Below are 71100 nucleotides of genomic sequence, written 5' to 3'. Positions count from 1 at the left end.
TTTTGAGAGGTTTTGCAATGAAAAAGGTCTTGAACATCAATTTTCGTCTCCCCGGGTTCCTCAACAAAATGGTGTGGTTAAAAGAAAAAATCGTTCTTTGGTTGAGATGGCTAGGACTATGCTTGATGAGTACAGTACACCTAGGAAATTTTGGGCTGAAGCTGTTAATATTGCATGCTATATTTCCAATCGTGTTTTCTTGAGATCAAAACTTAGAAAGACTTCTTATGAACTTCGTTTTGGACATACACCTAAGATTTCTCATTTACGTGTTTTTAGGTGTAAGTGCTTTGTGTTAAAATCAGGGAATTTAGATAAATTTGAATCACGCTCTCGTGATGGACTTACGTTAGGATATGCTGCCCATTCTCGAGGTTACCATGTACTTGTTTTAGAAACTAACAAAATTGTTGAGACTTGTGAAGTCTCTTTTGATGAGGCTAGTCCAGGTACTAGACCTGAAATTTTAGGTACAATATCACAGATTCAGGGGGAGGATATATTTGTGGAGGAAAGTGATGACGAGGACGACGACGAAGTGTTGGCTGGTCAGACCGGTGGCACAATGTCAGTCAGACCGCAGGCAGAAGAGCGGTCAAACAGGCCTAGAGGATCTTCTTCATGTGCTTCAGGTGCGGATGGTGGTGGACCTCCAGAAACCTCTAGTTCGTCAGAACAGGGTACAGAACATGAAAATTCATCTGAAGCCACTGCTCCACTTCATATTCAACGACGACATCCTCCGGAACAAATAATAGGTAACTTGGATGAACGTACTACAAGGTCGAAGGTAATAACTCGTGATTTTCATGTGAATTCTGCTTTTGTTGCTAATTTTGAGCCCAAAGATGTTACTCATGCCTTAACTGATGAATCGTGGATTAATGCCATGCATGAAGAACTTGAGAATTTTGAAAGAAATAAAGTTTGGTACTTAGTTGAACCTCCTGTTGGTCATAATTATTGGAACTAAATGAGTTTTCAAAAATAAACAAAATCAGGATGGTTTAATTGTTAGAAACAAGGCTAGACTTGTGGCTCAGGGTTTTACTCAAATGGAAGGATTGGATTATGATGAAACTTTTGCTCCTGTTGCTAGAATTGAAGCAATTAGACTTTTGTTGGCTTTTGCTGCTTCAAAAGGTTTTAAATTATTTCAAATGGATGTTAAAAGTGCTTTTCTAAATGGCTATATACAGGAGAAAGTTTATGTGAAACAACCACCTGGTTTTGAAAATCCTGATTTTCCCAACCATGTTTTTCGTTTGTCTAAAGCCTTGTATGGCTTGAAACAAGCACCTAGAGCATGGTATGATAGGCTTAAAAATTTTTTACTTGCTAAAGGTTTTAAAATGGGAAAAATTAATAAAACTCTCTTTGTTCTTAAGCATGGTGATGATCAACTGTTCGTTCAGATTTATGTGGATGATATCATCTTTGGTTGTTCATCTCACCCTTTGGTTGTGGAGTTTGCTGAAACGATGCACAGGGAATTTGAAATGAGTATGATGGGCGAGTTGACTTATTTTTTGGGATTGCAAGTTAAACAAACACCTCAAGGTACGTTTGTGCATCAAACAAAATACACCAAGGATCTTTTACGACGTTTTAAGATGAACAATTGCAAGCCGATGACTACACCTATAGGATCTGCTACTGTGTTGGATCCTGATGAAGATGGTGAAGCGGTTGATCAAAAGGAATACAGAAGTATGATAGGATCATTGCTTTATCTCACTGCTTCAAGACCGGATATACAATTTGTTGTGTGTTTGTGCGCTCGATTTCAAGCTTCTCCGAGAGCTTCACATCACCAAGCGGTTAAATGCATCATGAGGTACTTACAACACACTCTTGAATTTGGAATTTGGTATTCTACTTCATCTTCTATATGCTTGAGTGGTTATTCGGATGCGGATTTTGGAGGCTGTAGAATTGATAGGAAGAGTACCAGTGGTACATGCCATTTTCTTGGTACTTCATTGATTGCATGGTCTTCTCGAAAACAATCTAATGTTGCTCAATCAACTGCTGAATCTGAATATGTTGCTGCTGCTAGTTGCTGCTCCCAAATTTTGTGGCTTATCTCAACCTTGAGAGATTATGGTCTTACTTTTGAGAAAGTTCCTCTCTTTTGTGATAATACAAGTGCTATTAATATTGCTAAGAATCCTGTTCAACACTCACGCACTAAGCACATTGATATTCGTTTTCACTTTTTGAGGGATCATGTTGAAAAGGGAGATGTGGAATTAAAATTTGTTGATACTACATTGCAATTGGCTGATATTTTCACGAAACCTTTGGACTCTTCTCGATTTGCTTTTCTTCGGGGAGAATTGGGAGTTATTCATCCTTTTGGCATCAATTAAGGGGGAGTTTTTGGCTCCATGTTGCATTTTCCTCTTTTGATTTTGTTTTTGCATACATGTTTTAATTAATGCATGGTGTGTTTTAAAACCAAAAAAAAAATCAAAAAAAGGAAGAGCTTTGTTTCGTGCCTTTAGTATATTGTAGTACTTGCTTGCAATACTTGTTAGAGAATATGATTAGTAATCTAGCTTGCCTGCATTTTTGGTTTATACATGAGCTTTTGATATTGCTTTTAAGGGAGATGATGCATGACACTTAAATTCTATACTTGAATTAAGTAAATATGCAATATTGATGCTAGCATATGGGTTGTTTTTAAATGCTTACATATATGCTTTATTGATTTGTTATTCCTCAATAGCTTTTTAAATTGCTCAAGAGAATAAAAAATATCTATGAGAGAAAAAAAATGAATACCGAATCCTTGGACAGTCTTGACGACAAGGACGTATTCGATGTGAGCAAAAATAATGGGTGCCGAATCCTTGGAAACAGTCTTGACGACAAGGACGTACCCGGAATAATTGAGAAAAAAAATTGAGCAAAAAGGCTCAAGTAAAAAGGTTAAAAATTCTCTTAGTAATTTTGTGCTAGAGCTAATTTGAGAAAGAGTGATAAATACAATGGGTATATATGTACAGTATTTATTTTTCAATCTATGTGCTTGTACCGATGTTGCATTATAACTCTTTGAAATCATGAATTCTTAATGTTGACTTGATCTTAATTGTCATATCTCAAGTTCATGGTTTTACTTTAGTGCATGCTTGTTAGTTAGCTAGTCACTTTTTCTACCTTGTTATTGCAATACAAGTTCTTGAGTTACTATTGGTACATTGCAAAGCTCTCCGAGAAAAAATGAAAATAAAAAACCTTCATTGATGAATTCATTGTCAAAAGGGGGAGAACAAGGTAACAAAAAAAATTTTGTGCATAATTGTCATACTCAAAGGATTTTCTTTCTTTTCAAAAGTGAGAGATTTTTGCATTGCATGCTTTTTGGGGTTACTTCACAAAAACAACAAAACAAATTTTGAAGTGTTTGCCAATGTGTTCATCAAGGGGGAGATTGTAAGATCATAAGCATGATTAATATTTTCTGATGAACAATTGGCTTGTGATTTGGTTTATAAATTAAATTTGGTTTGGAAACAATTAAGGTGTTGTTGCGAGTGTGTGTAACTAATGTGAGTCAGGTTGCGATATCTGTGCTCGGAAACGGTTGGTTTGTCTCTAGTTGTGCAGGTGACTTAAGGTCAATATCGGTCAATGGCGGTGGGATCGTGACTAGGCTCAGGGAGGAGCTGAGGTCCGGACGATCGAGGATGCCAGGTGACGATATTGAATACGAGTTGGCACATGGTGGAGCAATACCGTGTGGGATGGAATCGTAACGGGCTTCACATGTTGTGTGTGTAAGCGCTGGAAAAATCGGGAAGTAAATCGGATCAAAACTGGATGAGAAAAGGAAAGGAATTTGCTACAGGTTCGGACACTGTAGCAGCGTCGGTACTGTAGCGCACGATACTGTAGCACCCGGATTACTGTAGCGCGTGGCACTGTAGCAACCGGACTACCGTAGCACGCCTGATTTTGGCATGTTGGATTTAATTAGGAAAACTAAGAGATGAGTCATATTAGTATAAGGAGTCCTACTCCTATTTGGTGATAGACTTTTCGATATAAATAGAGACCGAGGGGTATGCCCCCGGTGTGCTTTTTGTGAGATTTAGTTGTTGATTCTAGATCGACGATTTTGATAGGAGTGCTGTTGGTGCACTTTGTAAATACCAGTTAATGCAATAAAGTCAAGATCATTCAATCTACATTTTCGGTTTTCATCTACTGGTGATTTTATTTTGGATTCCGACGATCCGATCGACGTCATAGGAGTGGCGCAATTCGATGATCTGTTTGGCAGCACATGAGCGGCGCGATCAAGATAGCGGCGACACAGGAGCGACGCGATCAAGGTAGCAAGGCTGCGTCAATTTCTTCGACAGAGGTAATCCTTTATTCCGCAAAAGATTTTTGGGTTTTGTTTTTCCCTGCCATTCACCCCCCTCTGGTAGGTTTGTTTGATCTTGTTCGATCCTACATAAAAGACTTGTCAAAGGTACATACTTCTCCATGTGCACCGTTTCTCCATCAATCTTAGCAGCCTTTCTCTTTACAGAGGCATCAAGGGGAGGAAGTACACCATCGTAACATCTAATTGTACTTCCTATGGGATTTTCAAGTACAGCTGCATAAAGAATAGAAATTCCAGCTGATAGGCATTTATATGGGTATTGTTCATTGACATCACCAATTAATTCATGAGAGATGGAAACATGGAAGAATAGAAAATGAAAATGGTATCAACAATCAGTAATACTTGCTGGCACATCTTTTTTTTTAAGACAATGCATTGAGCATAAGTCAGGATTTATCTAGTAAAGTAAAGCCAAAAGTTTGTATCCCCCCACTCAACCAATATAACCATTGATTCCTCTCATAATCAATTAGATCTTCAATTTAATTCCAGTTTAGGCAAACTCTTTCTCGAAGTGAACCTGACATTCTTAAATGGTAAGGTTTCATTAAACTTTTTCTAGCAGTGGACCTGATATTCTTAAATGGTAACCCTCCAAACAAAAATCACTCATCCATATTATATTTGGTATGCGGTTTATCCATAGGTTTAATTCCATGTCCTAGAAGTTCCATGAATGGAGAATAAATCAAACGATTGAGAAAACTAGCCATATATTCCATGTCCTTATAACAAGCACAAGATTCATCATGTATGTAAAACAATACTAATGTTATGGTAGCTGCAGTACCATCGAGAACATTTTCTTCCATGGAATTTTGGGGACCTTGAGTTGGCTTTGCATCATCAATTGTAATAGATTCCCTGTTCAACAAGAAAAATATGCATCGCATTATACATACAAAATACTACTGTATTTGGGAAATAAGCAAGCAGTACACTAGAGAGGATTAGCAAAAATGCATATACAAGTCCTTCGAATATTCCAGATTTTTATAATATACTCTTACACGAATTTAGAGCATTTTTGTTCATTCACTTGATCCATATCATTACTTTGACCGCTTAGTACATCCTCTATTTTTGGTGTCTTCAACTTTCCCCTGTTACACAATAATAATGCCTCAATACATTACAGAGTAGATGACCTAAATTTCTAGGAAGCAAATGTTGCTCCATATTGTATGAAACAACAAAAGTTAGGCAAAGTATATAATGTTTACAAAGCAACGGAGCTACTCAATTTCAAGAAAGAAGCAAATGCTAATTTGAATGAAACAGGATAATGGCAAATTAACAAAACTGAAAGATAGAATTAAAAAGATATACTTACTTCTCAGAAATATCTTGATGCATTTTATTGTAGTAGTATCCGGATAGGTGTATTGAGCTCTGCCCAACAACTGATAAGTGAACATTCTCATCCTCCTTTAATTCTAGCTCTAAGCTACATGTCGGGGCAAGCGTAGGATTTAAAGCACAGAGCCATACAAGCTCATTGTCACTGTTATCAAATTGTAGCATACTCCAACCAAAATGATCACAACTACCCAGCACAGCCTACAAAATATGGATAATCAAAATTAAACATAAAGTAAATTTCACAAAACAACATATAGTATGGACCATGTTTTTGGTATGTGGTAAATAACCACAGGTATCATGGTTATATAGTTTCATAGGATCACACTTTTTGCCAAATATGAATTATAAAAGTACATGTAATATATAAGTTGCAGTTAGCTAACATTAACCATTTTATTTTGCTGTAGTACCAAATTAAATTGGCAAATAGGGTGGTCTTGTGAAATTTACTCTTAAAGACATAAGATAATTGTAAATACTTGTTTTAATGGGTTTTAAGTACTCAAAACTCAAATAGGAACAGAATAATACCACTACGTCTCCATAAAAACAAAATGGGAGGAACCTCTACCATGCAATGCATGATAAGGTTTGTGTCAATCAATAGGTAAACATAATTACAAGTAGTTTCTGTAATTTTTTAAAGGAACACAAGTAGTCTTAGAGTTTGTTCTAAGAAATAAAACATAGAGTTTATGGGTACAATTTGAGAGTCATGTTACTCCATATGTACCTTTAGAGGTAACGCAAAGAAAGATTCCAAATTTACAGTTCATTCTAAGGAATAAAGCATAGAGTTTATGGGTCCAATTTGAGGGTGAAGATATACCCCTTAAGTATCTTTAGACTTTAGAGGTAATGCATCAAAAGAAGCACTTTTAGAGGATTCTACAGATTTGAGGTGGCCTTAAAATTCCTTGTAATATTCACACAATATATGTGCTGTTGTCTCAAAATACTAACATTTTGGACAAAGATATAGTGTTTTTAACCTGTAGACTCTGTTTACATCTTAGGTATGATAACATAGACAACAGTGCAGATGATAAAATATATATATAATTCAACAGATACATGAGAATTTGTCTCCAAAAAAGCAATAAGAAAGCATCCTGGTTTTTTTTTGGATGCGAGCACAAAGCCACAGACAGGGGGTGATAAATAGGCTTTTTCGTGGAAAAACGGAGCAGCAGATTAATGGGTGAAGAAATATTGCGGTGAGAACGTGCTTTATGTTCATCCCCGATGAAGCATGACTGCGTAAACATTTACTGTATGCACCCACACTAGACACACAAGGAGGTTGATTCAATTCATGCTGATCCAATTTCAGAAAAAGCAAAGCAGTTGATATATGTAGCAAACATGTGAAGAAGCGACCTGGGTAATCCGGAGGCGGGAGCGCGCGGGGCCGGGGCCGTGGACGAACGCCGCGCCTGGCTTCAGCTCCAACCCTCCATCGCATCAGAAAGAATCAACAGCAAATCAGCAAAGCAAGAAAAAGAAAAGAAAAGGGATTTTGGTGTAAGTAGAATGCCTCCATCGCCATGAATCCGCCAGGGGGGAGGGAAGGCCAGGGAAACTCCGCTGCTACTGCTACTTTACTACTACTCTAGTACCAGGGCCAGTGGGAGGCAGGCAGGGCAGGCAGCTGCTTGCTCCTGTAGCTAGGAGCCACTGTTACTCTTTCGTCTTGGGAGATGGACTGGAAGTGCAAGCGAGGTTACAGTACCACGGTCAGATAAACGATGAACACAGTAGATCAATCATAGAACACACGAGATTTAACGTGAAAAACCCTCTCAAGGTAGGAGAGAAAAAACCACGGACGCCAGCCAGATATCTTCACTGTTTCGAGATAAGATAAGATTATAACGCCGCATGGCGGCTTACAAGAGGTATATATAAGACAAAACCCTAAAATCTATCTAGCCCAAGCCTCCCGGCGACAGGCCTCCGCTCTGCTCTGTCGAAGTCGGCCTCTCATATGGAATTTGGATCATAACTCATCAAGCGACACAGACGCTACTACTACTAGACTAAAATAAAATGGGCGGTTTATTTTTTGCGAAACATCCCATCAAATATTTGGACACATATTTAAAGTATTAAATGTGGTTTAATTATAAAATAAATTTTAGATTTCGCATTGAAACAGCGAGACGAATCTTTTGAGTCTAATTAATCCATCATTAGCACATATTGGTTACTGTAGAACTTATGGCTAATCACCTCCTAATTAGGCTCAAAAGATTCGTCTCACGATTTTCTCCATAATTATGTAATTAGTTTTAATATTCATGCATATTTAATGCTTCATTTAGCTGTCCAAAAATTTAATGTGATGTTTTTGGGAAAAAGTTTTTTAACTAAACAGGGCTTTAGCCGGGTTCTTTTGATTGGCGGTCAGTTAACTTACCCCGTAGATTAGTGCATGATTAATTAATTATTAATTATTAAAAAATATAAAATAGATTGATATGATTTTTTAAAATAATTTTCCTATATAAAATTTTATTAAAAAATACACCGTTTAGCAGTTTGGGAAATATGCACGTGATAAGTTAACTTAACGAGGCGGATACGGCCTTATCATTTTAGTAGATTTTAGAAAACATATCGTTAAAATATTTCCGATACAGCACACAACGGGCATTGTGTCGCAAGCTTAGGGCCGACTCTACCAATACGAGGGCCCTAGGTGAACTGGGTGGTATAAACCTTTCAGGCTAAATATTTTTACTTATAATATATTATATATTATTTATCCTCTAAAGCGATAAAAATAAACCAAGTACTAATAACTCTTAAGAGTTAACTTGAAATTTAGTCCTTGTTCTAAATTTTTAATAAATAATGCTAACACTAAATTTAAAATTAAAATAAAGAAATTGAATGAAAAAATAAAGTGAATAAACAAAAAATAATTTACAATTAAAATCTTCTTATTTGTGTTCTTAGAAATTTAGAAGACATGTTGGAAAAAATAAACACAATAAGAACACCTTAAAATCAACTTTAATATTAAGTTTTAAAATTTAAATTTTTCTATGACAAAACAGGCAACAAGTAAATGATAGACCTAATAATCTTAACTAATAGGTAAGTATCATATAAAGATTAATAATCTACTTTAGAAAAAATAAATACAAAAATAAAAACACAAGAATATACAAATATAATTCTTTTGAGCCCGCCTCCAGCTAAGGCCCAACTCGGTCGCTCCTCCCGCCTGAGGGTGTAAGTGGGCCGGCCCGCCAACCCGCTTATATGTCAATTAAGCAGGTAGCCCACTTAATTGGCCTATAAGCGGGTTGACGGGCTTGCCCACTTACTGTCACGCCCTGAGTTTTACCCTAGCCAAGAAATAATTAAATAATGCATTAAAAATAATTTGTTAATTAAAGTTCAGGAGAAACTCAGTGTAATAAATTAATTTAATTAATTGGAAGCTTTTCGGATATTCTAAAATGTCCCGGAAGCATTTTAAATTATTAACAGGATTTATATTTGAATTGTAGTCAATAAAATTTGGTCTAATAAACTTAATAAAAATCGGCAAAATTGGAGGCAATTTCTTTTTTTCCCTCCTTCCTTTTTTCTTCTTTTTCCTTTCCCTCTTTTTCCTTTTTTCTCCCCTCCCCTTTGCCCCTGGTCGCACCTCCTCTTCCTCTCTCTGTTGTACGATCCTCTCCCCGTCCTCTCCAAGCCATGCAGCCCTATCTCTATCTCCACCCAAAAATATCAATTCCAATTAATTAGGACTCTAGTTTTATCTCTTTGAAACCTTATCTATTCCTTGTTAATAGGAGATGGATAACTAGATCTATCTCTAGCTTCCCCCTATAAATACCCCCTACACCCTTGCCTCTTTTCCCCGTCTCCCTCTCCCGTGCATCTCCAGTCACCCCTTCCGCCTCCGCTACAGCTGTGCCGCCCCTATCCCAGCAGCTGCGCAGCAAGCCGCTAGCAGCCCTGCTGCATCCTTGTTCGCAGCACGTTGTCGGCTGGTCTCTCTCCACCAAATTTCAGGTTCGCATACATTTTATTCTTGCGAGTCAATCTAAATTAATCTACCGTTTAATTGTTCAGGTTTTCTAGCCTTACAGCGAGGAACAACCGCAATCCGTCGCTGATCTCTCCACCAAACCTCAGGTTTGCATACGTTTTATTCATGCAAATCAATCTATCGTTAATCTACTGTGTAATTGCTTAGGTTTTCTAATCTATTAGCTAGCGTGAGATTGATCTACAGTATGAAATTCTATTTCGTACACGTAGATGGGTTTAACGTTTTGTCTAATTCTAGTTTAGCGAGTCGTTAAATCTCAATTTAACGGGTCGTTAACTCCTGCCGTTGTGCCGCTAACAGTTCACGGTTTCACGTATCGGATCTAATTTGTCGTACGGATCTCTAATTCGTGCATGATTTGGTTCTGTCGTGTGAATATGTGTACTGTCTGCAATTTCCCGTCGTGTCCCAACCGGCGCTCAAAGTCTGCATCACCTCCCTCGGCCCACTCCTCATTTTTCCCTCTTCTCTCGGCCCAACAACGCCGGCCCACTTCTCCCTTCCGGCCTGCTCTCCCTCCTCTCCTCCCTTCCCTCCCGCTGGGCCGGCCCATAGACCATAGCCCACTAGCGCCCCGAAGTCCTGGCCACCTCCCTTCTCATCGGGACACCGACAGGTGAGCCCCACCTGTCGGGGTCGTCCCCGTCCTCCGTCTCGCCAGCATGCCGCTGCGCTGCATCGCGCCGCGTCGCCCGCTGCGCCCGCGCGCTGTCGCCACGCGTGCCAGCGTCCTTGCCTCTGCATTCGCCTGTCGCTTGGCCTTGCCGCTGGACGCCGATCGCACGCCCGCGCCGTCGCGCCACCGGTTCGCCCCGTGCCAGCCACCCGCCCCCCCCGCCTGTGGACGCTGAGCCGCTGTCGCCGCTGTCGCCGCCGTGCTCTCGCGCTCTTCGGCCGTGGTCGTCACCCCGCCGTCTTTGGAGGCGTTTTCATCCTCCGGTGCCCACCTCTCCCTCGCGTCGAGATGCCGCGCCGAGCCACCAGCCGCCGCCTCGCCGTGGCTGCCATCGGCCGCTGCCTCGCCCTTGCCGTGTCGCCATCGCGTTGCGCCGCTGCCGAGCCGCATGCCGCATGGCCACTCCAGTGGAAATCGCGTCGCCGCTTCCCCTCCTTCCTCAACCCGGTGAGCCCATTCTCTCCTTCCTCCTCCCTCAACTCTCCCCGCCCATCGCCGGCCGTTGCTCGCGCAGCCGGCCTAGCGACGCCTCCCTCGCGTCGTTGCGCCGCCGTCGTGCGCGCGCACGCCATCGGTTCTCGCCTCCGCGTCGATCGTCGTTCGCCACCCTCTGCCGGATGTCGCCGCCGTCGGTCGGCATCACCACCTCCCTGCGCCGAGCTTGTCTTGGCTGCTGCCTCGCCCGCGCTGGCTACGCTCGCGCCCGAGCTATGCAGCCGCGCCGCCGCAATCCGCGCACCTCGCCGTCGCGCTGAGCTGCATTGCCCCTCGCCTCGCCAGTTGTGCCTCGCCCGTGCCGCCGCGTCATCGGTCGAGCCACCGCTCCACCCGCGCCGGCCCAACGGCTGCGCCGCAACTGCCGGGCGCCACCACCAGCCGCAATCTGCGCCGCCGCTAACCACCTCCCGCTTTCGCCGCGTCGCTCCACCCTGGCCGCGCCAACGACCTCCCCGCCCTACGCGCGGTAGCCGCCACCTATAAATCCCCCTCTCCTCGAGCCGCCGCCGCCTTTATTCGCACGTCCCCGAGCCATCGCTGCGCCCATTGCCTCGCCGCCGCCAGTCGAGCTCGCGCCTCACCTCCGGTCGCCGTCGCGGAGCTGCATCATCACCCATTCCCGCTCGACGCCGACTCGCTGCCGCCCTTCGCGCCGCCGGTGAGCATCCTCTTCCCCTCTCCCTCCTTTTTCTTCCCCTTCGGTAGCCGCCGCCGGCCCATGTGCCACCGCCATGCGCGTGCGCCACTGTTCGCCATCGACGTGCCACCCTGGCGTCGTCTCCCTTGCCGTCACCACAGCGGGCCCCCTCGGTCGTTGCCACCGCGTCACGCGACGCCAAGCCGTCGTCGCGCCGACACCGCCGCCAGTCCCCGGCCGCCGTCGCCACGGTTTCCCCTCCCTCCATCCTCCTCTGCCTCCCCGTGCACGCGCCACAACGCCAAGCCGTCGTCGCGCACCGCTCCTCCCTCCTCTCCCCGTCGGATTCCTTTCCTCTTCTCGGCCGTTGCCGTCGCTGGCCGTTGTCCGTCGTGCCACCGCGCTAGCGCCGCCGAGCGATCTCCATCGCCGCCGCTGATCTACCTCGTGCCGGCCGTCACCACCTGTCCTCGGCCCTCGCCGACTTGCCGCCGCCGTCCTCGTCGCCGGTAAGCCGTTGCTGTCCTCTCTATCCCTCTCTTTTCCTCCCCGCCCGTGGCCGCCGGAGCCGACGCCGCCGCCGCATTCTTGCAAGCTTCGGCCGTCTCCGTCGCCCCTCCGCCAGCCGCCACCCTCGCCTTGCTGTCGCCAACGCGACCCCGCCACCGTCGGAGCGCCGCCGCGCTCGTCGCGTCACTGCTGTCACTCTCCTCGAGCTGCCACCGTCCTCCTTTGGCGCCGCCGCTCTCCGCGCCGCCGCCGGTTCTCACATCGCCGTCCGCCGGATCACCGCCGCCCTCCGCCGCCTGCTCGGCCGGCACCGCCTCTCCCCTCTGTTCGGCCGAGGCGGCCCCGTCCTCCTCTGTTCTGGGCCACTGATGAGCGGGCCCCACTTGTCAGCCGGTCAGCCTCCCCTCTCCCTCTCTCTCTCACCGCCATGTGGGTCCCGGATGTCAGCACTCCCTCTCTCTCTCCCTGCTGACGTCATGCCTCCAATTAATTGCGCAATAAATCAATAAGGTTTTCTGTTTAGTTTAAAAACACAGATAATCTTCTAAAATTCATAAGTAATTCATCTAGTCTCCGTTTAGGTCCATTCAAGTTTCATTAAATCCAGAAAAATGCCAAGAATCCATTAAAAATAGTTTCTTTCCCTGTTTCAATAGTTTTATAGCCTGTTTTGTTTGTTTTGCCTTGTTTGTCGTAGGTTTTGACCCCGTCGCAGCGCCGTTCGTTCTCGAAGTCGTCGCCGAAGTTCCTCGTGGGTCTAAGCAAGGCAAGTGGCACCCTTCTTTGATCATATTGAACCTATAATTATAAAATCCCCCGCTTTTACATTCAAACATGCATTGTATTCAAATGTATTTACTTTATTTATCTATTGGGCATTTACCTTTATACCCGTTGATCCCATTTATTATTATTGTCATCCCAGGGTTAATTTGACTAGACTTAGGGTTAGGCAATGCTTAGCCATGCTTAGTTCAACTAGCTCACCAATTATCGTTTAATTACTATTACAGTTTGATTAGACTTTGATAGACCTTTAATGGTTGTGATCATTACCCATTTTCCCCGATGTGGATTAATGACAACTAAAATATTGCTTATGGTGGGCTGTGGGTGCATGGTTTTGAGAGTCGTGCCCATGGCAGTTAAGGACCGGTTCTCAGGAAACCCTGAAGGTCTTACACGTACTAACCACAAGCCAGAATGGGCAACGGTGAGACTCGTAATCTAGCTTGTCCCTATTCGACGTACCCAGGCAAGGGTAGGCATGATGGAGTATGGACGGGCAATCGTGGTGTAACGAAAGCCTCTGCTGCTTCCGGATCTACCAAGGCACAAGAGGGGACTGCCCGACTTAGTGTAAAGGAGGGGGTGAAACCTGAAGTGTGGTGCGATTGTCTAGGGAGGGTTAGGTGAAAGGTCTTATCATGGTTTCCGTACTGAGGTATCGTGGTGATACGTTGGGGCATGGTAACATGCTTGGGAGCCATGTCTTGTGGGTAAAGTTGTACACCTCTGCAGAGTAAAACTATTCGAATAGCCGTGCCCGCGGTTATTGGGCGAACTGACAGATTCACTGGGATTAGTTGAACCTCTTTAATAATTTTATTAATCTTGGAACTGGTTTGACCCTGCGCAATGTGGTGTAACGTTGGCAGTGGTTTGGGTCTGTCGCAACGTGGTTTAACGTTGAACAGAGGGTTGACCCTGTCGCTACGTGGTGTAACGTTCGACAGCGGTCTGGGCCTGTTGCAACGTGGTGTAACGTTGGACAGTGGATGATTATTTTAAATGTTACTTTACTTTTATTTCGGTCTATTTTATCTACTGTTTTGCTAAATTACTGCAGCTTTGTGCAATTTAACCTTAGCCTATCCTTGATACCCTATTGCATTCATTATTCTCCCTCTCTTGGGTGTTACTTGTTGAGTACGGTGGTTTGTACTTAGCCTTGCTTAATTTTCCCTCACCAGAGCAAGTGCCAGAGCCTGTGTCGGAAGAAGGTTGTTCCGAAGGTTGAAGTGAGGTTCAGTCCGCCGTCGAGAATGCCTGTGGTGTGGAGCCGTCATCGCCAGCTGAAGCTGAAGATTAGATGGTCTAGTCTTGTTTTCCTCTTTCCGCTGCATTTCGATAGATAATTGTTTTTATTTGTTTTTAAGTCGTGGAACTGTGTATTGATTTGTCATAGTGTGTACTCGGGCTGATTACTGGACCGAGATTTAATACATGCTATTGTTCAGAAATTTGGTGTAAATTTCTGGGCGTGACACTTACACCCTTACTCCTGCCTAGGCCCTCCACCGGCCCTGCGCAAGCTTCTAGCATCTGTAGAAGACTATATATTTAACTTATCATACCAAAAATTAATAATTATGTTAAAAAATTATCCTCTAAGAGACAACATATTTGACTTGTCTTGTCATTTAAATGGCTAAACATGTCTCCCTATTGGCCTAATCATACCCAGCAGGATTGCTATTTGTGTGTCATATTTTTAGGCCCACAAGTTATCTTCCTGGCCATTAAGATTTGGAGAATTTATTTTAGAAAAATTTGTTGCATTTGATAGACAAAAAAACAATAAAAATATAGTTTGTTGCATTAATGAAGAGACCATACATAACTCTATCTTTATATATATGTTTATAAAATAAAATAGTGTTGCCAATGTGTATAAGAGAAGAGTTAATCCTAGACTCTACCTTTAAACATGTTTTTATTCATGTGTTTGCTATCATGTCTAAGAAAACAAGGCATGCAATCTTTTAGCTTTTACTTATGCTTATAAGCTAAAATTAATTTTTTCTACCTTAAATTTGGAGTTGATTTGGATTTTTTGTCATAATTTATTTTTCAACCTTGGTGTTTGTATCTCTATGTACGTATGTAAAAGTTATATTCACAAATTATTTTTGGTTTAAAAATATATCATTTGCCTTTTTTTCTTTAAAAAGCAAAAAGATGATCCCTGGGTTGCTACAAATGCATACAACCAAAATCATTATTGTGGAAAACGGGATGCGGGTGTCAACGGAGAGGGTGCTGTCAAATAATTAATCGGAATATGGATGATGATCCGAACTATACAGAAATTTGACGTTTCTATCAATATATTTATGCATTAACATTAATATTTATTTTAGAGATATTTAAATGTCAAGATTATATAAAATAGGTGTATTTATACTGTTATTAGTTTGAGCAACCATGAAAATAATCATGACTTCTGAAGGCTACAATTTTATGTCAAGTAGTAATATGTCAAGTTTATTTTTTATAATAAATCATAAAAACTGTAAATAAAATATAAAATGGTAGCAAACATAGGCACATATATAAGTATAATTAGTTATTGAGTCTAGATAGATTAGCTATTGTGGGGTGGATTTCCTATTTATATGGATTATTGTAACATCCTGATTTTCGCAAGTCCAAAAATTCCGTTAATCAAAAATCCAAATCTCAAAAATCCTGATTATCGTACAAAACCCCCGAGCTCAATTGTTCCAGAGGAATAATAAATCATCTATTCTTTTTCTCGGTGTCCCTGACTCTCCAAAAATCCGTGCAACTAAAATTCTTTTCAGAGAATTTAGCCACACAAATAAAATTTCCGGTCATCGGAAATCTATTTATTTGGGTCCTTGATCGCCCGACGAATTTTATTCATCTTATCTAGTATCCGTTCAGAATATGTTATTATGAACTTCTACCGTCAAATTAAATATCTTTTCCAATCTTCTACTGTCACAATATTCCTTTTTATTCTGGACTCGATCGTCCAAGTAAATATTAATCGGCTCATCTTTTATCTATTTCTTTTATTTCAATTCTGGTTGTCCGATTAAATATTAATCGCCATGACTATTATTCGTTACATTTATCTCAGACTCCGTTTATTCCATAGAAATCAATCGGTCGTCGTATCTAAAAATTTCCTGACCGGCAATATATTCCATCTATTCTTTCCGTTCGCCTCTATTTATCTGAATATTTCATTTTCTTTGTGTACACAGAAGAGTGTACGCATGCACCCACCCTTCACCAGCAAGCAAGCAGCATGCATTGTCCTTTCCTCTCCTCCATGCACCATGCAAGCAAACAAGCAAAGCAATGCATGCAAGTCACCATGCAAGCAAAGCAACGCATGTAAGTCACCGTGCAAGAACAAGTCACCGTGCAGCTGCATGCACGCTGCCACGCATGTTGTCGCATACCGTTCTGCCATTTTATCCGTTCCATTTATCACAGACCGTTATTCCGGTGAAAAATCAATTATTCATCCTATCTAAATTTTTTCCGGAAGACAAATAAATTTCTTTCATTTCTATGCCATCAATCCAATACACCACTTATATTTTCCGTGTGCATCTTATACATTACTTGCACCTTGACAAGGGAGCATGCATGCACTGCCCCATTGCCACCTTGCCACCACGCCCCGCCACATGCCGCCACCACACCATGACGCCGCCACGCGCCCCGCCACATGCCACCACCACACCATGTAAGCCGCCACACACCCCGCTACATGCCGCCACCACACCATGCCGCCGCCACCCCGGCTCGTCTATAAAAGGGCGGGCAGAGCCACGGCGCCGTCCTTCACCTCCTCCCATGACGGGCCCAACCATGCCCGCCGACCGGCCTTGCTGCCCTCCCCGGCCTCCACGGCTCCGGCCGTCTCCTCCTCCCCTGGCCGCTCCTGCTCCCTCCTGTCGGCGCACCCTCCTAGGCCGCCACGCTTCCACCGGCGCTGCCCCGAGCTGCCCAGCCCTCTTTACCGTGCCGCCTCCTCTCTAGCCAACCGCTCCTCCTCACCGCTTCCCTCCTGCAGCGCCCAGCCCTGGTGACCTCCTTCCTCCTGCCGGTCCCACCTCCCCAGCCCGACGCACTCCCCTGCCAGCCCCTCCCTAGCGCCGCCTCCTCTCGCTGTCGGCGCCCCCATCCTCCCCGTTGCCTCCCTACCTGAGAGAGAAAGAAGAAGCAGAGAGGAAGAAAAGAGAAAGGAAGAGAGAAACAGAAAAGAGATGGGACAGAGAGAACAACGGAAGAGAAGAAAGAAAGAGAGAGAGGACAAAAGAAAGAGAGAAAATATAGTGGACCCCACTAGTGGACCCATGCATGTGTCCCTATCTCTTTTTGCAACCTTCATCCAAGGCCAAAGCCCATCCGTTCATCTCCTGCATCTTTCCAAGTCTATTTCGCATCTTATATTTAATCCACTCAGGTATAATACACCCCTCTGATTCAATATTAATTCCGTCCTAATCCATCGAGCGATCAGGAGTAAATATCGGGTTATTTTGTTCTATTTATTTCTAGAAATATTTATCTACCTTTATTATTTATTTAATCCTAAAATATTTATTTCAAACTAACTATTCAAAACTATTTAAATATAATTTAGTACCTTGTTTATTTTGAAAACCTTTTAGCTATTAAAAATATATATCTATTTTCTGAATAAAATAAATGTATTTATTTATTCAAAACCCATATTTTGTCTATAAATATTTTATTTGCAAAGACCTCTGTTTTATTACAAACTCTTTCTAGCCACCGTACTCTATTTTGATTAGTTTATTTGTTTTCTTTTTAAAAGAGATTTAGTTTATTCCAAAAAACTTTAGTTGCTTCCAAAACCTTTATTTGATTTCAACCCTTTTTAATTGTTTTGTTTCTAAAATAAAAGGGTGTTTCCAAAATATTTATAAAAAGTCTTTGTCTTTTTCCCGATCGTTTGTAGAAGTCACAATGAGTCCTTTTTATTGTCAGCAATCTCACGTTGCGCCAACTGCTCGCTTTATTAGTTTGGGAGTAGCAGCGAGATGTGCGAGGACCTTGGTATAGCAAGCGAGTCATGCGAGGAACCAACTTCACGAGACTACGAACCAGGCAAGTAACCATACCTTTTGACCATGCTGAACCTATGTTTCGAAAATGTATTCTTTTATTTTCAATTGAATGCAGAACAATTAGAGACCCACTATAATTAGTTATACCCGTCATATGCTTGATTACCCTGAAACCTTTGTAGCCTCATTACTCAACTAGAATCTAGTCAACTTATGACATTGCTTAGCCCTGCTATTAGCTGTATTTTATTCGATATTATACTTTGAAATGATTATGATGATGTTGAGGCATTACTCAGTGGGAGTAAATGCATGACGATAGGTGGAGGCATGAGCGCCACCCGGCTATGTTAAGAATGAGTTGTTAAGATAAAAATTGTTTTCGATCGGGGCGGAATGGTGAGAATATGGGTGGTTCTAGGGAAAGGTTAGCCCGCCCTGATCAGTTAAGGACCGAGCCATGCAGCTATACATGAAACGACCACCGTGCAACCGTGTTTCTCTAATAGGTATAGATCGAGCTTAGTAAATAGCCGAGCGGAGGCGGTGCCCAAGCCGTGGTGGTTCTTATTGTGTGCAAGTAGGCAGGAAGCCTATTGCACAGGGGATGGCCAGAAAAGGTCAGTCCCAGCGAGTTGTAGTATGTTGTGTTTATGTTGTTGGTTTACTCCTTCCTCGGGAACGCTAGAACTCCCCTCACTGCTATTAACTATACGTCTAGAGTGCAATGGGGACTAAAGTTCATGGAGCGGGCATGTCACACCCGGAGTTTAATCCTAAGCCAAATTCGTAAAAGAAATTCGTAAATAATAATTGGCATAATTAACTCAGGAAAAATTCCTCTAAGGAAACTAATTTAATTAAATCAAGGTTCGCAAATTATTAACAGGATTCAAACTCAAATTGCATACTATAAAATCTTGCCCAAAAATTTAATTTAAAATTCGGCAAAAGTGGGGCTTTCCTTTTTCCCTCCTTTTTCCCCTCCTTCCCAAATTGGGCCGAAATCCAATTTTCCTCCCTCTTTTCTTTTTCCTTTTCCTTCTCCCTTTTCTTTTTTCCTCCATGTCCCTCCCAGGCCGGCCCAGCCGAGTCGGCCCAGCTCCCCTGCTGCCTCCTCCTTCCCACGCGTCACACGCCTCCCCTTCCTCCTCCCGAGCCACCGTTCGGCCCAACGCCCGCCTCCGCTTCGGCCCAGCTTCACCCGCGCCGCGCCCACGAAGTCCGGCCTGCCTCCCCCTCCCCCGCGCCAGCCGAGGCTGAGTCCGAGCCGAACGCCGCCCGCCGCCGGATCCACCGCCGGGGCCGACTCGGTCCCCAACTACCTCCCCGCCCTAACCGCGCCACCCCCGCACTATAAAGCCACCACCTCCGCACGTCGTTGCGCCCGTTTTCCCACCGCCGCCGCACCCGAGCTCGCCGCCACCGACTCGATCTCGCCGTCCGTGCCTCGTCGTCCTCGCCATTGGCCACCACCACCCGTTCTGCCACCTCCGACGCAACCCCGCCTACGCCACCGCCGGTGAGCACCTCCATCTCTCCCTCTCCCTCCCTTTTCCTCTGTGCCAGTGATCACCCGAGCCGCCGCTTGCCACCGCATCCTTGCACGTTCCGGTCGTCGCCGTCGTCCGTCCGCCGGCCGTCCTCATCGCCTTGCCGTCACTGATGTGACCCCGCTGCCGTCGGAGCGTCGCCGTGCCCGTAGCGCGCCATCGCCGTCGCCCTCCCTGAGCCGACACCGCCCTCCTCTCGGCACGGCTGCCGTCTCCATCGCCGCTGTCGCCGTCAACCGTCGGGTCACACCGTCGAGCCGCCGCCCTGTTGCTGCCCCGCCCCTCGCCGCCACCGCCGGTCCGCCAACACCACCACCCTCTCCTGCTTGGCCGACGCCGTCCCCCTCCCCTCTCTGCCCCGGGTCACCGACCGATGGACCCCACCTGTCGGCTCCCTCCCTCTATCTCTCCCCCATCACTGCCAGGTGGGCCTGGGCTGTTAGCCAGCCGGCCACCTCCCCCTTCCTCTCTCGTTTCCCCCGGGCCCGTGTGTCACCCTCTCTCCTTCCTCCCTCTCCCGCCGACAGGTGGCCCCACCTGTCAGGCGCCACCTCACCCCTCCGTTAACGTCAGCAACCCTGTTAATTGTGCAATAAATGATTTAGGACTTTTCTGTTTAGTTAAAAACCCAGAAAACTTCTAAAATTCATAACTAATTCATCCGGTCTCCGTTTAAGTCCACTCAAATTTCATTAAATTGATAAAATTTTCAAGAATCCATTAAAATACTTTCTTTTACTGTTTCATAACTAATTCATCTGGTCTCCGTTTAAGTGCGATGCGATTAAATAGGGAGGGTTATGTGACGGGTCCTATCACGGTCTCCTTTCCGGTATACCATGGTGGTATGTCGGCGTACGTTCAAGTGCAGTGGAGTCGTGTCTTGTGGGTATAGTAGTACACCTCTGATCAGAGTACAATCTATTCGAATAGCCGTGCCCACGGTTACGGGTGGACTCCCAGCTTCACTGTGATTAGTTGAACCTTTAATCACCTGGGTAAACTAGCTTTTACTTGGGACTACTGCAAGGTGGAGTAACATTGAGTAGTGGTTGGGTCTGTCGCAATGTGGTGTAACGTTGGACAGTGTTGTGGTATTTTTGCAACAATTATTTATCTATTCTTTTATTTATTTAATTACTTTTATTCAATTTAATTTCTGTTATTTATTTAAATGCTGCTTTATTACAACTAACCCTAGCCTGTCCTTGATGATCCTTATGCATCATTTATTTCTCTCTTTTCCGTGCTGCTTGTTGAGTACGGTGGTTTGTACTCAGCCTTGCTCAATTTCTCCCTCCAGAGTTATAAGTCGAGTCCAATGGAGGTCACTCTCAGGAGTGAGCTGTTTCGTCGTCGAAGCGTTGCCTGTGGACTGGAGCCGTACCCACTGGAGCTAGTCTACCCTATCTTTCCGCTGCATTTTCGTTAGAATAAGGGTTATTTTTAGTTGTTTCTAAGAACGATGGTTATGTAATCAACATTGTCTTTTTGTGTACCCTGGCTGGTCCTGGACAGGAATTTTAATGCACAATTAAGTTCAAAAATTCGTGTGAGGAATTTCTGGACATGACAGGGCACTGCCAAAGTAAGGTTATCGAAAGGCTTTGCCACGACCGTCTCATGTGTTGGGACGAAGCTCATGCATTGGGTGTGGAGCACGGGGAAAGTGTACAACCACTGCAGTGTGTTAAAATCTATTCGAATAGCCGCGCTCTCGGATATGAGCACCGGGACATGGCATGCACTTGGCTAGACTCATAAAACCCATAAATGAGTATGGGATGAGAATAAAAGATGTCGTATGTGTGCCTAGGTGATTCACTCCTTGAGATGCAAGGGGTGAAATTATCTAGAAGATGGCATAGATGTCATGAAGGGAAACCATCAGTGGATGGCTGATAAAACCTTCATGGCTATTTCAATTACACTCATGGTATAGAATTTGCTGCTAGAAAATAGGTCTTTGAAAAACTATTTGAGAAGCCGCTTTTATGCAAAAGAACCCTATAGCCTTCCTTGTTACAACCTTGCATGTGCATATTTCCGTGGTGATTTGCTGAGTACCACGTACTCACCCTTGCTAAATACAAACCTCCAGTGCTCAAGAGGATCTGGCTCCAGATCCGTTGTAGAGCTACGGAGTGATCCTAGTTCAAGCGGTCGTCTAGCGGTCTTTGTCTCCCAGTCGTCGCCTGTGTCGTGTGAGATGTGCCCTCCTGTTCCCTTCACTTCCGCTGTTCCTGTTATAAGGCATTTGATTTAACCAAAGGTTCATAATTAAACCCTCTTACCCTTATCTTTTGTCGTGATATGTGATGATCCAACTAGTTGTATGTGTGTACCAACTACTGATCTAGGGATTGGTACTGATAAACACAGAAGGTTACCGATTAGAGAAATCGGGGGCCGACAATTATGTGCACGATTAAATGAAAAATCGGATGGTTAATCGCAAAATATAGAAATTTAACATTTATAAACATAAAATTATGACTGGATCATTGATATTTGACCATTTTACTACCGTCACCGATTAAATGGCGGGCTTAACGGCCGTGACCGTCGTTTTCCACAACACTAACCAAAACTAACTTGACAACGTCAGGCATATGCACCTAATATGTCACACCCTGAGTTTTACCCTAGTCGAAATTAATTAAAAAATCACAGAAAATCAATTTATTAATTCAGGAGAAAAACCTAGTGCAAATTAACTCAATTAATTGGAAGCTTCGGAATATTTTAAAATATCCCACAAGCAATCTAAAATAATTAACATGATTTAGATTTGAATTTTAGAGTATAAAATTTTGGTTAAAAAATAAATAAAAATCGGCAAAATTGGAGGCAAATCTTTTCTCTTTTTCCTTCATTCCTTTTCTTTCCCTTTCTTTTTCCTTTTTTTCTTTTTTTTCTTTTTCCTTCCTCTTTCTCTCTTTTTCCCTCCTCCTTTCTCTGTTCTTCTTTTCCAGCCAGTGGGTCGGCGGGCCACTTCCTCCTCTCCTCTCCCCGCTGGCCCAACTCCCCTCCACTCCTTCCTCCCCTTCTCCCCTAGCCCACTCAGCCTCCTTCCTCCCTCCTCTCTCCTTCCCTCCTCGCACTGGGCCAGGCCGCGGCCCAGCCGGCCCTGAGGCCTAGCTCTCCCCCTTCCCTCTCCCGGGATACCGACAGGTGGGGTCCACCTGTCGGGCCAATCTTCAACCTCCGGCATCTGTCTTCCTCCTCTGCTCGCACCGCGGTGCTGCGTCGCATCGCCACGCACACACGCACTGCCATCGCCTTCCTCGGCGCCAAGCCACATCGTCGCCTCATTCGCCTGCATCACCACCTCCCTAGCGCACCGCAGCATTCGCCGCCTCCTCCACAACTGCCACTCGCCGCCAGCAACCACTATGCTCGCTTCCTCCACGTAGCACCGCAACCGTCAGCCGAATCCTCCGCCGCCGGCAACCACCACACCCGCTTCCTCACCGCTGCACTACAACTGTCAGTCGAATCCTCCGCCGCCCGCAATGGCCGCGTCGGTCGCCACCTCCCCACCTACTATAAAATCCCCCCAAGTCGTCGTCGTCCTCCCCTTCCTCCTCAGCCTCTCGCGCCGCTCCTCTCCCGCCGTCGAGTGTCACTACCGCCGCCAAGCACCATCCACGCCACCGCCTTAATCTCACGGAACCGCACTGTCGTTGCCGCCACCGGTGAGCACCTCCCCTCCCCTCTCTTCCTTTGTTTATTCTTCCATCGCCACCGCCGCCAGCGGTGTCTATCACCGACGTCGCAACGCCATCGGCTCCGGGTCATCGTAGCCATCGCCGTCCGCTGGTCATTGTCCGCACCGCAGCCCAAGCCCGCTCTGCCGGCACCATCCTCTCCCTCGCCCTCTCTGTTTCCTCTCTCTGACTGACGGACCCCGCCCGTTAGCTCTCTCCCTTCCCCTGATAGGTGGGCCCCACCTGTCAGGCGCTGCCCTCGCTCCCCTTTGGCCTGGGCCACTGACCAATGGGCTCCCACTATCAGGCCTTCTCTCCTCGGCTGGTGCACACTGACCCATGGACCCCACGTGTCAGGCACCTCTCCTCCCACCGATGACGTCAGCTTTCCAATTAATGTGCAATAAACGTATTTAAGGCTTTTCTGTTTAGTTAAAAAAACACAGATAACTTAAATATTCATAGAAAAATCATAGTCTTCATTTTAGTCCATTCAAATTTCATTAAATCCAGAAAAATACCAAGAATCCATTAAAAATAGTTTCTTTCACTATTTCAGTAGTTTTATACAGTATTTTCGCTTGTTTGCTATGTTTATCATAGGTTTTGACCCCTGTGGAAACGCCGATCGTTCTCGAAGTCATCACTAAAGTTCCTCGTGGTTCAGAGCAAGGCAAGTGGCACCCCATCCTTGAACATATTGATCCAATATTCATAAAATTCCTTGTTTAATATTCAAACATATTACTATATTTATTTATTTATCAGGAATTTACCTAGTGTTATCTGTTGATTACCATACATTATTCTTGTGATACCAATGATAATTTGACTAGATTTAGGGTTAGGCAATGCTTAGCCTTGTTTAGTTCAACTAGCTCATGTTTTATTATTTCATTAATGCTAGACTTTAATAGTTCTTGATCATGATTAATTACCCCACGAGTGTTAATGATAATTAAAATATTGCTTATGGTGGGGTTGTGGATGCATGGTTTTGAGAGTCGCGCCCATGACAATTAAGGACCAGTTCTCAGGAAATTCTGGAAGTCTTACACGTACTAACCATAAGCCAGAGTGAGCGATGGTGGGACCCTGTTGACATCAAAATGTGAAAGTTGACGTGTCACACATGAAGGCCTAGGAGTCAATCTTAGACAGCTCCAGTGCAGGACCTAAATCTTAGAAGGTGAGCGGGCGTGCCAGTCAGTTTGATCCTATAACTGACAAGATGAACAGTAAAACAAGCCGATAGGTAACTAATAATCCAGCCGATCAGATGTTGATGCTGCAACGGTTAGCCGATAGGACAAACGATCGGCTGTTAAAAGCTTGGATCGGCTAGAGACTTGATATAAATAAACTCAAATTAAATATTAAACCAATGTAATCCACCAAGTTACTTATTAATCTTAGTCGATCGGACGTGCCCCTATAACCAGATCGAACCAAACATATGTAGATCGAACTTAACGGAGACAGTATGCAGTCGAGCATGATATAATTATAGGAAACATGAAGATCGATAAGGCTAATAAATAAATTGATGGATTACTTGGAATAAACAATGAATCATGTGTTATGATCGGCCAAACCCAATTTGCATGTAATTCTCATAAGTCGATGCAACATAAAACAATTACCGATCTAAATGATTCAAGCCGATTGGTATAAAAATAACACAGTAAGGCGATCAGCTACTCAATTGATGTAAATATAATGAACATGTAGATTGGCAAAGATCATCGGCTATAGACGACTGACAAACAACAAGATCTATAAAATATCTAGCCCAAATCGCTAAGAATAATTATAGAAGATCGGATCCAACCGAGACAGTTCAAGATTACGCCTAACAATGTTGCGATAGATACTAAACAGATCTAGATTGCTATCAAGCCAATGAGCCGATGACCGTTAACTAATCGGCTGGTACTCCGATAAAACAATGAGCAAAATACATCGATCTAATATAAACCATCTAATAAACGCAATCTACTAGATCGGACCGAACTGGGACAGTACTAGATTGAATATGTCAAACAGCCAATATCAAACCAATGTAGATCACCCAAAGTGGCCGACCAAATCAACTCAAGATATCGAAGTAACTCGAGTTAAAACTGATACGATAACTGGCAATCACACAACCAGATTATAAGATCAGACTAAACCGAGATAGTCCTAATCTCGGCGGAACGTAGGACTTACCCCTCCACCGGAGAACGAAGCAATGTAGCCCCGCGTCAGGTGCAAAGTTCCACCGGAGTTGAAACCTCAGAAGAGGGTAGCAATGCGCCGAAAGTAGTTGATCTGTTTGATGTAGATAGCTCACAATGACCCCGGGCATACATAATTATACCCTCGGGTGGAGGCTAGGCCGTGTTGGACACGACATACAACTCCTAATAGATAAAAAGAAATAACAAACTCGTCCTATATGGACTCTATCTTTAACTCCTACTAGATAAAACGCACACAAGTCCTGATCGGACTCTAATCTCTTAGAGATAAATAAAAATCTAACTAACTCTAATTAATAGATAAATTTACGCCGCCTAGCCTTGGTCTTCATGATTCCCTATTGAATTCGAACTCTTCCGGATAAAATATCTATAGCGATTGCACCTTTCCTTATCCGAATCCAATACGAAAATTTACGAAATTTTGGTGTGTACAGACCCGTAGCTTATCTTGTCGCTATTTGACGTAGCGAGGCAAGGGCAAGTGTGATAGAGTATGGATAGACCCCGCAATGGTCTATGTTGCTTCCGGATTCACCTAGGCACAAGAGGGGTTGCCCGACTTGGTGTAAAGAAGGGGACGAAACCTGAAGTGTGGTGCGATTAATTAGGGAGGGTTAGGTGAAAGGTCTTATCATGGTTTCCGCTCTGCGGTATCATCGTGATACGTCGGTCCACGGCAGCGTGTGTGAGACCATGTCTTGTGGGTAAAGTTGTGAAAGAGTATATCAAGGACTAGAGGGGGATGAATAGGCGATTTAAAAATTAAACCTAAAAAACGGAAGCTGAAACTTTCGGAAGTTCCGGTCAGGGATTCGGAACTTGGCCTTCGAAAGTTCCGTTGATCTTCAGAACTTCCGACAGCACCAAATCTAGAACTAGAAACGAATAGATCTAGCCAACCAAAACACAAATAAGCAAACTACCTCCAAGCTTTGCACAATCAGCAACTAGTGTACGCGCAGTAACCAAAAGCAAACCTCAAATCACAAGTTAGAGAGATTTCACCACAAGTAGGCACGTAGATTTTTACCGAAGTTTCAATCTTTAATTGAGGGGATTGTACTCTCCGTTGAGGATATCAAACTTGAGCCGGGTTTTCACAACCCTTTCCTCGGGGTTGCACTCGTGCACTCCCCCTCACTCGAGGTGTCTCTTCCCTTTCGGAGGCAAGACCCAACCTTCACAAACTTTTCCCGACACACCACAATACTTTGGCGGCTCAAGGAACGACGTCTAGCCGTCTAGGTGTCCTCAACCACCAAAAGTAACAAGTTTGCAACGAGTTCTTGGGAATGAATCTAGTACTCAAAAAATTTCTCACGAAGTCCATACCATGCACTCAAACAACTCAAATCAACCAACTCTCACACACACAAAATCCAAATCACTTAGATCTGTGAAGAGAAGGAAGTGAGAAAGCAAGGCTCAAAGTGAACCTCAAGAAATCAAGTCAAGGGCGAAATGAGTAAGCAATGTGAGCAGCAACCCTAGCTTGGTGGTGGGAGGGGGTATTTATACCCCCCACTCAATTTCTGCCGTTGGAGGTAAAGATGCTCTCTTCGGAACTTCCGGTCAGTTCAAAAATAACAACCCCCAACACTTAGAAACTTCAAAGTCAACTGCGAAAAAACAAGTCTTCAGAAGTTCCGATCACATCCTTCGAAACTTCCGTGAGTCTTACAGAACTGAATCTGACATCTTCGGAAGTTCCGTAGACACCTTCGAAACTTTCGTAAATTTCAGCACAAGTTCAAAAAAATAGCAAAAGATGCACTTCAAATAAATTTCTAAGCACCGGATTCATTCCTAGAATTTATTGGTGCACCACTCTTTATAGTGCGACATTCCTAGTTAACTCAAATTCAAAATAAATACACACGCCAACACGAATATACCGATTTTCTTCTCTTTTCACATGGGCGGCGCAACAAGAAGTTTTCTCATGAGGACTAGATATACCTTCACATGCTCACACCAATTATTAGTCCTCATCATTTGATTGTCATTAATCACCAAAAAAATTAGGGGCCTAGATGCACTTTCAAGTTGTACACCTCTGATCAGAGTAAAATTATTCGAATAGTTATGCCCGCGGTTATGGGGCGAACTGTCAAACTCGTTGGGATTAGTTAAACCTTTAATAACCTAATGAACTTGGAATTGGTTTGACCCTACCGTAATGTGGTGTGACGTTGTGCAGTGGTTGGGCCCTATCGCAACGTGGTTTAGGGTTGGACAGATGCTTGGCCCTGTCGTAATGCAGTGTAACATTAGACAGTGTGGTTTGGGCCTATTACATCATGGTGTAACGTTGGACAGTAGATGATTATTTTAAATATTTACTTTACCTTTTATTCAGTCTATTGCTAAATATTGTTGCTTTATGCAAATTAACCCTAGTATCTCCTTGTTACCAATTGATAAGTACCGTGGTTTGTACTCAGCTCTGCTTAATTTTTCTTCACCAAAGAGTTAGAGCTTGAGTATCGTGGTTTGTATTCAGTTTTGCTTAACTTTTCCCCACCAAAGCTAGAGCCTGAGTCTAGGAGGTGATAGTTCGCAAGAGTGAAGATTCGTCCTATCGTCAAGAATGTCTGTTGTGTAGAGTCTTCTTCGCCAGCTGAAAATTAGATGGTGTTAGTTTTGTTTCTTTTTTCATTGCATTTCGATAGACAATTATCATTATATTTAAGTCGTGAAACTATGTGTACTCAGACTTATTACTGGAAAAAAATTAATACATGCTATATTTGAAAATTAGCGTAAATTTCTCGACGTGACATAATATGACACATTTCAAATCACACCAAGAAGCTAATCCAATGTGAGTTTATGGATGGATCTGGATACTGAAGCAAAGATCCTCAAATTTTTAGAACTTGAAGCAGGGTCACACATCAAACTCAAAAAAAAGCTACCACCTATTGGCTTTTCCTTATGCTTATAAACCAAAATTTAAATTTTTCAACCCTAAAAGTTAATTTTGAGGATTTTTCGCTGCAGTTTACTTTTACAGTTTTGACTTTAGATCGCTATAAGCACGTCCATAAAAGTTTTATTCATAAATTATTTTTTATTTGCAAATATGCCATTTGGTATTTTCTTTTAAAAAGTCAAAAGATGGCCCCCTGCCCCTACCCTCTCAAACAACAATAATTTGCAAACTTAACAACCCAGCTCACCGATCCAGTGTGTACCAAGCTTGGGCAAGCCAATGAGCCAGCTAACTTACAGAATCAAGGCTTAATGTTTGAGTTGGTCAGGTGAAACACTGAACAAAGATATTTGCTTAGATGAAATAAAACATGTATAAGAAAAGGACAGTATTCTTGTGGAAAAACTTTCATTTTTTGTACTGCAAACTCAACATCATTGTTCCCAGTGCTCAATAAGCACATGACATGGCCACAAACATATCAAGTTTTTTTTTTCTCGTTTGGTTCAGAAAAATTTAGCTTCCTTCGCTAGATGAACAAAAGAATTGTCAACAAATCAACATCCAAAGTGACAAGTTCAAATGATATGCACCATGAGCTAGTTACATCCATTGGCAAACCACAGTGTGCAAGAGACAATAAATGAATGGATCAAACAACAAATAGAAATCCAAAACATCAAAGAAGATCAGTTACTACTTATACAGTTGTACTGCAGCTCATTGTAGTGAAGAGGTTCAGTCTATGAGGTAATTTAGATCCAAAGAAAAAAAAATCAAAGCATCTTTGTGATGACAAAACACAAATCACCCTGCCATGCTAAACTGTTAGCAGAAACCGAATGGTGATGTGGACATTTACTGAGATCCTGGTGCTAGTGATGTAATGATGGGAATTGGCACTCTTATATCTCATATCCCAAGTAATCAAAACAATTTGCCTCCAAGTGAATATTACAATTTAATAATCTTGATACATCAGTGCAGTTAAAAACAAAAGTCTACACATGCAAACAACGACCTTCCACACTAAATCCATTATTACTTCCTTAAGCCAGAAAGGCAACCGAGACCACAGAAGATGAGAACTTCATACCACCCATAACCATAGTTTGAACCCATTCCAACCGAAATTTATTGAAACCGCACCAAACCAAATTAGTCCATTTTCAAAACCAAACCAGCCCATTAGCTTGCTTGGCTGCTTCACCCCATTTCACAACACCCAAAATCAACCCATTACCTGTTAACTCCCAGGTGCTGATTATGTGTATCTTTAAAAATGCTTATAATTGGCAATCATATGGTATCATCTATTCTCATAGAAATATTTCTTCACGTAGATTGCACAGACAAGCATAGCAAAAGCGCAAATGCCCCATCAAAAAGATTCATTTGTATTATTCAAAAAATAAATATCTCAAAAGAAAGAAAAGTAGAACATGGTAAAAAAAGAGATCAATGTGGTTTGTCAATAGAACCTACAGTATGTCCAAATATGATGCAATCATGCAGTTGAAGTTCTGGTCAACAAGGAACACAAATTCAGTACGCAATTCAACAGGATAACCATCCTCCTGTGAAAGAACTTACAGGAACATTCATCATTCCATTTTGGACAACTCAAATCAGTTCCTAACTCCAACTAGTATCTACCAGAGGTCCTCAACTAAAATCTAGTGTATATACAAGGCTAAACAAGACATAAATATAGGGTTTCATGCCCATGATAGATTACATCAATAATTCAGCCTGAACACTGGCATCCAGATTTATCAATGACATTAGCAGAAAAGGAAAAAAAAAGAATCTTAATAACACATATATAATGACAGCCCAAGGTAAAAATAGTGTGCTCATCTTAAAATCAATTCCCAACAACTGCCAAATCCGGGACGAATGAACCGATCCAGATACTGACAAGTAAATAGCTTAGAAATATTGCAAAAGCATGTTAGAGTAGCTTGTCAATTTTTCTCCAATACATCAGTTTACGAAAATAAATCTACAGCAAAGGCAACATCACTATTTTAGATTATCTTACATAATTTTTACTGAACACATTGATTTGCATAAAAAAGCAAGCAACATCCAACATGTCAACAGCACAAAAAACAAGTGAGATGACCTTATCTGTTTATGCTAAAATATAAATAAGATGGCACAGAAAAAAGCTATTATTCGCACTATCAGTAATTACGGAAGATGTTCTAACAAGTTTCATTTGGTATCACAGCTGCTTTCTGGGGTCCATTACTGTTACAGTTGGTGCCATGCAAATCCACTCATCGAGAAACAAAGCCAACTTATTACATACACACAAATTATCAACTTCGAGGTAAAATGTTCTATGCATATGACGTTTAAAGTTCACTTACTGGCACAAAGCCACAAAGTACTACACTTATGCATATCGATCGTCATGCTTGAAATAGCAACATACACCAGGACAAAGAACAACGATAAGCATAATCGGTAAAATAGAGGGTATAAATAATATCACTGAGCAAATTACCACTTCAGCACTCTTCTTTGTCCCTCTTCTTCTTGCACTGGTTTGCCCCCTGACCATGTTCATCACCATCTGATTCACTGCTTTCTGACTTGTGGTGTCTCCTCCGCCTTCTGGATCGCTTCCTGGCCTCCGCAGAGTCACTACCACCACTTCCAGAATCACTGTCAGATGCACCTTTTCTGTTGTGGTGCCGCCGCTTGCGATGGCGACGACACCTCCTGTCTTCCCCTCCAGACTCACCCTCATCCGATGAGTCATCAGTCCTGCGATGGCTCCTACGCCTCTTCCTGTCCTTCCTGCTCTTCCTATGCCTCTTCTTGTCAGAATCACTCCCACTATCCTCATCCAATCTTTCACGCCTCTTGTGCCCACTCTTCTTCTTCTTGTCTTTGCTCTTCTCTTCCTGTAAGTCATCTTCAGTATCACTCCTCTTGCTGCTCCTCCTGTGCTTTGACCTTCCCCTGCTGCTGCTCCTATGGCGGTTTGACTTCTTGTCTTCATCCCTGGACTGCTTCTTGCCACTCTTGGCACGCTCCCGCTGAGCAATTATTCTCTCTAGCTCAGGATCGACATCCGAATCAGAGGAATCATCACTGTCTTCCTCATCCTCCTCACCAGAGGCCTCGTCAGCATCCCTGCCTCCAGAGGCTTTCTTCCTGAATTCGTTCAGCTTGGCCTGCGCGTTGGCCTCCCGAATGCCTGCTTCAACGTCGTCATCCATGTCGAGGTCCTTGACGGAGAGGAAGTTGCGGCACTGGAAGGTGAGGTGGCCGACACGGCCGCACTTCCTGCAGGCACCGCGGGTCTCATCGGAGTTGGAGCCGGTGATACGGGCGAGAGCGAGCAGGCCCTGGAAGCTGGTGTAGGCGTTGTCGGAGGAGGAGGCAGCAGCGGCGGAGGGCGCGGAGGCGGAGGAGGCCGATGCGGCGGCGGAGGCAGCGGCGGCGTTGGCGGAGACAGAGGAGGAGGGAGGCTGGTGCTTGTTGTTCTCCGGGGCGTAGGGGTCGTAGCCGATGGCGCTCTGCCAGATGCCGTGCGTCTGCAGCGCCGCGCTGCTGTGGACGCGGTTGTTGGCGGGCATGCGCACGCGGCCCGCCGTCGCCGGCATCTTCGCTCGCCGCCGGTAGCGTCCGCCGGGGAAGGGGTGGTCGGGCTAGGGCTAGGGTTTCGTCCGAGGGGGGAATTGGGGATTATTTTCCAAAGAAGCCTCTCGTCGATCGGTACCTCGCTTATTAACGCCTTCCCTTTTTTAAGCTCGGTTTGGGTGCCCTCATGCGGCTTCTTTTCTTTTTTCTTGCTCTTTTCAAAAACTTATTATTTCGAGTTATTTACTCTCATGTATAATGTTTTAGTTTCATGTAGTCCATGCTGACTTGCTGAGATATATGCTAAGTTGACATGTTAGAGCATATTATTATATGGTCAGCACAATATTAAATAATAAATAGATCATTTTCTAACAAAAGATTGAGATGTGTGTATAATAGCAGGTATAATAGCACAATATTAATACAATGGTTAATACTCTCCCTATCTAACAGTGCTAAGAGCAAGTATAATAGCAGGTTATAGGCTAGCCGGCTAAATGCTGATGTGGGGGAGAGAAGTGAGGATAGAGTAGAAGCGAACTGTAAGCTTATAGCCAGCTCGAACACAAGAACCAAAAAACTATGTGACAGAAACATATAGGTCATGTATTAATAATAAGAAGCTAACTACTATATGGATGGACTGAGAGAAGACTAAAAAAGACTCGTAGCTAGCTTGTTGGCTATATTATTAGCCTTGCTTTAAGTGTACTATCAAAATCCGAAAACCCATTATTTATCCGTGCCTGAGGGGTGAAAGCCATATGACTCACTTTGCATGCATGCATAGATGTGTTGTTGGTTTCTTTAACTTCTTATATGCATGGATGAATGTCTTGCCAATCAACTTAGGTTTGCATGCATGCATTAAAGTTGTTTTCTTTTGATCTGTATGTAGAGTTAAATGGATAGTAGGGGTTCTCGGAGCGTGAGCTCCTCAAGTGGGGATCAACTGGACCCATTTTGAGAGTTCGGCCCAGAGATGCAGGGTTGGGGCCCAAATGCCTCAACGTGAGCGTGGGAGTGAATGCAAGAGTCGGTTTTCAGGTCAAGGGATCTGGGAAGACAAGAAGAATTATACAGGTTCAGTCCACCGAGAGGCGTAATACCCTACTCCTGTTGTTTCTAAGGTAGTCGGGCTCTCCTTTTATATGGTCAAGGGGACACCACAACGGCTATGACTATTCACACAAAACAATGTAGGCAATCACTCGCCCTATAAGAGGCAAATCTTCCCTTCCCCAAGACGTGTGGCAGCGCTTCTGCTAACGTCGTCCGACCTTTCGTTCGGTTCCTATCGGTCAAGGAGCATGCGAGGCATGGCCGCCATGTTCCATCCCTTTGGTCCTGTTTGTCAAGGGGTAGGTGAGGCGTGGTCGCCACGTCCCATTCCTCCGGTCATATCTGTCAGTGAGAAGAGAGAAGGGGGAAGAGTGCTTCCTTGGAACTCCCCAACCTGGCTGAGTAGCCGCCCCTCTCTTCTTGCAGCCATTCGTCTAGAGATGTCAATGGGTCCCCGTTACCCGTTTCCTAGCAGGGAATTCTCCTATTAGGGGATGGTTCTTATTGGTTCCCCGCGGGGAACTAAATGGATGAAAATATGTCCCCATCGGGTCTCGCGCGGGCGGGTATGGTATTTAGTCCCCCGTCCCCGTTTCCCGTGGAGACCCGATTAATAGAAATATATGAGTTTTAAGTTTATTTTTTCATGTCATGGGATTATATTCATTGTTATATTTAATAAATAATAATTTTATATTTTTATAATATGGATTAATGAATATATATTCATTTATATTAATATAAAATATGGATTATATATATGATTTGAGATGTATACTATATTGTTTAAGCGGGGACGGGGAACCCACATGGATTAATTCCCCGTGTGGGGATGGGTATGGGGGGAATTCATTACCCGTTGCAATTCGCGGGAATGGTGATGGAGAAAATTTTAACTCGCGGGGACGGGTATGGGGACGTAAAACCCGACGGGAAATTCCCCGTTGCCATCCCTACATTCGTCGCATTTAATGCAATGGTGGGAGTACAGGCCATCCCTAAAGTGACAGGGGTGCCACCGTGCTGTCGGGACGACACACCCTAGACTACCTTTTACCCAGGGGAAGATAGGGGTGAGCCGCATGCTTGCTCTGCATTTAATGCAGGGTAGGCATGCCTCTGCATCCATCATGATGACGGCGCACAGTGTCATGCGCCCTTCTCCTGCCACAATAAATGTAGCCATGGGGTGTCCCGCGGCTGCGCCCAGCACGTGGCGGGCCCGAAGGCTGCTTTCCATGCGCTTGAGGGGGTTGGGGCGTCCCGACCTCCCCTTGGATCCCTGTCTGTGTCCCTCCTTTCGGGCCCGACCCCTTTCTCCCTCTTTTAGGGGACTCGGGTGTCGGGCCATAACCGTCGAGTGCCGACTGCGCACAGGGGATACCCCGTGCCCACATCTCCGACAAGGGTAGTTTGTTTTTCGCTGCTCTATGCACTCATTGAGCAGTGCTAATATGATAATCATTTGTGGATGGATGGGTATATAATTTAGACGAGTCCGGTTTGACCGGAAAAATAGGGTGCAAACTTAAGACCCATTGAAGAAGAGGAGACAAACAAATTAACTAGCATACACATTTGCTTGTTCTATGGTATAGCATATTTATTGATAAGGTATAAGCGAGTTTAGTGTCAAAGCCCACGACCTTGACCTCATGTCAACATGTTTGATGCACCAACTTAGTTTATAGTGGCACTGAGATATTGTACTTCAGCGTCAATGTTGTGGTCTATTTTTGTTCCCATCAAAATAAATCATGAAAGGTGTCAAATAGTTGAAATTATGGGGTTTGTCGGTCAATCTATGGGATGAGCTCAGCTTGTACAATTCATGCTAAGTAATCACTTCATTGTATTTATTGTGTGTATGATATCGATAAGGGAATATAAACTTATTGCTATTTCATAAAATATATTTATCAACTTATTTAAAAATACAACAACACCCTGATTGAGAGATCTTCTACGATAAGTCTAGTAACATCATCTTTATATATCAAAGTTTAATGTGATTTCATGTATTATTGTTAAAGTTCAACTTTACACATATTATTAACGTAAATTCAATTATTAAGAAAGTAGGCGGCATCCCAGTTCCTTCCACTCAAATCCTGCAGTGTAAAAAAAATCTCCAATATAATAATTTGAACATCAAATATATAACAAGCTCTACTTACCAATGCAGTAGTTTGTGCCAACCACCCAACATGAGGCAGCTCAAGTTTATTTTGTACTTGAAGTGGAACGATTACCAACGACGGAAGAGGTAACCGAGGTAAAAAAATAATCATTATGCTCTATTTGTATTTGTATGCTGTCACATATAATCCAATTACAATATAACAGGCTTACAGGCGTAAATATTTAGATAAATGTTTGTAAGGAACGCAACATGATGCATAACTAATTTGGAAAATTGCTTGGAAGGGGTGCTAAATTGACTGATACACTTATAAATTTCAAGTGTATTGTAAGTTTTATCACATTGTTTTTTGGGTTAGGGTGGGATGTCTGTCTTTTTTTTGTTTGTTAGACTAAAGACACATTATCATGTTATTTTATCTTGTTTAGTAAATGGTACTCAATTAATCACGTACTAATCATTCTGGTTGCCTGCGGCTAATTAGCCAAAACCACCCACTGTTTAGAAGACCCCCGAAGGAGTCTCAATGGAACTTAATTTGGTTACATAAAATAATAATAAAAACACATTCAAGAATAGATATATAGAGAAAAAGATTTGGAAGCAATAGTACTTTGATATAGTGTAACATATCATTTATGTATTAGAAAAAATGGAAATACAATGTCGGGCTGGCATGGGCCAACAAAGCCCAAAGCGGACCGGCAGAATTGGGCTTTCGCAGGCCCACCACGCTATCCCCATCTAATCTAGGGTTTTGCTCTTCTTCCCTTGCAAACTCAAAAATTCCAAATCGCCGGGGGGCGGCGGCGCCATGGCGAACCGTACGGACCCCCTTGCGAAGAGCATCCACGGCACCAACCCTCAGAACCTGGTGGAGAAGATCGTCCGCTCCAAGATCTACCAGAGCACCTACTGGAAGGAGCAGTGCTTCGGCCTCACCGCGGAGACGCTCGTCGACAAGGCCATGGAGCTCGACCACACCGGCGGCACCTACGGAGGCAGCCGCAAGCCCACCCCCTTCCTCTGCCTCGCGCTCAAGATGCTCCAGATCCAGCCCGACAAGGACATCGTCGTCGAGTTCATCAAGAACGAGGACTACAAGTGCCTTTCTTCTTCTCCACCTAGTAGATCGTAAATCCCAAACCCTAATGGCCGCTTGCTTCAGGTATGTCCGGGTTCTTGGGGCCTTCTACCTCCGCCTCACTGGCACCGTCGCCGATGTCTACCAGTACCTTGAGCCACTCTACAATGACTACCGCAAGATCAGGCAAAAGCTCAGTGACGGAAGTATGCACCGCAATTTTCACTCCCTTTTCTTCTTGTTATTACGCTAATTACTACTCCTGTGTTGCTCTGTTCGTTCCAGAGTTTACCCTGACCCACGTCGACGAGTTCATTGACGAACTCCTGACCAAGGACTACTCCTGCGACACGGCCCTCCCCCGCATTCAGAAAAGGTATTCTTTTTTCCAGTCCTCTATTCGTTACAGCAAAAAAAAAAAAAACACTTTCATTTATTTAAATCAAATATGAAAAATGATCCATCACACAATGTTTTCTTTTGGAGTCAAGTTATATCACATGATGTTTCATTTGGAAACATGATTTACCCCTTATTGACCAGATCAACCAGCATGTTGCAGCCTGTCCTACAATAACACTCTCTGTTAAACCAACCTTCACACAATTGATTTCACATTTGAACTAACCAACCTTATTTAAAAAGTAATGGAGGGAGTACATGTTTTGTCATGCTATTACATTCAAATCCATAGAATGCAAGATAGCCACACACATGGAATATCTTACAATGCAAAGAAAAAAGGCACCTGTGGTCCTTGTGAACCATGTGAGCTTCTTTTAGCAGGCTATATATGTTTGAACAAAAGCTTGCGGAGCCATGTGAATTTTTTTGGTGGGCTCGAACTTTTTAGTGGGCCATATATTTTATTTGAAAAAATTACACACTATGTTTCCCGTGTTATATTATTAGCAAAAGGGAACATTGATTTTTGTAGGGGTATATTAACATACCTATGAACTTAAGAAGGAAAGGAGATGTACAACCATTAAAGAAGTCTCAGTCGAACTGTTTCATTTGTTACACCGTAGAGGAGTGTTACCCAGAAAGTTTGTGTAAACCTATTACATCCCAAAATTCTGTCTTCTACCATAGTGATTCCTTCACTAAACATAATGCTATACAATATGGGGAACATGTATGCTAAGGCAGACCATTGATCTAATTATCTTTGCAGAAAGTTACACTCATCTCCATATGCTAAAGGAATGAACAGAAAACATCCTTAACTTCCATTACATCTTTCTGAATTTGGGAGCTGCGGGGTTTTAGTTGTAACCAATCTATGTTTTGGTTTCTGTAGGTTTCTTAAGTAACACCACATACTATTTTTGGAAGACATTGTTTGGATCTCATGTATTGACGAAACTGTATTCCATAGGACTCACTCTCTCTTAGCTTTTTTTTTTTGGACTAGCTGAATGTCTGTGCTTTGCAAAGGATAAAAACATATTATGTTATTCCTAGAGTAAATAGTAAAATATTTTTCATGAAGTATGTGACCATCTTTTTTATATAGGAAATATTCATATCAATTTGATTTTATGTGGATATCCATCTACATTTGATTGATTTTTATATTACGAAGTTAAGGGGGTAAATTGTAAAAATGCAATGGAACCACTAGAGGCTTTTATAGTAGTAAAGATAATACTAACTCAATTGGAACCAAAACAGCTTAACAAAAACTCAAAATTATGAGTTTTGACAAAAATAAGTATGGGATCTGTTATACCATCCATGTGTCTGTTATGCGCATTTTGGCCAAGAGGATGAGGCAAACAGTGCCCATGTTGTACTGAGCATCAGTTAGAGTTAGTGGAGATAAAGATTAGATTGAGTTTTTCCTTGAGGGTCAAACCATACCATCTATGTAAGGATAGGATTTATCTATTTTCATTAAGCAATCAATTATATAATTAGTTTAATATCCCCCATCCTATTGTCCCCTCTCAACCCAATCTAAGCTGCCGCCTTTGCCCGGCTATTTGTCAAGGTGGTGTTTATCCCCAATGATACTTTGCCCTGGTATTTAATATGTTAATCAAATGATAATGGCCTTGATGCGTCCATTTGCTCTTGAATAATGTGGTTTGATTAGAAAGTATTTTTGCTTCTACATGTTTGCAATGATAGTTACACACTTGCTTCATGAATTCCGTAAGCTTCAAAAAATCATTTTCATGGATCCGCTGCACAGATGGGTTCTTGAGACTTCTGGAACTCTAGAACCAAGAAGAAGTGCACTTGAAGATGATTTTGAGGAAGAGGAGGAAGATAAGGAGGATGAAGAACCTATGGATATAGATGAGCCAAATGGGCGGGAAAAGGTGAGCTTACATCTGTTAAATAGATATACATTGATAATTTGATATATTTTGGGACTTTAATTTGACTTATCTTTAATCTTTAGCATGATCCCTATCGTGGAAGAAGCCCTACTAGAGAACGAGAGAGGGACAGGAAACATGAAAGGCACCACAGGTACACTGTTCTTTTTCTTAAATAATTTCTTAATCTATCTTGCATAGATATTGCTTTTCTGAAAATGGAAAACAGGAAGCAGGCAGTGAGAATCTACAAGGGATCACATTCATTTGATGGCAAGCTGTTAATACTTGCCAGAAACTGCTGTATTGATCACTTGATTGCTTTTTGAAAGCACAGACCAAGAATGTTTTAACGGCCTTTTTAACCGGTCGAGACTCGAGAACCCAAAAATCCACTCTGTTTTGCTGATGTTGATTATGCTATTGCTGCCAGCTATAAGTCATTACCTTTTGGCAATATCAAGTGAAACTTCAATTCACTGTCATTTTTCTATCATTGTTTTGGTAACTGGGGGGTGGGGGGGGGGGGGTTAAGAATGAAAGGATTATGAACTTACCAAAATGCTTAGGTCCACCTTTTGTTGTCGCCACAGTAGATAAAAGCATATGCTTCTTATTTTGAAGTTTAATTAGAAGAGTAATTTTGGGTAGATTTCTTGTCTTCTTAGCAATCATGAAAATAGAGCTGGCAACAGAAGTGGCAAAGAATCCCCTAGAATTAATCCTAGAATCAAATTCTAAAATCTAAAATAGCTTGTGGCAGTCTGTCGACAAATCTTCTGTTTTGTCACTTTCTAGGGTTCATAGAGTTAAACACCCACGTAAGGTAGCTGGCAGTGTTGGCTCCTAGGGATGATGGACTTTAGACTGGGAAGAACAGTGACCTCACTGCTTCATTGGACTACCCGAATACTCTTTTTATCGGCTGAGATGTAACAATCTAATATGATATATAACCTACTAATCTTAACAAATCTCTAAGGAAACTTCCTTTGATGCATTTTAGTCACATGCCTCATGCTCCTAACGTGCACCCCCTGGCCCCTTGGCTGTGTTGGATGTACATTACTTGTTTGTTCATCGGAGAAACTTCAAATTGTAGGTCTGATTTTATATAATATAGGGAAAAAAAGCAATGCAAAAGTTTCCATGGAAGTGAATCGAAAGCAGATTCACTCAAGTCTTGTATTGCTGGAAGACTGAAGCAGTCTCTTACCTGAGCTGCATTTGGTTTTCTTTAATGCTAAAAATTATACTGGAAGCCGTTCCTGTGGCATTATAGTGGTGCTCGGACTAATTACTGCCATGGCATGTTAATGTCAAGAGCCATTGGTAGGTCAGCTGCTTCCTACAGTGAATGATCGTGGCCCTGCCAGGTTTCTCTGCACTGACAGTGTGCAGTGAGAAGTATGATGGGTCAGACAGATTTAAAAATTATAAACCATAAAGTGGTTCAAATCTAAACATTTTGCCTTGTTGAATTTCTAGCTGTTTTGTTTTCGTTCATGTTAAAGTTGTAAGTATCAAGTTCCTGCTTCTTTGGCTGTTAAGCTCCAGATTTCTGCATCATGAGCCATGTGAAATCTTGTTCGGGAGAATTCAATGTGAACAACCTAGAAATTTCTGAAGTTGGATTCTTGAACGAAAGTGCAACTGAGCATAAGAACAGTTCCAGGTTATTCCCAAGGAATAATCGAAAGTTGAAATGAAGTTTAGTGTTATCTTAAAATGACAGCACTACTAAATGCAAGTTGTGGAAGATCTCCATTCGATTTTCATGAATCTGGACCTGCTGAATGACTATTGATTCCTTAGGGATTGTTCTATTTCTAACACTTGTGTACTTGATGTTAATTTAATTTAGCGATACAACCTACTGTTTGCAGTAGCCTTTGATGGCTGTTGATTTAAACCATATTTTGATGACAAAATGCATTCGTTATTTTGTCTATTCCAGGGACCGAGATTATGACAGAGATCGGGATTATGGTAGGGGACGGGAAAGAGATCGAGATCGAGACCGAGAAAGAGAGAGAGATAGGGATAGGGATAGGGATCGTGATCGAGACCGTCATCGCATACGAGATGAGGACTACAGTCGAGACAGGGACAGAGAGAGAGATAGGGATGGCAGGGAGAGGGAACGTCGGGACAGAGACCGTGGGAGACGCAGGAGCCGTTCAAGGAGCAGGAGCAGGGATCGGCGAGAAAGAGACCGAGAAGATGGGGAGTACCGGAGGAGGCGTGGTCGGGGTAGTGCCAGTCCTCGAGGTCGTGCTGAGGATGGAGGCTCAAGAGATGAACCGAAGAAGAGAAAGGAAAAGAAAGAGAAGAAGGGTGAAGGGAATGCCCCAGATCCAAACGACCCAGAGATTATAGAAATGAACAAGCTTCGAGCCTCGCTAGGGTTGAAACCGCTCAAGTAGTGTAATCTTGATACAATGCATCTGAAGTTTGAGCGCCTGTAGCTTATAGCTTAAAGCAGTACTTTTCTGACGACTGAAGCAGTACAGCCTATCAAGAGTACAGCGTAGGTGTAATTACCTGTTTTATTATTGTTACTTCGCTGTAACGGTATGTATCTGCATCTCCCCAAATTCTTTTTGATTTATACTGTTGACTGCTGAGCAGGTTGCGAGATTTGCATCACACAGCTTCGTTGCCATCAGGCGATTAATAATTTTGCTGGAGATCCAGCGTTCTTCACGCAAAATGAAAGGAGCCGGAACATATCGTGAAAAAAATTGTAATGTTGAAATTATCTAATCTCTACTGTTATAAAAATTGATATTCTTTCAGCCATAGAATTATGTATCTAATCCTATGAACAAATCGGATCTAAATCGGACCCTGAAGAAAATAAAGAGAAATCGAGTTAGAGAAGATAAAATCTAACCAATACTGTACTATAGAACCAAAGACACGGGGAAATCTCCCAGTCATCTTTAACCGAGGTGGAGGAGACCTGAACCATGCTAATAGGTGTGTTGTGTATTATCGGGATGCTAATAGGTGTTGGTTGTTTTATCAATTATGGCCGTTTCTGTTATCGATGGAAACAAAACGAACCAGGAACTTTTGAGAAACCTCCGGCACCCTAAACCCAAAAAGGAACAGATTAGAGCAAGTATAATAGTAGGCTATAAGCTGGCTAAATGCTTATGTGGAGGAGAGAGAAGAAGTAAATGCTTATGTGGAGGAGAGAGAAGAAGTGGGATGTAATCTTATAGCCAGCTTGGACATAAGAACCAAGAAACTATGTGGGAGAAACGTGTGGATGTAATCTTATAGCCAACTTGTTGACTATATTATTAGCCTCGCTCTTACATGGCCATAACTTCTTCAAAGCCCTAATATATTCCTGATATATCTAAAAGCTGAAATGGCTTCGTGAGACGATCCTGGCTGGCCGGTGGTGTCTCAAAGGGAGATATCAATGGTCTTCATCGACAGGTTTGTAACGATTTTACCTCATAGGAATCAATAGGCAATCGTGTATAGGCTAAGGAATCAATAGGAGTCTCCAAGTGAAGTTTATTTTAGAGACTTCGTACTCAAACTCACTGGCGGATGTGACTTGATGCTTAATAATATGTTATTTGCCTTATATAAAAAGAAACCTTATGTTAGTTAGAGTCTCGAAAGAAATGGACTACTACTGTTATTTTTCAAAGAGAATAATAATAGTCGTAGTCTATTTCTGCCAAAATTCTAACTAACATAAAGTTTCTCTTTACACAGGAGCAACCGAAACATTATTAAGCATTAAATCATAGCCGCTAGGGAGTTTGAGCACAAAGTCTCCAATACCCTTCACTTAAATCTGCTCCTCCTATTAATGTCTGGGTGTCACCAAATCCTTTTAATGAATTAGTAACGTTCACACTGGCACATAAGCCAATCCACCATAAAAGCCCAATAAATATGGATTCATTTACATTATATATTTCATTAATTTTATTTATATCTTTCTGAGCCAACCAATCCTTAAACGAGGACCATATTTGTGCCCATTCCTATTATTGTCACAAAAGATGCAGTGATGATTCTTGAATTTTGGCTAGCTGAAGGTTGAGCGTTTGGTTGAGCACCTTTACTCCCTCGCTTTTGAGGGTGACGAGGCTTGCTCTTTTAATGCCAGATGATTCCCCTTGACAAACCTTTATCTTGCCTTATCATTGATAATGTTGAGATAGTCTATATTTTTCTTCCTTCGGCCTTTTGACGCTCTTCGTCTTACAATGCATAGGAGATATGCTTTGAAATGTTTCATTTATCTTTCTAAGCATTATAATGATTTTGAATGGATCATAATTAGAGTTTAATTAATTCAAGATGAATTCAGGAGAGACCTGTAACATCCCGAGTTTTTTCCTAACTCAATAAATGTTTTCCTAAAATTGCAAGAAATTGGGTTGGTTTAGCCGTGAGTTAATTAATCAAAAGAAATTATTTAATTAATTCATCCAAAAGGCCATGAATACGTATTTCATCATGTCAAAATCGACTAACTGGATGTACAGTCAAAGTTTCAAAAGAGACGGATTGAAGAATCACTGAAGTTTCAAAAGAGACGGATTGAAGAATCACTTATTAAAATCGTTCAAAATCTCAGTAAAATTGGCAACCGGTCAAGTCGTTTTCCTTTCCTTTTAGTCGTAGGAAGTCATTTGTGGGTCAAAAGTCGAGTTCATGCGAAGTCGGCCCAAGGCCCAGGCTGTCCGTGCCTCTCCTCTCCCTGGCTGAGTCGGCCTCAGGCCCAGCCAAGCCTAGGTTGTGCTCTGGCCAACCCCTAGCCCAGCCAAACTCCCTCCTCCCTCCCTATCCAATTCCCATACGGAAAGGATCCCTAAGGTGAGGACTCAGACAAATTAAAGTCAGATGGTGATGATTTTAAGAAGGTGGTATCCCTTAGAGCAGGTACAATAGCAGGTTATAAGCCAGCTGTAAGTATATCTTAAAGAGATAAGAGGAGAGAGAGAAGAGAGGTGGGCTACTAATTTGTAGCCAGCTATATCACAGGCTTCAAGACACAGTGTGTGTATGATAGGTAACTATTGTAGGTAACTATGGTATGAATTGACTATTAGATTGACTATAGATAAATTGGAGCTATTAGTTGGCTATACTATTGAACTTGCTTTTAGTGCAACTGCTAGACCAGTTCCATTCTCTACTAAGGCCACATTCGGCGTGTTAACTTATCCCTGGCACGGAAAACGTAGTAATTGATTAGTACATAATTAATTAATTATTAATTATTAGAAAAATATAAAATAGATTAATGTGATTTTTTAAAACAAATTTTCTATAGAATTTTTTTGTAAAAAATACACCGTTTAGTAGTTCGAGAAGCGTGCGTGCGAAAAACGAGAGTGGATAAGTTAACTAGCGGAGGTGGCGAACGCGGCCTAATTATGGTTTGAAGTCAACCAAAAAGAATTTCAAAAGGTACGGAAAGCCAAAGACTTTGCCCCCATCACATAATGACAAGGGTAACAAGAAAATGGCAAAATCAACACCTCAAGTGCATAATGTTAATGATGTTGATATGCTAATCAACAATACATTGGTTGTAATAAAAAACACTTGAAAACCAATACAAACCGTTGCCCCTCAATATTACTCCTCCGTGGGATAAGCTCAACAAGATTGCCATAGACCTTGATGACAAGTTAAGAGTAGGGCTGCATCTTTGCATGCCAGAGTTTCAAGCTAACCACAGTTTTCTTATGAGCATGGGTCGAGAATACCCTAAACGTTGGATCTACAAGTTTCTATCTGAGGATGATCCAAATCTTGGTTGATTTAATTTATTGGTGCATATTAGTTAGCCAAAGCATGTTATGGCCGACGAGTGTCCCTTTTTGTTGCACCGTTTTGGTTATGCAATTGCTACACTATTTATGTTTGAACAATTGCTAAATAGTAGTAACTTTGGTGATATGGCGGTCCATATTATGACAAAGCTGCTAAATATGCAGACAATGCTAATTTTTGGACAATTTGATAACCTGCTCTGTTTGTAGTAACCTTGGTTTACTGCTATGTTGTTTAAGTTGTACTATTATTGGCTACACCAAAGAGAATGATTATGAGATAGAAGATCATTTCACAATTTATACTTCTCTAATGCAAACTTGGAAATCTGTATGCATACTTGTATGCTAATTGTTTAGCCTTTTCCACATGTATGAACAAGTTGATAATATGTAGAGGTTAGTCCAACCACCCCTGTACGGCTGTACAATCTGGTTAGTGTATGCTCAGGAAAAATATGAGCTAAACACTGTCTGGCACTCGATCCACTCATACATGTTCTCAGGACTTTAACCAAACACATCCTTGCATTAGGTAAATTTTGTAAGAAACCTCAGGCCAACCTCTGGCATGGAAAATACTCGGACACATTGCACAGGGTAGCAACCAAACATGCTCTAAATCTCAGGCCTGGTGTTCGAAATCATGGTTGCAGTGTGAATTGTTCATTGACTAAAACATAGCATGAAGAATAGTAAAGCAGGACCTCTATTTGACTCTTGCTTAGGGGAGGCGTTAGCATGTATCACAAACAAAAGCGCCTATAGCCTTGTAAAGAAGAGGCAGACGACATGAAATATCTTCACGTTTCCACAGACTTCAAAATCTCCCAACTCAACCGCATATGCAACGGCAGGGGAGCAACAAAGTTAAGCTTCTCAAAATCTGAGAGATCGGGATCAACATCAGATTGCAATCTATGGACAGCCATTGAGATATCAGGAAGAACCATTTGTTTGCAGTGTAGATGAAGCTGAGGTTGCTCCTCAGCGATGCTTCCACCACCCACAAGCCCAAAGGGAAGCTTCCTCTTCCTGAGCAATTCCTCATTAATTGTTCTTGGCAGGGGAAGGGGCATCCAGTTCTGATGCGCTTGCCGTCCGTACTTGTAATCCCCAACAATTGGTGTTCCAAGAACCTCTGCACAGTGAACTCGGAGCTGGGTGGGTTCAAGTAGAAAGGGGATCAATATTTCCAATGGCCAGTGTGATTGTGCACTCAGTCAAACCAAAGTCATATTGTTCAGAGAGAAAGAAGTTACCTGATGCTTTCTTCCAGTACGAGGAAATAGTTCTAGCCAAGTGTAGCCTACAATCATTAGCAACTTTCAATAATATATAGAAACAGAGTCTTACAAATATCCTAGAGCGTAAAACTAGAAGGTGTCCACATCATATTAGCATGCACTATTTTTAGTTGAAGCACTCCTATAGTCTTACCGTGTCATTTAGATTATTGTACATCGATAATTTATTTATCAAATAAATAAAAAATAACAAAAACAATAAATTCATTTACTATTACCTGCAGATCCACTTCGGTTGCTAAACCTAAGCTAAAAATGAATACCATCATTTAGAAAAGATATTTAAAAGAACACATTAAATACAAGCTGAAATGTAGTACATTATATTGCACCTTCTTTTCTTGTCTGGTTCTCTACATAAATATAATATTGTTGCTATTTGGTAATTGCTGATACCTTTTCTTCCAGTAAAATGATGCTACTGTCGTTTTTTAAGAACACCACACATGATACTAGAAAATAGGCCATGCATGTAGTCCTAACTCCTAAGTCTAATTTATATCACTACATACAATGGTCTCATGAACATTAATATCTGAAAGTGTTTGTCTATTTCCCCCATATTTTAACAAGACAAGAATGACCCCTCAATATTACTGGTTTGAATTGTGTTAATCATAGTATATTATCTGTTCAGAAGCACTGCTGATCTTGAAATAAAAGCCCATCAGTTATTTGATTTTGCTAAGGAAAGAACTATTGGCATTTGACAGGACATTAACTCTTGCTTACCATGGGGGCAATATTCAATCACTCGGTACTCTGTCAAAGCATCCTGAACAGGAGCAGCATTTGAACTGGCCCTAACAGTCAGACGCTCAGACTTGCCGTCTTGTAATAGAACCTAAGAAAAAGCAGAGCAGCCCAATGAAGTAGTACTGAAGGAAACATTAGATGGAGAAACTATATCAGAATGAAATTAACTGTTGTAATCTGGGAAAACGTATTGGATGAAGAGACTACTGAAAAATAAAAATAACAGAACGTTTTCATAAAAATAGAACAAAATCGTATCCGATCATTTTTCACTGGCCATGTTGCACCAATACGTGGTGATATGGGGAAGTGGGATATATTTTTCCTCAGAAATATGGATGTGCTGATATGGCAAGTATATATGTATTTCAAAGTAAGAAAGATTCGAGATATTAGGAGAAAATTATATAATAAGATTAGATGGAAAACATTATGTTAAGAGTAAAGTGTTGTGTTGATTTCTTTTTGTTAGAGACTTAACTATGCTTGTAAATGAGTGATCATGGGAGTAATAACAATATAAGATGATGTCAAGAGTAAAGTGTTGTGTTGATTTCTTTTTGTTAGAGACTTAACTATGTTTGTAAATGAGTGATCATGGGATCTGATATCAGAGTATCGACATATATGACATGCATCTGATATAGATACTCACGCAGTCATATTGCCATTTGCTAAATATCACTGTATCAGGCTATAATTGTTGACTGGGAATCCAGACTATCAGCCAGTGATTTTGCAGTGGCTACAGAACAAGTCTGCAAGGAAAAGATGTCTTATAAATTAGTGGAAACTGCCCAGATTCAACAAGGGCTGACCCAGGTTTTGATGATTTTTCATACCTTCGAAATTCAACTCCCCAAGAATGTGCACAATCACATTGAAATATGCATTCAGGAATTTCTGTCAATATCCATCTAGATATAGACAAGCAAGCAATTATGTTCAAGCCATCACTTAAAAGAGCTAACTAGCTTGACCAGTTTCTGGTGGTATCAATTAGCTTATTGCTTATACAATAACGGTTCGGCTTAACACATTTGCACTATTAAGTTCCAGATGGTGTAAACTGGTTTATGGCATTGTATCTCAAGAGGATTTTTTGTTGCATCTCTTGCACCTGAAGTCTGTACCTTTTTAACTATAAAGATCGGTGATAAATAGTAAAGGAATTATAATGCATACTCTAACAAACCTTTGCAAGCGGAGCTGACAGCAAACCCTTGGGATGTCTAGGTGTTCCAATCACAAGAGCAAGATATTTTCTCTGCAGCACATGTTGAGTACCCTTGACATGCAACAGATGATTATGTAAAAGTATGTAGATAATACACTTGCAGGTCCTCAGGTTACAATAATGTGGAAGTAACGAACATATAATATAAACAGATTGTTAAACTGAACTTACATCAGCTAAAGCATCAGCAGTTTTCTCACGAAATGTAGCATGCAACATTGTAGTGCTACGTTGATTTCTACCCAGAACAAGGACACCACTACAGTCTCTATCAAGCCTATGAACCTGATGAAGCAAATCAACACAAACAATTTTGTAATCCAGCCAATATAGCAAGAGTCAGATACATGTAATCTTGCTGAGGCACCAAGAGTGAAATGAGTGCTTGAATAATTACAGAGAATATGCTACTTCTAAAGAGTCAACTACATGAATCTTAGTTTACATGAAAAACTCAGAAGCTATCGCTGCAGCAAAGTGTACTTGCCTTGTAAAAGGGGCAGGAAATTGAAAGTTTATCAAAATACTTGCAGTTTTATGAAATTGCTCCTTTTCAAATGAATGCGATATAGGAGGTTTGCCACACTGTTCCCATATTTAAAATGTGTACTAAAAGTAACCAAGTGAATACTGAACTCACCAGACGAGGTGCTTCAGAAGAATTTTCTTCAAACATGGAGGCCAATACATCTATACTGTTTTTAATGCCAGTACCGCCCTTCAGAACAGAGAGGAAAAGGTTCAAAAAATAGGCACTGAAAATTCAGTAGAATACATACGTACCAAGTTACCCTACCTGTACTGGCATTCCAGGGGGTTTGTTGATCACGATGATGGCTTCGTCCTGAAAGTTTTAAAACACCAAAGGGGATCGTTTACCATCCAAATCAACCACGTAATTTATGAGAAGTCTAATAAACTAACACCTTGTAAATTTCAAGGCTACGCAGAAAATCAATCCCATTCCTGTTATCAAATTTCTTAGTCTTCTCAGCAACCGAAGATTCTTTGGGATGAACAGGCAGAAAGAGGATATCGCCCGGCATTAATTGATCTTTTGCTGAAACCTTCAAAGAAAATAAGTCACATGCTGCAAGAGAAAACATGGTAATGCGAAAAATGCCATGCTCTATAATCTCATAACTTCATCAGACATAGTAGCAACTGTAAAACCATGCTCTATATATTATCAAGCAACTAGTTTGGTGTTACGATTTTGTTTTGTAGTTGAGTAAGCCCATCAAACAAATGCATGTGTCCAGGATGCTGTGGAAAAGAATAAGGCCTTGAGGCATCCAACAGTGTGATACCGTTACATGAAGAAATACTGGAGGGCCAACATTGTAGGAACCTAGGAATGATGAGGTAAGAGAGGAAAAGTGAAGTTTTGTGCACTTGCCCAAATTTATGAGACCAAACCATATAGCAAAGAGGATTTTAGTTAGAACGTGGTTGCAATAATGGTACAAATACAAAACAAAGAAGGTATAATAAATTGAGGTTTTACACTGAAAACATCCAGGCAGCATCACCAATCTATGTTATTAACTGACTATCTGGTCATGCCATAGATAAGTTTAAAATATGGTCTCTCACTTGACAAGTTAGCATCTAAAGGATAAGGATTGAGTCTGCCAGGCACTTCATATTCACTTATCATGTTCATTGTTTCATTACCCTTCTCAACCGATGTTGCTCAGCAGTGACAACATTCTTCTTAACCTGCAATGGTCCACATGCAACATTGATCAGTTTCTATTTTGTTCTTACAAAGATGTTTTAACTTCTTAGAACTAAAGAGAATAGCATACAGTATTTGGTAAGAGCCCCAAACAAAAGGAAAAGAGAGAGAGAGAGGAGAGAGAGTTAGCTTTTCAAAATACTAACTTGTGGTATGTGAAAGTAACAAAAGCCCAACATAGTTTAGACTAAATTCCCTACCACCTAGAAATGTTTAACAGAAAGGATCAAGCCAAAAACAAAGATGGTAATGGTTGCATGTTGCTATATATCATTGGCAATTCAGGGGTGAATTTGAGCCTAGCAGGTGGTCCTTTCGTGCCCCCAAAAAAAAAACTACTGTTCACATGAACGGTCATGCAGCGAAATAGTAGTAAATTAGGTTGAGCATTTGTTCGAACGAGTGGTGCGCACTTTGCGGAGACGGAACAGCTTGTGCACCACCGAGGTCGGCAGGTGGGGGCAGCACCGGCGGACCCGTCTGATCGCGGTGGCACTGGCGCCCGCTCCGCCTTCTCCACCCACCGAGATGGCTCTCGCAGCCGCAGCGGCGGCGTCGAGCGGCGTGAAGGGCGGGAGCTGCCCCCACGGGCTGTTCCCATCGCCGTTCCCGCAATCTAGAGCACCTTGCCTCGCTGCGGTGGCCAGCCTGGGCGCCACGCCGGTAAGCGCCGCCCGCCTCCGGAGGCAGAGGAGCGCCGCCATCGCCATGGCCATGCGATGCGATGGAAGAGGAGCCGTTGGATATTCTAATAATAATATGAACTTATTCATCTATATTTATATCTATATCTATACTATTATAAAAAATGTAACGATTCTGCCGGGAATTTTCGTCCGTCTATGACATCATCCGTACGTCATGCAAGCCTTGGTTAGGAGCAGCAACAACGCGTGGTCGTTTTTGTCAGCAGCAGCAGCAGCAGCAGCAGCAACGCGCGTGGGTCACGTATCCCGTCCAGACTCCTGCGGCGCCCGCGTGGGTCGGCTGCGTCTCGGTTTTGGTACGCACACAGGTTAGCAGCAGCAGCAGCAGAGACGACGTCATCTCCCCTCCAGACCGTTGATCGGATTCTTTCTCAAGACTATCTATACATGCTACTCGTGCTTTACACGGATGTAACAGCTTCATAGTTCAATGAACATGGCGCTGTCCACCAAGCTTTTGGTGCTATTGTTGAAAATTTTATAAAACCAAAATTTTGTCACCTAAATATATTCTAAAAGAAATATTATTGTGATTTTAGGTTAGATTATTTTGATTTTAGGGTAGAAAAGCCCGAAGTGGTGTTTTGGTATTATGTTGTGAGGCTTTCTATTATTGTCTATATTTATTAATTTATCAATATATATTAATATATATAATTTGTATATTTGTCAATTTATTAGTATCCGTATTAATCTAAACTTTTTAGATTGTGAAACAAAGTGAGTCTTTAGTTCAGATTAGTTGTATGGCAATTCTCATTGTGACTTTTTGACACAAATTTAATTAATTACAAATTTTTGTAAATATGTGAAATATAATTTATAACTAAAATTTATTTAGGACAAAATAAATAATAATAATTTAAGTTTTTAATAAGACGAATAGGTAAACCCGAGCAAAAATATTAATGATATTATTTATTAAAATACATATGGAGTATATATTTTTATCGGACTTGACTATATATTAAATATGTACACATGAAACATATATATGCTTTAATGTAATTTTATGTGGAATTATTCTTTTTAATCCGTGGCAAACCACGGGCTAAAAAAAAAGAGAGGATTGGCCCATTGAATGGTGGGCTTAATCGAACGAGTATATGGGCTGGAGCATTTTGGGCCTTGTGGCCCTAGGTTGTGTGTATTCGGCCCAATTACATGCTCATACAGCAGTGTATTTTTTTTTTCTCTTTTAGGCAAGAATAGCTGTTGCATATTTCATTTTGTATTATCCAATGCAATAATGCGTAGGTTTTTTCCAGCCTAAAAAGCTAATGTCACAAATTTAGTGAGTATTCATTCATGGAGTTTTAGCATTATGTCGATTAATTATGGAGGATAACTCTGTAGTGGTAATGTTTATGAGTATAAACGGCAACTTATGCGTTAACATTGGAAGGAAGTAAATGGCATGTTAAATCCCGAATTGAATGCATGAATCAGTTTCATGTAAATTAGTCGTATTTAAGTAAAATGGCCCCCGTGTCATCGTGTACTTATCCTTTTGGTGATAGATAAATGGGCTAAAATTGGTTCCCATCACGTTCAATAATTGTGTATGCTCATATTTGCTCTGTTTCTTTTCATGTATATTTCAATTTCGTCCATCCGTGCTGACGTCAGCAATACGTCATAATGACGACGGCAGCAGCAATGTTGCCAATCTTTTCTCTTCCGTGTCCGCACGACAACTACAGTCATATTCCTACACTCAAGAACCAAGCAAGCAATGTCATATTCCTACACTTAAGAACCAAGCAAGCAATGGTTTGTTGGGACAGTGGAGATGACTCTCCTCCTGCGGATATTTTTTTTGACGACTTGATTAACTGTAGCTAGCCGATTAATTAATAAAATTAAGATTTGATTATTGTTTTATATCTTTTTATTATTAAATATATCAGACATATATTACAAATTTAACACAAAAAATTGACACATAAATAAATTCTTAAATTAAATCTATATTATTATAAAAAGAGGATGGCTATAGGACGGCATTTCATCCAAACGGCATGTGAGTGCGGAGATGGGTGGGTGGAGGCAGATGCATGCGGAGGCAGACGCGACGGGATACCGTTCTATAGGTTTTCTTTTATAAAAAACGGTAACGATTCTCCTTGGGATTTTCGTCCTTCTGTGCTGACGTCATCCATACGTCAGCTGCAGCAGCGATTTCTTTGTTCTTTCCTTACACCCGTGCTACTGGGCTGGCTACAGATGGAGAGGCACACAAGCAGACCACTCACGCACACCGCATATCGCTGCCGTCGTCCACCCACGTGCGGGTCTCAGCGCGGCGACACCCCAAGAACACACGCACGCACGCTTCAATGTGGTAGCTGCGCACGTGCAGACGTCTCCATCGCCTCCTGGCGATCAGTGAAACCTCCACCTCCTCCTCTGGCGTAGTCACCACCGTCGCTAACGAGCGAGTCTCTCCTGCGCCTCAACGCATCGTCGCGTTTCTCTAGGGTCTTCTCATCGGCCTTGCGGCGGTCGCCGTCGCGGTGTCGCACAAAGACCGCGACTCCGGTCTCGGGAGCTCAGTCCATTGGGCCAGGATTCGGACGGCTCCCCGCCCCAATAGGAGGATGATGACTGCCTAGAGCGTAGCATCCCGTCAAGGCGTACTTCCTCAATTTGCAGAATAACCCTATCATGATCAGATCGCCACTAAGGAGCAAAATTGTGGAATATGACAATGGAGTTTTAACTTGGGAAAATCAGAGAAAGGAGTCTACTTTGCGTTGCTTTGGAATGACAATAATTTTCCGCGATTCCGAGTCTGGTTGCTCAATGAATCATCATAATCACATGGTGGCAAGATGGAGTGGGTGTTGAAGACTAATATCAGCCTTGAAGCAGTTATAGATAATGCAACAATTACCGATCATGTTAGTTTTAGCACACTATGGATCGTTAACTATGTGACCGATGAAGTAATACGCATGTTACAGGACGATGAGAAACTCTAATTTTATTGCATCACTATCTTTTTTATAACAATTACACCATCGTCTTTTCGTTTCTTCTTATAATTATATGCCAAAATTTGAACTTAACCTTATATTGAAGTTGTTTTTTAAGGTTTTTCTTACTCGTACTTTTTTTCAACATTTGTTTTTACATAGCTAAAAACAAGTATGTAAAAGTTTTATCACAAACTTTTTTTTTGCACCAAACAATAACCCTTTAATCATCCATAGTTGTATACTCAAAAGTCACCCGTTGCTATGCACGTGTATATTGATAATACCTTTATCTATTTAAAAATATGGATTATTTCTATTCGTCCATCTGCTATGTTCTCGCGATACGTGCTCAATTAATTACATCAAATCCTACTTAAAATAACAGCCTATTAAATTATATATACATGTATGTCATATATCTTAATTGAATTTTACATGGAATGATTTTTTATCCCCGTGGCGAAGCACGGGCATTATGCTAGTTAGAGTAAAATAAATGAAACAAAAAAGAGGAGTTACTTGAGGATGGGCCCACCAAGTAAGCCCGGGGGGCACCGGCAGCAGCATAACAAAAACCCTACCTACGGCCGCGTCGCTTCGTCTCCCCCTTCCACTTCACCATTCCCCATGGCCCCCATCCTCCGCCGCTCCGCGCGGCTTCTTGCCGCCGAAGACGACGACGACGACTCCTCCGACGGTGATGAGGTGGAGCAGCAACCCACCATGAAGCATCTTCCACTCCCGCGTCAAGGCGAGCAGAGCTCCGACGACGAGGAGCTGGGCATCGAGTCCTCCCCGGATCTTGTGGGGATGCCCGCCAAGACACCACCGCCTCCGCGGGATCAGGATGGGAGGGAGGTCTCCGGTTCCGGTGGCGCCGACAAGCCGCCGGAGCCAGCTCTGCAGGCCAAGAAGCCATCCGATGCTGCCAAGCGTAAGGACGAAGGGTCTGATTCCGATGAAGACGAGGTGCCACTGGAGCCAGTGCCGCCATCCGATGATGCCGACGAAGAGTCTGGTTCCGATGATGCCGACGAAGAGTCTGATTCCGATGATGATTCCGATGAAGACCAAGTGCCAGTGGAGGAGCCCAGGATGCCAATGCCATCTGATGATGCCGAGGATGAGGACGAAGAGTCTGAATCCGATGAGGATGAAGTGCCAGTGGAGCCCAGGATGCCATCCGATGGTGCCGAGGATGAGGACGAAGAGTCTGATTCCGATGAAGATGAAGTGCCAGTGGAGCCCAGGATGCCATCCGATGGTGCCGAGGATGAGGACGAAGAGTCTGATTCCGATGAAGATGAAGTGCCAGTGGAGCCCAGGATGCCATCCGATGGTGCCGAGGAGGATGAGCCTGATTCCGATGAAGACCAAGTGCCAGTGGAGCCAGTGCCGCAGACCAGCACCATACCGCCATCCGATGGTGCCGAGCATAAGGATGAGGAGGCTGATTCTGGTGAAAACGGGGAACCTCCTCTGGCCAACGACCCTAATGGTAAGAGGAAGGCGCCGTCACCTCAAGTCAGTGAATCTCCTCCGCAGAAGAGGATGGTGCTGCAGGCCAACCATGAGCATAACAGTGGAACCACAGACACAGAGAAGCAATTCATGGACAAGTGTGCATCCTACTTTTACCTTGGGAAGGAGGTTTCGGTTCTCAATGAAGAGTACCCCGGCTTATTTAAGAAGTCTTTCTTGGAGCTCGGAGATGATCAGGCTAGTGCATTGGACGCTCGCATCAAGAATGTTAGTTTGGCTGAAATCCGATTGTCTTTGCGGAGGCGGAACCTGGAGCAGGAGGTGATAAAGTCAGTGTTGAAGTTGCTCAAGTGATCATAGGTTGATTGACTAACATTTCACATCTCTAATTCACCATGCATTTCTTCTGTCTGCCTTTACTATATAAAATTAATCACTGTTAATTGCATATTCCATTCTTATGTTGACTTGTGGTTCTAATCTGTGAGTTGATTGTTTGATTGTGATATCATTCTAGGGCATAACTTTCCTGGTAAGGTTTTAGGACATTGCTTAAGAGTAGTGTCATGGCCATTGGCTGACAGGTCAGGGCCCAATGACAGCCTAGTGCAGGTCAAGGGAACAATATCCCATCCCTAGCAACCGACATTGCCTGGCTATCCTCTTGCCGGTGTTTACCCCGTCATGTCTTTGGGTCATGACAAGTAGCCATGTCCATTTGTTGCAAAAGGGATACAGAATACACTCAAAAAGCCAAGTTTATACTTTAGTGTTTCAAGACGGCACCGAGCAGAGGGAAACAAGTCTAATGGCCTATGAAATGTGGCATATAGGTCATGTGCTTGCTACTATGTTTCCTGGAGATTGTTGTTTTTGATGAATCATACAGTAGAATTTAATGAAAGATATTGCACATGTATACAGGCTATGGTCATACTCCTTTCATTTCAGTTGTCATTCTAGCATTCATTTTTTTTACCAAAATACTTGTCACTCTCACATTCCAAACCATTTCTAGAGGTGATCTTCTCTTCGTGCCATTCAAATGCACCCACATTATTACTACTTGACAGATTACTAACTGTTTGTAATGTAATTAATGAGGCAAACAATTTTCCACACCTCCTTGGTTTGTGTGAGATTTGCTAGAATGACAAGTACATTGAAACAGAGGGACTAATTAGTTTGTTCTTGTTTTGTTGTATTACCATGGTGATTGTTTCTGTCACAGTCAATACCTGAAGTATCAGTTTAGGGGGAAAAGATATGCTTCTAGGAGGGTATAGGTTTATGATTGAATTAATGAACTTTAGGTATGTGGCATAGGTAAACTATCAACATGTTGTGTCAACTCATTTAAAGTACAATACTTTTTTGTGGAGATGCTCACATACCATCCTTATGATATTAACATTTTCTAAAGTGAATTGCCTAACCTCAGTCTACCTGGTGATAGCTAGTATTTTTTTGAGTTCTTTTAAGCCTGTTCACTTCATTATCCTTATTTGTTCTCTAATGTGAGGCAAGATAGTTTTTATTTTGAATTTTGAGCTTTACTATTGGTTTGAGCTGCTTAACATTTGGTAGTTGAAAGCATTCTATTGCTTTCTATGCATCACCATGATATCAATTGTCTGCCAATTTTATACTCTTCTCTTTACATATGACATTCTCTTTCTGATCCTTGTTAATTTTATGTGTGCAAACCTGAATTGATGAAGATGCAAGATCCCTTTGGAAATGTAGTTGTGGATAGTTACTGATTGGTACATAAGAAGGCCTTGGGGAACTTCATTGTGTAGTATAATGGATTTAATAATTGCAAACTTTCTGGACAACTTGAACCTACTGGTTATTAAAAGATATTGAATGTTCTGATCCCTTTTCCCATAGTTCCCTTGTGTAAGTAAAGGAATTATGTTATTTCAAGATATGGGTGCTTATTTGTTTGGAAGTTTTTTCTGTCCAAACAGTGTAAACCGAGTCTATTGCTGCCAACACTTAGGTTGGGGAGCATGTGGGCTAGCTTGTGGTGGACCTGTCCTGCAGTCCTGCCATAATTTTCCCTGTCTTTGTGTCTGGGAGATTAACCAACATCAAGCATGTTGTTTTTACAGAACAAAAATAAAAGATATTGCTCATCTATACTGGATATGCTTATAATTGATCTATTCTTGTTTAGTTATATGAGAGCATTAAATTTTGGGGGAAATAGATCCTTCTATGAGAGCATACGTTTATGTTTTGAGTTTGTTGCATATGGAGCAGACCTCATGATGTATCAATTGAATTTAAAATGAATTAATTTTTTTTTGGAAGTGCCAAGGCTCATGATGTTAGATTTAGCACCGTGATTGCATAATTCTGTTTATCTGGTGCTGGCTAGTATTTGTTTGGATTTTATTTTTTGTCTATTAATTCTGTTATCCTTATTTGTTATCAGGATGTTTGTAATGACTTGTTTTCTCTCACAGTTTGGAATTTTTTTATCTTTCATATTATTTTTTCCTGGTAACATATGGTAGTTAAAAGCCTTCCGTTGCTTTCTATAAAAACCATGATATCAATCGTCTGCTTATAATTCATATGATTTTAGATTCTTTTCTGTGGACATGAGGATACAACATTCAATTTTTATCCTGGTTAATTTTGTGTGTGCAAACTACTGAACTGATGGAAATGCAAGGCTCTTTTTGAATTGGTGCATAATGCCCCCAGAAAGTATGTTGTGTAGTATAAACAATTGCAAACTTTCTGGACAATTTGGAACCACGGATTCTGTTTTTAATGCCTTGATGCACTTATTCCATATCTCCTTTCTGTTATTTCTTTAGAAGTTTTCTCTATTGCTGCAAACACTGAGTTGGCCTTTTATGGTTTTGCAGTTGCCAACTCTATGTTTGGGCTGTGTGCAATTGTGTTTCTTAGGGCAATATAGCCAAGCAATTATCTGACTCTATTTGTGTTTTTTTTTTCAGAACGGACAAAGCTTCAATGGAGTGGAGGCCGACTTTGCTTTTGGTTCTGACCATATATATATATGTGTGTGTGTATTGGTCGTTCTACCCTAGTTGGTATCGTCCCATTTTGGTCCAAGATGGACAGTAACGCAGATGATTTGGGTCCACTAAGACTTATTAGGCATCTACCCCATATCTAGTTAGTAGGTTCTATATTCTGCTGGAACTACCAGTACGTAGGTATTACTCTGGATGCGGATGCTAAACTTAAGTGGAGCTTAATTCAGAAATGCGAACGTTATTACTGGTCGTTATGCAAGCAATATGGGAGTGAAAATAGTACTCACTCCATTTCAACATATATGATGCATTTTCTTTCGTTTAAGACAAGTTTGACTAAAGATTACTTAATTAATATCACTTATATAACACAAGCATAGTCATAAGTATTTTTGGATACAAACCTAACATGTAATAAAAGCTACGTCCTAATCTTTGTCCTAACAAACTCAAATGCGCTATATTATGAAATAGAGTCAGTTATGGATTTCCCTACTAGTTGCAAGGCTGTTATGGAGACTAATTGATTGCCCTCACACCTTGCGCTGGTGTTTGCTTCATCGCCTCACTTTATCGTATCACATTTTGTCATGCCACAGTTTTGTTTTTTATGGTGTGTTTATGTCAACTGTCACAATTGGTTCATGACATACTTTCTTATTCTTAGGTCCCTTGTATGATGCTTACAAAATCAGAGTTTACCTTACCCTATTTGTGACCAACTATTTCTTAGCATACTTTTGCCATGTGTCACAACTTATCTAAGCCCAGTTATTGCAAGCCTAAGCATCAACCAAACGTTATTCCCAGGGTGTTTCACCATGCTGTCCGCTGAAGCAATCGAGTATGGACAGGAACACAGGTGTTCTAGTAGTGCAATGGGACTGGGATCACCTATAGTACAAATACTGACATGTGTTATCGCCCGTCCAATTTTACGAGTATCACTGTATGAGTTATCGCCCGTCCAATTTTGCGATGACCGGTTTAGACCGTGAGCTACATTAACACTACCCTAGGATTTGAATCCAACGGTTAGGAGTGGATTACATAAGTTACAGTCGTACTGCCTACTACACGTGATCACATGCGTCATGTGGATACCAAGTTTAGTACACGGATGCCGAACAAAGCGGGTACACGGATGCCGAACAAAGCGGGTTTCTGATCTGCTCGATTAGCACAAATGTTTTGCCGATTGATGCTATAGAAATACTTGCTATGGTCCATACTATAAGATGTTTGATCCTACCTATATTGAATATGTTATATATGTGTCTATATTCGTTGGTAACCATATAAATCTAGAGATAATTATTAAATCTTATAGTATGAAATATATATGAAATAGAGATAATACTGGAAATTACAACATCTGACGGGAGAGAGACTTCCTGGCCTGGCAACCTGAGAAGAAGGGCAGATTTAGGGTGGAGATGTAGAGTGCATATAAGTTGGCCTTGGAAGAGTAGTGCCTGGAAGAGAGATTTAGACGGCAAGATGGTAGATGAGCCATCTCAAGCACGACAAGCAAAACGGAAAATTTGGATCTAGTCTAGCTAAGCCAAGTACTGTAAAAAGGTAAAGTTTTTTTCTTGGCGGTCGGCACTTGGCACCTTATAGTCTACCGACTCAAGAGCATGTTTCCTACAATCGTAGAGCGCACTGCTACCGCACTCTAGCGGTAGGTTAAAAAACATGGTTTCTCCATTGAATAGGACATAACTATACCAAATTCAATAAAAAAATTATAGTTATTTTCAAATTTTATTTTAAGTTAGTGTGGTTGTCTCGTGTTACCGTTACTGTGTCACAACGGTAGGCTCGATAACCATCAGGTTCTTTATGGTTTTGGAAACCCAATCAGACAATAAATAAATATGGGTAATGGGAGGGCCAAGCTCTAATTGAATTTTTTTCACAAGAAAAAGAAAACTAGTCCTTTATACAATAGATTTATACAATAGAGTTACTTGTATGTAAAAGTAATTCAATGGGATTCTAATCGTACAAGATCGATGGGCCTAGGTCATTACGTATGGCAACACATATTGAATGGCACCATACTGTCAGCACGTGTTGGAGGCGAGGGTTACGTAATCCAATTAGCTACAGACTAGTACTAACCATAGTACTAACCACAGGCAGTTCATACCATTGGATCACCAGCATCATCTTACTAAACACACTAATGCATACTAACCTATAAGCAGTTGATACCATTGCATCATCACCACCATCCTACTAAGAAAGAGCAATGGATCCTAAACCAAAAGCCTGCAGCTCACAAAAGACGACATCAAAACAAACTGAGATGTCAGTCGATGATTTTGATTAGCGTACTGACCACCTTCTTCCTCAGGTCGTGTCGCTTCAGCATCATTGTGATTTCCAGACAATTCTGCTGCGCTGATCCCCTCTTGAGAGCATCGCCCGCACTACCTTGGCACTCTGCTGCGCTGATCCGCTCCACCGGCGCCCCACGTGGCTTGCGAGAGCTCCAACTTCCTGTGGCCATGGAGAAATTTGAGATTATGCTACTGCTTAAAGTTTGATTTGATGGTATGACATCTTATAAATAGGCTTCGATAAAGAGCCACGCTTAACTGGGTGGGCTTCAATCTTTGGTCATTTTAGCCCATTTAAACATTTTAGGTGGAATTTTGGAATTGTATGACCGATTTGCCCCTATGTCATTCTTTCTCCCCTAACGAGACTAGCTGGTTGCGTTGCTTCCTCCTTCTCGGCTTGTCGTCCCTGTCCGCCACCGTTGGTGGGTGGGTGGGTGGGTGGGTGCGGTGGCAGGCGCCGATCGGGGACACGGTTCCTCTTACTTAAGTCAGAGGGACATGGGTCACTGACATATGGACCCCATCGTCCAGCCCCTCTGACTTAAGTCAGAGGGTCCCGTTCCAGGCCGATCGGGGCACCTCCGTTTCTCTTAAAAAAAGTTACGAGGATTCGGTGCAATTTGTTTTTGCTTTCCTTGGTCTTCGGTTCACGTGGTTGTTCTGATTTTGGGTGCTAGGAGGGGTTTCGTTTGGTTAGTGGAGATTTTGGGTGCCTAATGCCTGGTCGGTGGCACCGTGAGGTGGAAGGGATGACGAGATCGGAGGAAGGGAGGATTGAAGTTTGGCGTGAGGAGAAGAGACGACGAGATCGAGGCGAGTGGTGGCGGCGGCTATCGGGGGCGGCGCGGTAACAAGGGGAAAACGACGCTCGTTGGTCCCCTTTCTGTTCTAGCGATCTCGGTCTCATCGGGAGAGAAAGAACGAGACAGGGGCAAATCAGTTACGCAATTACGAAGTTTCACCGAAAATACATCTAAAATATAGAAATGGGCTAAAACGGAAAAAGATCGAAGCCCACCCAATTAAGCGTGATTTTTTATCAAAGCCCATTTGGAAATGACATACCATCGGATTCAACCTTAAGCAGTGGCATGATATCAAATTTCTCTATGGCCTTGGCTCAGACGGGGGGTGGAGAGCATCTTCTCGTACTGCGCCTGTAGGCGCCGCACCTCGTAAATCTCGATAATGGTGAATGTCACACCCGGAGTTTTGTCCTAAGCCTTAAATCGTAAAAGAAATTCGTAAATAACGATTGGCTTAATTAACTCAGGAAGAATCCCTCTAAAAGAACCTAATTTAATTAAATCGAGGCTCGCAAATCGACTAACTGGATTTAAATTCAAATTGCAGAAGAATAAAATTTGACCAAACAAATTAATTTAAAACTCGGCAAAAGTGGGGTTTTCCTTTTTCCCTCTTTTTTCTTTCTTTTTCCCTTCCTTCTCAAATTGGGCCGAAGTCCAATTTTCCTCCCTCCTTTTTCTTTTTCTTTTTCTTTTTCCTCCCTCCCGGGCCGGCCCAGCCGAGCCGGCCCACTTTCCCCGTTCGGCCGGCCCAGCCGACCGGCCCCTTCCTTCCCGCGCGCGCCTCCGCCTGGGCCGCCGCCTCGGCCCAGCTCGCTCGCCCGCGAGTCCGCGTCGCCTCCCTCCTCCCTAGCGCCACTGACAGGTGGGGCCCACTTGTCAGCGACTGAGCCCGCCAGCTCGCGCGCCCACGCCGAGTTCGAGTCCGCGCCGCCGCCGCCGCAACGGCCGCCGCCGAGACCGCGTCGCGCCCGACTCGGTCTCCAACCTCCGCCCCGCCCTAGCCGGCGCCGCCACCCTATAAATCCCGAGCTGCCGCGCGCCGTCGCCCACTTTCCCTCTCCGCCCGCGCCGCCGCCGCGCTGCCTCGTTCGCCGCCAGCCGCCGGTCGTCGCCGTCTAGCTGCGTCACCGCCTCCGCGCCGCCGTCGCCGACTGGTTGCCGCCTCGTCGTCGCCGGTGAACATCCCCAGTGCCGCGCATTCCTTCGCCGCCCGGTCGCCGCCGCGTCCAACCTCCTCACCGTCGCCAACCGATCTCCGCCGCCACCGCCGACCTTCCGCTCCTACCCACGTCGCCACCTCCGCCTCGATCTCGCCGACTCGTCCGCATAATCGCCGCCGCCGGTGAGAGCCTCCGTCCTCCTTCCCTCTCTCCCTCCCTTCCCGGCCGACCGCCGCCGAGCCGCACGCCGTCGCCAGACGTGTGCGGAGCTCGTCGTCGCCGCCGCTCGCTGCTGTCGTCGTCGCCTTCGCGACGCTGTCGTCAAGCCGCCGACACCCGCGCCCGTCCGTGCCCGCGCTCGTCGCTCGCTCGTCGTCGCCGCGCCAGTCCGCTGCCGCCGCCTTGCTTGGTTGCGCCGCGTGCGCCGCCGTCTCGGTTGTCTGCCGCCGCCGTCACCGGTCGCCGGTCGTCGCCGTCGTGCCGGCGGCAGCGACGGCGGCGGCGCACGGCGCCATCGCCGTGCGCCGCCGCCGTCGCTGCCGCCGGCTGCCGCCGTCCGCCCAAGTCGCCGGCCGCGCTCTCCCCTCCCCTCTCTGTTCCACTCTCACCGACTGACGGGGCCCACCCGTCAGCCGTCACCCGCGCTCTCCTCGCTCTCTCCTCCCGTGAGACCCACTCGTCAGCCTCTCCTCTCCCCTCTCTCCCACCGACAAGTGGACCCCACCTGTCAGTGCCTCCTCTCTCCTCTCTGATGCCAGCAGCCCCATTAATTGCGTAATAATTGATTTAGGACTTTTCTGTTTAGCTTAAAAACCCAGAAAACTTCTAAAATTCATAAGTAATTCATCTAGTCTCCGTTTAGGGCCATTCAAATTTCATTAACTAAGTGCTAACCACATGCCGAAATGGGTAAGGTGGGATTTGAAGCATGACTTCGAACTATTTGACGTACCGAGGCAAGGGTAGGCGTGATGGAGTATGGACGGGCAATCGTGGTGTAACGAAAGCCTCTGCTGCTTCCGGATCTACCAAGGCACAAGAGGGGACTGCCCGACTTGGTGTAAAGGAGGGGGTGAAACCTGAAGTGTGGTGCGATTAAATAGGGAGGGTTATGTGACGGGTCCTATCACGGTCTCCTTTCTGGTATACCATGGTGGTATGTCGGCGCACGTTCAAGTGTAGTGAAGTCGTGTCTTGTGGGTACAGTAGTACACCTCTGATCAGAGTATAATCTATTCGAATAGCCGTGCCCACGGTTACGGGCGAGCTCCCAGCCTCACTGTGATTAGTGAACCTTTAATAACTTGAGTAAATTGGTTTTCACTCGGGACTACTGCAACATGGTGTAACGTTGAGTAGTGGTTGGGCCTGTTGCAACATGGTGTAACGTTGAACAGTGTTGTGGTATTTTACAACTGTTATTCACTTATCCTTTACTGTATTTAAGTACCTTTATGCTTTTTAATCTCTGTTATTTGTTTAACTGCTGCTTTATTGCAACTAACCTTAAGCCTGTCCTTGATAATCCCTATGCATCATTATTTGCCCCCTTGTCCGTGTTACTTGTTGAGTACGGTGGTTTGTACTCAGCCTTGCTTAACTTTCCCCACTAGAGCTAGAAGTTGAGTTCGATGGAGGTGCCTCTCAGGAGTGAGCTGATTCGCCGTCGAAGCTTTGCCTATGGACTGGAGCCGTACCCGCTGGAGCTAGTCTATCTTTTTCTTTCCGCTGCATTTCCGCTAGAATAAGTGTAATTTTCAGTTGTTTCTAAGAACGATGGTTATGTAATCAACATTGTCTTTTTTGTGTACCCTGGCTCGTCTAGTCTATCGACTAGGGTCTTGGGACGGTATAGGCTGTCCGGCCGATAGCGATTTCAGGGTTAACTGTTTTCCATGTTATATCTTGTCAGTTACATGATCAAACTGACTGGCACAACTAGTATTTCTAAGAATTAGGTTCTGCACTGGAATGGTCTAAGATTGATTCCCAGGCCTACGTATGTGACCATTGATTATTATTTTTAGCGTCAACACCTGCATACAGTTTCTTTCTTGCTTCGTGTAAAAGGGATAACTCGGGGATACCATGGTTGGAGCAGAAATTCCTGTCCAGGAAATTCCTCACACGAATTTCTGAACTTAATTGTGTATTAAATCCCTGTCCAGGACCAGCCAGGGTACACAAAAAGACAATGTTGATTACATAACCATCGTTCTTAGAAACACTGAAAATTACACTTATTCTAGCGGAAATGCAGCGGAAAGAAAAAGGTAGACTAGCTCCAGCGGGTACGGCTCCAGTCCACAGGCAACGCTTCGACGGCGGAACAGCTCAATCCTGGGAGGCACCTCCATCGGACTCGACTTCTAGCTCTGGGGTGGGAAAGTTAAGCAAGGCTGAGTACAAACCACCGTACTCAACAAGTAACACGGACAAGGGGGAAAATAAATGATGCATAGGGATTAACAAGGACAGACTAGGGTTAGTTGCAATAAAGCAGCAGTTAAACAAATAACAGAGATTAAAAAGAACTAGGGTAATTAAATACAGTAAAGCATAAGTAAATAAACAGTTGTAAAATACCACAACGCTGTCCAACGTTACACCACGTTGCAACAGGCCCAACCACTACTCAACGTGACACCACGTTGCAGTAGTCCCGAGTGATAACCAATTTACTCAAGTTATTAGGGGTTCACTAATCACAGTGAAGCTGGGAGCTCGCCCGTAACCGTGGGCACGGCTATTCGAATAGTTTATACTCTGATCAAAGGTGTACTACTGTACCCACAAGACACGACTCCACTACACTTGAATGTGCGCCGACATACCACCATGGTATACCGGAAAGGAGACCATGATAGGACCCGTTACACAACCCTCCCTATTTAATCGTACCACACTTCAGGTTTCACCCCCTCCTTTACACCAAGTCGGGCAGTCCCCTCTTGTGCCTTGGTAGATCCGGAAGCAGCAGAGGCTTTCGTTACACCACGATTGCCCGTCCATACTCCATCACGCCTACCATTGCCTGGGTACGTCAAATAGTTCGAAGTCATGCTTCAAATCCCACCTTACCCATTTTGGCATGTGGTTAGCACTTAATTACTTCCAGGGTTTCCCATGAACCGGTCCTTAATCGCCATGGGTGCGACTCTCAAAACCATGCACCCACAGCCCACCTTTATCAATATTTTAGTTGACATTAGCCCTAACCGGGTAATGAATCAGTATCTCAGCTATTCAGAACTAAGCATGATTAAATGTGATCCCATGAGCTATTTGTTCTAAGCACGGCTAAGCATTAACCTAAGCCTAACTCCAATCAAGATACCCCTGGTCCAGCAATGAATAAAGTTGGATAAACAAAGGCATAATAATTAGGTTTACCCGAAAATAACATAAAGTAAAAACTTTAATTGAAACAATGCATATTTGAAATAATAAAGCGGGGAATTTGCAATAATGGGTTCAATATGTTCAAGGATGAGTGTCACTTGCCTTGCTCTGGTCCCTGGGGAACTTCGGCGACTTTCTCGAAGTAAACTGGCTCTTCGGCGGGGTCCGAATCTAAGCGACAAATCACAAAAATAAATAAAACAGGCAGAAACTCTACTGAAACAGCAAAAGAAACTATTTTTAATGGATTATTGACAATTTTATGAATTTAATGAAATTTGAATGGACCTAAACGGAGACTAGATGAATTACTTATGAATTTTAGAAGTTTTCTGGGTTTTTTAGCTAAACAGAAAAGTCCTAAATCAATTATTGCGCAATTAATGGGGCTGCTGACGTCAGCGAGGAGAGAGGGGGCTGACGGCTGACAGGTGGGGACCACCTGTCGGTGAGAGAGAGGGGGAGGGAGAGACTGACAGCTGGGTCCCACGGGAGGAGAGAGAGGAGAGAGGCGCGGGCGACTGACGGGTGGGTCCCGCTCGTCAGCGAGAGGGGAACAGAGAGGAAGCAGCGAGCGCGGCCGGCGACGGGAGCTGTGGGCGGCGCGGCGGCGGCCGGTGCACGGCGACGGCAACGACGGCGCGACGACGACGACCGGCGTTCGGCGACGGCGCGACGGCGACGACGGCCGAGGCGGCGACGCACGCGGCGCTACCCGGCGAAGCAGCGGCGACGGCTGGCGCGGCGACGACTGGCGAGCGGCGAGCGCGGGCACGCGCAAGCGCAGGTGACGACGGCTAGACGACGGCGTCGCGAAGGCGACGACGACCGCAGCGGCCGGCGGCGAGGACGAGCTTCGCACCCGTCCGGCGACGGCGTGCGGCTCGGCGGCGGTCGGCCGGGAAGGGGGAGAGAGAGGGGAGGAGGATGGGGACGCTCACCGGCGGCGGCGAGAGCGCGGACGGGTTGGCGAGATCGAGGCGAAGGTGGCGACGCGGGTAGGGGCGGGAGATCGGCAACGGCGGCGGAGATCGACGGGCGACGGCGAGGAGGCCGGACGCGGCGGCGACCGGACGGCGAAGGAGTGCGCGGCACTGGGGAGGCTCCCTGGCGACGACGAGGGCAGCAGCAAGTCGGCGACAGCGAGGCGGGGGTGGTGACGCAGCTGGACAACGACGACCGGCGGCTAGCGGCGAGATCAACCGGCGGCAGCGAACGACGACAGTGCGGCGGCAACTCGGGCGGAGGCGAAAAGTGGGCGATGGCGCGCGGCGGCTCGGGATTTATAGGGTGGCGGCGCCGGCTAGGGCGGGCGGAGGTTGGAGACCGAGTCGGGCACGACGCGGTCTCGGCGGCGGCGGTTGCGGCGGCGGCGGTTGCGGCGGCGGCGCGGAGTCGGACTCGGCCGGCGCGGCGCGGGCGCGGGCGCGGGGAAACGGTCACTGACAGGTGGGCCCCACCTGTCAGTGGCGTGAGAGAGGAGGGAGGCGGCGCGGACTCGCGGGCGCGGGCGACGCGGCGAGCTGGGCCGAGCGGCGGCCCAGGCGGGCGCGCGCGTGCGGAGGAGGCTGGCTCGGCTGGGCCGGCCTGGAGGGAGGAACGGTGGGCCGGCTCGGCCGGGCCGGCCCGGGAAGGAAGAAAAAGAAAAAGGAAAAAGAAAAAGGAGGGAGGAAAATTGGACTTCGGCCCAATTTGAGAAGGATGGGAAAAAGAAAGGAAAAAGGAGGGAAAAAGGAAAACCCCACTTTTGCCGAGTTTTAAATTAATTTGTTTGGCCAAATTTTATACTTTTGCAATTTAAATTTAAATCCAGTTAGTCGATTTGCGAGCCTCGATTTAAATGAATTAATTTCCTTTAGAGGGATTTTTCCTGAGTTAATTAAGCCGATTGTTGTTTACGGATTTCTTTTTTTTTACGATTTTAGGCTTAGGACGAAACTCCGGGTGTGATAACCTCGGATAGGTGAGGGCATGTGATTCGGGGTTTGATCTCATAGCGACGGCAGAGAGGGACATAAATTGAGATATGAACGTGGTGAAGGGGAGTTAGTATAATATAAATTAGATGATATACCTGTTAATGCCAGATTTTGGAAAATTGCCGTTATGAATTAATGCACGATTAGAGACCGAATCAGACAAGGATTGGAGTCCGATTGGGCCCAAAAGCTTGGTGATTTGATGATTTTATGATTTAAAATAATCATCAACTGTCGAACGTTACACCACGTTGCAACAGGCCCAAACCACTATCCAGCGTTACACCGCACTGCAACAGGGTCAACCCTCTGCCCAATGTTAAACCACGTTGCGACAGACCCAAACCACTGCCAACGTTACACCACATTGAGTAGGGTCAAATCAGTTCCAAGATTAATCAGGTTATTAAAGGTTAAACTAATCCTAGTGAATCTGTCAGTTCGCCCAATAACCGCGGGCACGGCTATTCGAATAGTTTTACTCTACAGAGGTGTACAACTTTACACACAAGACATGGCTCCCAAGCATGTTACCATGCCCCAACGTATCACCACAATACCTCAGTACAGAAACCATGATAAGAGCTTTCACCTAACCCTCCCTAGACAATCGCACCATACTTTAGGTTTCGTCCCCTCCTTTACACCAAGTCAGGTAGCCCCCTCTTGTGCCTAGGTGAATCCGGAAGCAACATAGGATCATCGTTACACCACGATTCCCATCCATACTCCATCACGCCCACCCTTGCTGGGTACGTCGAATAGGGATAAGCTAGACTACAAGTCTCACCGTTGCCCATTCTGGCTTGTGGTTAGTACGTGTAAGACTTTCAGGGGTTTCCTGAGAACCGGTCCTTAATTGCCATGGGCACGACTCTCAAAACCATGCACCCACAACCCACCATAAGCAATGTTTTAGTTGTATTTAATCCACATCGGGAAATGAATAATGATCACAACCATTAAAGGTCTATCAAAGTCTAACAATTAATTAAATAACAATTGGTGAGCTAGTTGAACTAAGCATGGCTAAGCATTGCCTAAGCCTATTTCTAGTCAAATTAACCCTGGGATAACAATAATAATGAGGGGGAAACAACGGGTATAAAGGTAAATGCCCAGTAGATAAATACAATAAATAGATTTGCATAAAACAATGCATGTTTGAATGTAAAGCGGGGAATTTTATAAACATAGGTTCAACATGATCAAAGAAGGGTGCCACTTGCCTTGCTTAGACCCACGAGGAACTTCGGCGGCAACTTCGAGAACGACCGGCGCTGCAACGGGGTCAAAACCTACGACAAACAAGGCAAAACAAGCAAAAACAGACTATAAAACTGCTGAAACAGAGAAAGAAACTATTTTTAATGGATTCTTGGTATTTTTCTGGATTTAATGAAACTTGAATGGGCTAAAATGGAGATTAGATGAATTAGTTATGGATTTTTAGAAGATTAACTGTGTTTTTAAGCTAAACAGAAAAACCTTAATTAAATTATTACGCAATTAATCAGAGGTTTGACGTCAGCATGGCAGGAGAGAGGATATGCTGACAAGTGGGCCCCGCTAGACAGTGAGAGTGAGAGGGAGGGGGAGGCTGACACGCAGGGCCCGCGAGGGAGAGAGAGGGAGAGAGGGAGTAAGCTGGCGGGCGGGGTCCACAAGGCAGTGAGGGAGAGGGAAAAGGGGCCGCTGACGTGCGGGCCCAGGGTGGCAGACAGAGAAAACAGAGAGGGAGAGGGAATGGTGCGCTTGGCTTCGGCCGGAGCGGAGGAGGGAGAGGGCAGTCGGGCGGCGGCAGTCGGTGGTGACTGGCGGCGAGCGGCGGGGGTGATGACCGGCGACAGCATACAGCCGGCGATGACAACCGAACGGCGGTGGGCGGTGCTAACCAGTGGCGGCGGCGGCAAACAGAGCAGAGCGAGGAGGCGGGACTCGCCGGCAGCGGCGCGTGCGACAGGAGATGGCTGTGCAGGCCGGCACATGGCGGTGAGCGGCTAGCGGCGGCGCAAGGCGACGGGCATGTGGCAAAGCGCGGTGGCTCGATGGGAGAGGAGTGGTGGGGCGTCGGCGCACTAGCGGCTGCGGCAGCCAAGCGATGGCGACAGCCGTTGGCCCGACGACATAGCACGCGCAGGTGGGAGGCAGAGAAGGGTGAAGAGAGGGGAAAGCTGGGGCGACGGCGGCCAGGGAGTGGCGGCGGTGTTGGCTTGGGGACGACGACCAGCGGGCTCACCAGTGGCGGAAAGGAGGAGGAGGGCGAAAGGAGGGCAGGCTCACCAGCGGGGGACGACGGCGAGGAGGAGGAGCGACGAGGGCGAGCCACAGCGGCGAGGTGACATCCCAAGGCGGTGACGACCGGCGGGTTGAGGACGACGGCGCGCGGTGGGCGATGCAGAGAGGAGCGGCGCCCGATAGAGATCGGCGTCTGGCGACGGGGATGGCGCGGAGTGGCGGTGAGGGGCGAGCGCAAGAGAGGCGAAGGAGGGGAACGGCGGCGCGGCCATGAGGAGGGGGGATTTAAAGGGGAGGCAAGTGCCTAGGGCGGACAGGAGGTTAGCGGCGACGCGCGGATGCGGCTGGCGGATAGCGAGTGCAGGGCCGACGTGGCACGGAGAATCCGTGGTGACGGTTGCGGCGTGGTTGTTGCGCCGGCGCGAGCAAGGCGGCGATGTAAGCGGATGCTACGACGACGCGTGGAGCACGGCCACAAGCAGAGGCGGCATAGCGGCGGCGAGGTGGCGAGGCAGCTCGGCACCGAGGCACGGCGAACAGCGAGGCGGTGAGCACGCGAGAGAGGCGGCGTGCGACGGCGCAGAGGCAGCGAGTACGGGGCGCAGACGCGGCTCGACGGGCGCGGCGCGAAGGACGGCGGAGGACGGCGCCGCGTGGCACTGGTGCAACGCGGGCGTGAGGGCACGGCGCGGCCGGGATGGTGGGGCGGTGCGACGCGGCGGGTGCGGCCGGCGCGGCGAGCGACGACGTGCGGGCGCGCGGGCGAAGCGAGGGTGGAACGCGGCGGCACAGAATCGCGGCCCAGCGGCGAGGCACGACGGTGCGTGGTGGCCACAGCGAGGCGAAAGGCGGCCGGCGACGGCGGCGTGTAATGGAGGCGACGGGCTAGACGCGTGGCATACCGATGCGCACGCGAGCGGACGGTCGGAGGAGGGAGACGGGCCCGACAGGTTGGGTCCACATGTCGGTGTCCCGAAGAGGAGGGAGGACTCCGGGGCGCTAGTGGGCTACGGCCTGTGGGCCGGCCCCGCGAGAGGGAAGGGAGGATAGGAGGCCGAAAGGGAGGAGTGGGCCGGGGCTGTTGGGCCGGCGGCCTACTGGCCAGGAGAAGAGGGAAAAGGAGTGGGCCGAAGGAGGCGATGGTGACTTCGAGCGCGGGTTGGGCCGCGGCTCGGGAAATCGCGAACAAATGCGCCTTCGCACAACAGAACCAAAACGTGCACGAATCAGAGATTCGCACGACGAATTAGCTCCAAAACACGAAAACGAGAACTGTTAGCGGAACAACAATAGGATTAACGACACGTTAAATCGAGATTTAATGACTCGCTAAACTGGAAATTATACGACATTAATGTAAAACCAATCTACGTATGAAATTGAAGTCCGCACCATAGATCAATCCCACGCTCGCTAATTAG

General features: G+C 44.1%; 5 protein-coding genes across 6 annotated transcripts; 2 read left to right on the top strand and 3 right to left on the bottom strand.

The window, feature by feature from the left end:
• Nucleotides 1-5006: 5006 nt before the first annotated feature.
• On the bottom strand, nt 5007-7229 carry LOC107304867. The gene is made up of 4 exons (XM_015840776.2): nt 7154-7229; nt 5742-5968; nt 5419-5511; nt 5007-5272 (listed from the first exon to the last, which is right to left on the bottom strand). Exons 2-4 carry the CDS (start codon nt 5930-5932, stop codon nt 5014-5016), a joined length of 543 nt encoding a protein of 180 aa, XP_015696262.2. The 5' UTR covers nt 5933-5968; nt 7154-7229; the 3' UTR covers nt 5007-5013.
• Nucleotides 7230-30759: 23530 nt separating this feature from the next.
• On the bottom strand, nt 30760-32193 carry LOC102721763 (CAX-interacting protein 4). The gene has a single exon (XM_006660349.3). It carries the CDS (start codon nt 32089-32091, stop codon nt 30988-30990), a length of 1104 nt encoding a protein of 367 aa, XP_006660412.1. The 5' UTR covers nt 32092-32193; the 3' UTR covers nt 30760-30987.
• Nucleotides 32194-36023: 3830 nt separating this feature from the next.
• On the top strand, nt 36024-41267 carry LOC102721475 (pre-mRNA-splicing factor 38). Its single transcript, XM_006660348.2, has 6 exons — nt 36024-36380; nt 36445-36566; nt 36646-36736; nt 38561-38690; nt 38774-38844; nt 40648-41267. Exons 1-6 carry the CDS (start codon nt 36091-36093, stop codon nt 41114-41116), a joined length of 1173 nt encoding a protein of 390 aa, XP_006660411.1. The 5' UTR covers nt 36024-36090; the 3' UTR covers nt 41117-41267.
• Nucleotides 41268-44889: 3622 nt separating this feature from the next.
• Nucleotides 44890-50254, bottom strand: LOC102721190 (RNA pseudouridine synthase 4, mitochondrial-like). The gene is made up of 10 exons (XM_015841362.2): nt 49964-50254; nt 49487-49531; nt 48736-48876; nt 48606-48653; nt 48450-48527; nt 47981-48094; nt 47768-47860; nt 46549-46660; nt 45772-45818; nt 44890-45669 (listed from the first exon to the last, which is right to left on the bottom strand). Exons 1-10 carry the CDS (start codon nt 50252-50254, stop codon nt 45313-45315), a joined length of 1326 nt encoding a protein of 441 aa, XP_015696848.1. The 3' UTR covers nt 44890-45312.
• A 3574-nt stretch (nt 50255-53828) lies between these two features.
• On the top strand, nt 53829-57999 carry LOC107305017 (nucleoplasmin-like protein ANO39). 2 transcript variants are annotated; one of them, XM_040527713.1, is made up of 3 exons: nt 53829-54502; nt 54578-55080; nt 57699-57999. In XM_040527713.1, exons 1-2 carry the CDS (start codon nt 53866-53868, stop codon nt 55072-55074), a joined length of 1134 nt encoding a protein of 377 aa, XP_040383647.1. In that variant the 5' UTR covers nt 53829-53865; the 3' UTR covers nt 55075-55080; nt 57699-57999. The 2 variants fall into 2 exon arrangements, with proteins under 2 accessions (XP_040383647.1, XP_040383646.1); XM_040527712.1 differs by having other exon boundaries at nt 53830-55080.
• Nucleotides 58000-71100: the final 13101 nt, after the last annotated feature.

Source organism: Oryza brachyantha, chromosome 9 (genome assembly GCF_000231095.2).
Source record: "Oryza brachyantha chromosome 9, ObraRS2, whole genome shotgun sequence".
Classification (NCBI taxonomy): Eukaryota; Viridiplantae; Streptophyta; class Magnoliopsida; order Poales; family Poaceae; genus Oryza; species Oryza brachyantha.
Note: the sequence above shows the minus strand (reverse complement) of the source record. Positions and strands in the feature narration are given on the sequence as shown.

Excerpts from the sequence above, each read along its gene's own strand:
- LOC107305017 (XM_040527712.1), top strand. The coding sequence starts at position 53,866 with ATGGCCCCCATCCTCCGCCGCTCCGCGCGGCTTCTTGCCGCCGAAGAC.
- LOC102721475 (XM_006660348.2), top strand. The coding sequence starts at position 36,091 with ATGGCGAACCGTACGGACCCCCTTGCGAAGAGCATCCACGGCACCAAC. Across the intron at positions 36,567-36,645 it reads GCAAAAGCTCAGTGACGGAA|AGTTTACCCTGACCCACGTC; the intron begins GTATGCACCGCA and ends TGTTCGTTCCAG. Across the intron at positions 38,691-38,773 it reads AGCCAAATGGGCGGGAAAAG|CATGATCCCTATCGTGGAAG; the intron begins GTGAGCTTACAT and ends TTTAATCTTTAG.
- LOC107304867 (XM_015840776.2), bottom strand. The coding sequence starts at position 5,932 with ATGCTACAATTTGATAACAGTGACAATGAGCTTGTATGGCTCTGTGCT. Across the intron at positions 5,512-5,741 it reads CATCAAGATATTTCTGAGAA|GGGAAAGTTGAAGACACCAA; the intron begins GTAAGTATATCT and ends ATTGTGTAACAG. Across the intron at positions 5,273-5,418 it reads CAAAAATGCTCTAAATTCGT|GGAATCTATTACAATTGATG; the intron begins GTAAGAGTATAT and ends CTTGTTGAACAG.
- LOC102721190 (XM_015841362.2), bottom strand. The coding sequence starts at position 50,254 with ATGGCGGCGCTCCTCTGCCTCCGGAGGCGGGCGGCGCTTACCGGCGTG. Across the intron at positions 48,528-48,605 it reads CCCCTGGAATGCCAGTACAG|GGCGGTACTGGCATTAAAAA; the intron begins GTAGGGTAACTT and ends TCTGTTCTGAAG. Across the intron at positions 45,670-45,771 it reads GTACTGGAAGAAAGCATCAG|CTCCGAGTTCACTGTGCAGA; the intron begins GTAACTTCTTTC and ends GAACCCACCCAG.
- LOC102721763 (XM_006660349.3), bottom strand. The coding sequence starts at position 32,091 with ATGCCGGCGACGGCGGGCCGCGTGCGCATGCCCGCCAACAACCGCGTC.